The sequence below is a fragment of the Stegostoma tigrinum genome, unplaced genomic scaffold (assembly GCF_030684315.1).
Source record: "Stegostoma tigrinum isolate sSteTig4 unplaced genomic scaffold, sSteTig4.hap1 scaffold_64, whole genome shotgun sequence".
NCBI lineage: Eukaryota > Metazoa > Chordata > Chondrichthyes > Orectolobiformes > Stegostomatidae > Stegostoma > Stegostoma tigrinum.
The window spans coordinates 898,372-970,460 of record NW_026728579.1 but is presented as its reverse complement, the minus strand read 5'-3'; the positions used below and the strand labels follow the sequence as shown (position 1 = coordinate 970,460).

The following is a 72,089-nucleotide window of genomic DNA, read 5'->3' as shown; positions in this document are numbered from 1 at the left end:
ACTGAACTTGACTGTTTGCAGTAAATGTACAGCATTTCAGATGTCACTTGATCCTGCAGATTGACTCCCTAGAATCTGCTTGTCAAATGATTTATATGGCTAAAAGCTTCAAGTATGAGTTTGCGCTGTGGAACTCATCTCGCACCAAAACTGGCCAGTTGTTATATCAAGATTTGGAGAAAGTATTAGTTTTTTGAAGAATGTTCTGATACAGAGAGAGACTAATAGTTTCCTGAGAAATCGCGGGGCATTGGCCAGGAAGTTAAACAAACAGTGGGGGAAAAAAACAAACTTGACCTGAATCCTATGTTAAGTACATAATGGATTTGTTCGACAGTGAGGATATCAGAAGATATTCTCATTTTTAAGATGAGACACGCGGGATAATTTGGATAGGATGCACTTCTTGAAGGGACCAGAAAGGTACAGAATTATCCATTCGATGTGAAAAATTTGAAATGAAGACAAAACTTTTTGAGGCTGGGGTGGGGAAGAAATGAAGGTCCGATTTTGCTCATTCAACCTCTCCCATGACAAAATGCACTTGTAGTGTCTATAAGATTGGTGACGGCACTTAAATGAAGAAAAATCAACATGGACATTTCTTCTGCTGTACATAAACCATGAACATTGAATCTCTTGGCAAGGATAATGTGACAGGGCATTTGAAAAGCCAAGTTATTGTAATTTGAATTAAGAGATCAGGCTGTAGAACCTGAGATCAATCTCAGAATAAAATGTAACAACAGCGATAGATGAGGAACCTCTTCACTCACAGAGAGGTGAACTTTGTAATTCTGTACTCCAGAAAATGTGGCGCCTCAGCCAAGAAGTATGCTCAGAACGGGGATTGACATGCTGGGGTAGTCAGTGAAGCACTATTAATGTAACAGGATTAGTAATCTGGAGGCCTGGGACAATGCTGTAGAGTATAGGCGTAAATTCCACTGTAACAGCTGATGGAATTTGAATTCAGTTCAATATAATTTTGGGGGTAGGTAGGAATGTGGAGCCGACATTGCAGTCAAGTCAGCCACGACCTTATTGAATGGTGAAGCAGGCTTGAGGGGGCCAGTTATCCAACACATGCTCAAATTGATATAATCATAAACAAAGCTGGTCTCAGTGATGGTTACACCGTCACCGTTACACTATTCACCGTTATAAAAACTTGACTCATTCACTGATGTTCTTTAAGAAAGGAGCTCTGCCATTCTTATTTGATCTCACCTCCATATGACTCCAGATCCACAATAATGTGGTTGACACTTAACTGCACTCTGAAATATCAAACAATTTGGAGGAACTATGGATGGGCAGCAAATACTGTCCTTGCTATTCCTGCTCCTTGTTGCTATGACCCTATATGCTCTAACATATTAACCAATTTCCTCTTTGAATCCATTTGAGGAGCAGTGTATATTTTGTATCGCTTGGTGATTCTCCAAGTATCTGATGGATTTTGCATAGTTCCTTCTACCTTCTAAATGTGAGCTCCTTCCAGTGTTTAACCTTTAAGGTCGGCAATCGTTCTCGAACCTTTTTGATTGAATGCCTACATATTAATAGCAATCACTAACCTATCTATTATTAATTGCATATTCATAATACAAAGGGCTACATGTAAAGAAGTGTTCTAATCATCTTTTTAAAAAGCTACTTCCTGACGGTTATCATGGAGATTAGATTAGATTCCTGACAGTGTGGAAACAGGCACTTCAGCCCATCCCCCTATAACCCACACACACCCCTGAACACTATGGGCAATTTAGCATGGCCAATCCACTGAGTCAGCACATCTTTGGACTGTGGGAGGAAACCGGAGCACCCGGAGGAAACCCACGCAGACACGGGGAGAATGTGCAAACTCCACACAGACAGTTACCTGAGGCTGGAATCGAACCCGGGTACTTGGTGCTGTGAGGCTGCAGTGCTAACCCGCTGAGCCACTGTGCTGCCCCGATGTGTGTATTTGCTTCTAACTGTGATATCTGTCAGTCCCTGGACTGGTGTTTGATATGGGCACTCATAATGTATATCCACTTGATCCAATTGCTCTTCTATTGTTAGCCTGATAAATCAAGAAAAGGTCTGGATCCTTTTGTATATTTTTCACATCATTATATAGTTGCGAGTTTCAAATTGCAATAAGTAAAATTTCATGACAAATAAAAGCATTCCAGAATTGTTTCGACTTGATGATAAATAGTGAATATCTGTTCTTGACTGCAGCTTTCCCGCCTATCAGTGCAGAGAGGCATTGCTTAGCAAGGTTGGAAGAGGAATATTACTGTTCCAATTAGTTACATTTAATTTATCACCATTGAAGCTCGCGTCAGTTAGTATGCTTTTTTCCAATATATTTAATCTCAAGTTATGACAGATGATTTGGTTTGTAGATCTCCAATTACCTCTCTACTGTAGAACCCAGTTTGGAAACAATTGATATAAGGCACTTATTGTACTGTCACTGATGCTGTCATTATACTACCAGAGTATGGCTGTAATGCTGAATTACTTTAGCCTGCCTTCATGAAGCAGTGCAATCTTTCCTAGATAAGGATGAGGGGAAGGTCCACATAAAAGACTGATTTATAAAATTGAGATTCATGGAATATATAGGTCACTATCAAATTTGGTTAAAAAAGATGGCTGAAGGACAGAAGCAGCAAGTTATGATAAATAGATTAGAAGATCGCTATTAGCAGTTTCCCAAGTATTAGGACACTGATTTTTGGAGATAGATACATGATTTGAATTTGGGAATATGGCATACAAAAGGCCCTTCAGCCAATCAAGTCTATGCAAACCTAACTGCACTAATCCCACTTTGCAGCACTTGGAGAATAACCTTTAATTTCATGTGCTCATCCCAGCACTTTGTTAAAAGTTGTGAGCTCTCTTGTCTCAATGACCCTTCTGGGTAGTGCATTCCAGATTACCACCACCCTCTGGGTAAAAATATTTTCCTCAAATCCCCTCTACATCTCCTGCCCTTCACCTCATAATTGTGTCTCCTTGTTATTGACCCTTCAACTAAGGATACAGCTGCTTGCTAACCTTGCCCCTCCTAATCTTCTGCACCTCAGTCACGTCCCTCCTCAGCCTTCTCTGCTCTAAAGACGACAACCGGAGCTTATCCAGCCAGTCTTCATAGCTGAAGTGCTCCGCCCCAGGCAATATCCTAGTGAATAATCTCTGCACCCCCTCCAATTCAATCACATCCTTCCAACAGCATGGTGATGAGAACTGCATACAGTATTCCAACTTTGGCGAAACCAAAGTTCTATACAATTCCAACGTAACCTTCCAGCTGAAACCATCTGTGCCATGACTGATAAAGGCAAGTTCTCAGTCTGCATTCTTAATCATCGTGTTAACGTGTCCTGCCACCTTCAAGGTTCTGTGGACAAGCACCCCATGATCCGTCTGTGTCCCCTAAGCATCCTAGTGTCTTGCCATTCATTGAGTACCTCCTTGTCTTGTGACTTCTTCCGATGTGCATCACCTGATATGTTTCAGGATTAAATTCTGTCTGCCACTGATCTGCTCATCTGACCAACCCATCTATATCTCATTATGCTATATATATCACGAACAGTGAGGGACCCAATATGGAACATTGCAGTACGCCATTTGACACAAGCTTCCAGTCGCACAAACAGCCTTCTACCTCTGTGCTCTGTCTCTTACCACTGTGCCATTTTAGAACTACCTTGTCGCAACAGCCAGTGGTGCCAGATGTGTTTACCTTTATTATCAGTCTCACATGTGGGACCTTGTCAAAGGCGTTTTTGAAATCCATACAAACGACATCAGCTGCAATATAAGCATAGAGCACAGAAGCAGAAATAGGCCATTCAGCCCTTTGAATCTGCCCTGCAATTCAAAGAGACCATGGCAGAACAGTTAATTCTCAAGTCTACTTTCCTGCCTTTTCCCAATATCCGCTGTCTATCTCAACCTTAAATTTACTTAATGACCAGCCTCAATAGTCTTTTGTGGCAAAGAATTCCACAGATTTTCAACCCTCAGAGGGAAGAAATTCCTCCCAATCTCTGTCTTAAATGTGTGACCCCTTATTCCGTCTGGTCCTAGATTCTCCCACAAGGGAAAACAAACTCTCCGCATCTAACTTGTCAAGAATCTTCTAAGTTTCAACAAGGTGGCATCTCATTCTTCTGTATTACAACGAGAACAGACTCAATCTTCTTAACCTCCTGGAACTTATTTGAACTTCCTCCACATCCTTAGATATGTGTCCCAAAACTGTTCTCGGTGTTACAGCTGAGATCTGACAATTGCCTCGCACAATTTTAACAAAACCTCTATACTTTTATATTCCATTCCATTTGCCTTCCTCATTACCCAATGAACTTGGATACTTGCTTTTTGTGATTCGTAGACGAGAATATTTAAATCCCTCTGTTCTGTAGCTTTCTGCAGTCATTCTCCATTAAATAATAGCCAGCTTTTCTATTCTTCCTGCCAAAATACATTCGCTCAGATTTCCCTACATTATATTCCATCTGCTAAGTTTTTGCCCATTTGCTTAGCCTGTCAATATCTCTCTGCAGACTTTTTGATTAATCCTTACTAATTGCCTTCCCACATGGTTTTGTGTCATCAGCTACAGTATATTCTCTTTCCTCATTCAAGGCATTAATGTATTTCATAAATAATTGTGTCCCCAGCACTAATCTGTGCGGCGCTCCGCTAGCTGCAGGTTGCCAGTCTGCAAATGCCTCCCTGTCCCAATTCTGTCTTCTATGAGTGAGCCAGTCCTCTGTTCATGATAATATACGACAGCAACATCATGGACTATTATCTTATTAAGTAGCCTAATGTGTTATAGCTTATCAAAACCCTTGTGAAAATCTGGGCACCTACATACCTTGCAAAATTGTATCAAAATTGTGAAGTGTGACCTCACTTTGATGAAGCCATGCTGATCAGACCTTGCATTTCCAAGTGGAGATGAATTCTCTCCTCCAGAATTTCCCCAGTTGTTTCCCTCCCACTGATGTGAGATTCATTGGTCTGTAATTCCTGATATATCTCTCTCTCGCTCCTTGAAAAATGGTACCACATTAGTTGTCCTCTACCAATTCCCCTGTAGCCAGAGAAGAATTGAAAGTTTGGGTCAGAGCCCCTGTAATTTCCTCTCATCTCTCATTGCAGCATACGATACAACCCCTTCAGACCTAGAGAATTATTTACTTTTAGGCCTGGCAAAGCCTCACTCCCTACGTCAGTCTGCTCAAGTACCTCAGTCCCTGTCCCCGAGTTCTCTACGTCCATCTTCCTCCTCTTGAATGTAGACTAAAGTGAAACACTCTACCAGTGTCCTTCTGTACGGTATAAAGTTTGCCCCTGGACCCTAATGGGCCCCATTCTTTCTCTGGTTATCTTCTTCCCCTAAATGTACTTGTGAAATATCTTGGGATCTGTCAAATTTTATCTTCATGTTTTTTCATGCGCCTGTTTCCTCCTAACTGCTTTAAGTTCCCTCTGAGCTTTCTATACTCCACTGGGGCCTCCATCATTTGCTCCCTTTGCACCTACTGAAAGCCTTTTTTTTTGTTCTTAACCAATTCTGAATATTCCTACACATCCAGGGTTCTTTGTCTTGTTATGTCCAAATTTCATCCCAAAGAAAACATGTTGGGCCTGTGCTTTCCCCATTTTCTTCTCAATCACACCTTCACTTTCTACTGTAGAATTTGCCAGACGTAGCTGAACCTGTTCTACTTTGGTCAGATCCTGCTTTATTTTAATAGCATCTGCCTTCCTCCAATCCAAAATTATTTTTTTTGCAAACTACCATTTTCTTTTTCATAACAGTGGTTGTTATCAATAAATTCTGCCCACTACCACCTTAAACAACTTGGCAACTTTGTTCCCAAGAATTAGATCTGGGACTGGACTGTCCCTTGATGGACCTTAGAACATAGAACATAGAACATAGAACAGTACAGCACAGAACAGGCCCTTCAGCCCACAATGTTGTGCCGACCATTGATCCTCATGGATGCACCCTCAAATTTCTGTGACCATATGCATGTCCAGCAGTCTCTTAAATGACCCCAATGACCTTGCTTCCACAACTGCTGCTGGCAACGCATTCCATGCTCTCACAACTCTCTGCGTAAAGAACCTGCCTCTGACATCCCCTCTATACTTTCCACCAACCAGCTTAAAACTATGACCCCTCGTGCTAGCCATTTCTGCCCTGGGAAATAGTCTCTGGCTATCGACTCTATCTATGCCTCTCATTATCTTGTATACCTCAATTAGGTCCCCTCTCCTCCTCCTTTTCTCCAATGAAAAGAGACCGAGCTCAGTCAACCTCTCTTCATAAGATAAGCCCTCCAGTCCAGGCAGCATCCTGGTAAACCTCCTCTGAACCCTCTCCAAAGCATCCACATCTTTCCTATAATAGGGCGCCCAGAACTGGACGCAGTATTCCAAGTGCGGTCTAACCAAAGTTTTATAGAGCTGCAACAAGATCTCACGACTCTTAAACTCAATCCCCCTGTTAATGAAAGCCAAAACACCATATGCTTTCTTAACAACCCTGTCCACTTGGGTGGCCATTTTAAGGGATCTATGTATCTGCACACCAAGATCCCTCTGTTCCTCCACGCTGCCAAGAATCCTATCCTTAATCCTGTACTCATTCCACTACCTTTTCTCCAATGTACCTTCTATATGTTGACACAATAAACTCTGCTGAACGCGTATTTAGAAATCCAACTCCTCTTTACACTGTGCACTTTACACTCGATAACAAGGTGGACATTATTTTAAAATGAAAGGCAGTAGGTTTAAAGGGGATTAGGGGAAAACCTTTTTCACCCAGAGGGGTCTAAAATGCACTCTCTGGGATTATAGTTGAGACGGGAAATCTCAGAATCTTTAAAAAGCACTTGACGTGTCATTACGTTCAAGGCTATGACCTAGTGTGTTGACAGTGGGTCTACTGTATATAGTAGTATGTCCTTGATAGTGCAGACTCAGTGGGTTGAAGGGCCTCATATATTGTATGATTCACTGATTATGACTATCTCAAGCAATGTTGAGGAAGTTGAAATCCCCTGGTATAGTTACCATCTTATTATTGCACACCTCAACATGAGTAATAGAGCGTGAAGTTCCAAAATTTACCACGATTGCCAAGCTTGCAGGAGCTCAAACAATGAGGATGATTCTGATCAGCTGCAATAGGCCAACAGAATGGGAAATGACATGGCAGATAGAGTTCAATACAGCAAAACGTGAGGGGATCTGGGATACAGTGTGGTTTAGTCAGCAGTGGCCCTCCTCCTGAGTCAGAAATGTTGGTGTGATTCTCACTCCAAGACAGAAGGACCCAGTATTCAGTGCAGGAAAGCAAACTTGTGTGGTAATGAATCCTCAGCCTGGATCGACAGGTTAGGTTAGTGGCAGATATATCTACGAAATCAAAAGATGATAATTGCAAAGAGTCGTGATCTTTGCTCACTGTTCTGAGTTCGTGTCACTAGACCCGAAACGTTAACTCTATTTTTCCCTTCACGGATGCTGCCAGACCTACTGGGATTTTTCCAGCAACTTTGCTCTTGTTCTTGTTGTTGTTGATCAACTTGCATTGTGTTACCCCATATAAAATGTGAAATGTCAAAAGCAAAACAAAACGATGCATGAGGTGAAGCAGTTTAACTAAAGGGATAGTGGCAAACAATAAATACTCGAAAGATATTGTTCCAAAGAGTGTGTGAGGACTGAAAAACCCAGGAATGTAGGGGTCATAAAGCCATAAAATGAAGGAATGGAAGTAGGCTTTTTAGCCCATTGAATTTGCTTCACCATTCGATCAGATCATGGCTATCTCTGTTTTGAATATTCTTAGTAACCCAGCTTCAACAGGCCTCTGGAGTAGACAATTCCACAAAATCAAGCCCTCAGAGGAAATAAATTCATCTTCATCCCTGTCTTAAATATGTCACACCTTATTCTGAGATGATGCCCTTTGGTCGTAGATTCTCCTCCAAGAGGAACCAAACTTTCTGCATCGACACGAACAGGTCCCCTAAGAATCCTGTATGTTTTAATAAGGTAACCTTTTACTCTTCTAAATTCTAAAGAGTACAAGTCCAACCTATTTGACCTCCTTAGAAAGAAGATCCTTCTGTACCTAGAATCAACTTAGTTAACCTTCTCTGGACTGCCTCCAATGTTGACATTTCTTTCCTTTGATGAAGGGCCAAAACTATTTGCTGTGTTTGAGATGTGGTCTGTCTCGTACTTTGTATTGTTTTAGCAATACTTCCCTCTTCTTTTATTCCATTCCTTTTAAAGGCCAACAGGACACCTCCTTCTTAGTTGCTGAGCATGGTTGCTAACTTCTTATGATTCATGCACGAGGAGCTTCAAATTCCTCCTGCACTCCAGCTTTCTGCAATCTTTTTTCCATTTTAATAACATATAGCTCTTTTATTCTTCTTGCCAAAGTGCACAACCTGACATTTTCCACATTATATTCTATCTGCCAAGTTTGTGGCCATTCACTTTCCACGGAAACATAAGAAATAGAATGAGAAATGGGCCATTTGGCCCTTCAGGCTTGCTTTATCATTCATTATGAATATATCCAATCATCCAACACAGTAGCCTGTTCCTCCTTTAACCTTATATCCTGTGATCCACTTAGTTCCAAGTGCTAAACCCAAACTCCTTTTTGAAACTGTGCAATGTTTTAGCATTGATTGATTTCTGTGGTAGTGAATTCTGTGGGCTCATCAGTCTCTGGGTGAAGAAATATCTCCTCGTCTTAGTTTAAGGGTATGAAGAATGACTGTGACTCCTTTGTTCTGTACATCCCTGCCATCAAGAACATCTGCCCTCCATTTGACTTGTCTAGTCCTGTAAGAATTTTAAGCTTCGATGAGAAGCCCCTTCATTCTTCTGAATGCCAGTGGTATAATCTTATCTGACGCAACCTCTCCTAATATGCCAGTCTGCCTTCCAGGAATCAGTCTGCTAAACCTTTGCTGCACTGTCCCTAGAACAAGAGTGTGCTTCCTCAGATAAAGAGGCCGAAACTGCACGTAATATTCTTGGTATGTAATGGTAGCGAGACATCCCCACTCCTGAATGAAAATTCTCTCACTATGAAGGCCCTTCTGCTATTTGCCATCTTTACTGCTTGCTGCACCTGCATGCTTACCTTCAATGACTGAAGTACAGGTTTGCCCAGATCTTATTCTACATTCCCATGTCTTAATTTATATCCATTCAGGTAATGATCTGCCTTTCCGTTTTTGCTCCCAAAGTGAATAATCTCACATATATCCGTGTAATACTGTATCTGTCTCACATTTGCCCAGTCATTCAGCTTGTCCCAATGACACTGAAGCATCTCTGCATCCTCCTTGCAGCTCACCCTCTCATCCAGCTTTGTGTCATCTGCAGATGTGGAGATAGTGCATTTGATTCCTTCGTTTGAATAGGTGGGTAGCCGGAGTCTGAGCACAGATCCTTGCGACACACCACCTGTCTCTGCCTTTGGAAAAAGACCATTTATTCCTATCCTTTGATACTTGCTGACCAGTTTTATTTCCATCTCAGTATATTACGACAATCCCATGGGCTTTAATTTAAAGCACTAATCTCTTATGTGGGATTTTGTTAAAAGCCTTCTGAAAGCCCAAAGAAGCCACATCTAGTGGTTCCCCCCTCATCAACTGAATGAGTTACATCCACAAAGAATCCCAAAAGATTGTCAAGTATGATTTCCCTCTATCCCTTTCATAAATCCATGCTGTCCCTGTTTGATCTTGCCACAGTTCAGCTGTTAAATACTTTATAGTAAAGAGACCTGAAATTCTTCCACCCAGAGAATCCATTGTTCCTGGTATTATGGCAGGGTGTGGGAATGTCCTTCGTCGCCTGAGGAGCCTGGTACCGCTAGAGAAACCGGGTTTCAAAACTTATGAAGAAATAGTAGGAATAGTGGCAGCTGAGAGATGAGCACCAACACAGACTCACAACTGCCATTGGTGTGAAAGAGCACTTCACTCAACAGCAAATTGCTGGTATAAATTAGTCGTATGCAGAAACTGCGGCAATAAAGGGCCCATTGAATGGGTGTGTTTGAGAAAGAAATATGAACAGTGTACAGCAAAAGTACTGAAAGTGAAGAGTAGGAAAAAAATCTACATGTAACAATGACAGCATGGATAATCTGCTAGTTTCACTGGGAGGACCATGGCTGGAAAAAAAATCAAACTCATTTGGGTTGAACTAAGTTGCTTGTCAGATTCTGAAACTGATTCATTGGAAAATTCTAAAGAAGCGTGCAATTATTTTCATTGGGATCTGGGAGACATGGAGAAGACATCTGTCGAATTGAAAATCAAGTGTGAGAGTCCAGCAAAATGTTGCAAGGCAGGATCAGTGCCTCGTGCAATCAGACTAAAGCTTGAGGCAGAATTAAACCTACTTGACAGGGCTCAGAAAGGATTTCCAATGATGTTGCCAGGGTGGAGGATTTGAGCTATGGGGAGGCTGAATAGACTACTTTCCCTGCAGTTTTGGAGGCTGAGGGGTGAACTTGGAGGTTTATGAAATCATGAGGGGCATGGATAGGATGAATAGCCAAGGTCTTTTCCTTCGAGTAGGGGAGTCAAAAACTAGAGGGCATAGCTTTAAGGTGAGGGGGAAAGATTTAAAATGAACGTAAGGGGCAACGTTTTCCAAGCCGAGGATGGTGTGTGTAAGGAATGAGCTGCCGGAGGAACTGGCGGAAGCAGGTACAATGAGAATATTTAAAAAGCACTTGGATGGGTACATGAATAGGAAGGGTTTAGAGGATATGGGCCAAATACTGGTAAATGGGATTAGAAAAATAAGGATATTCTGTTCACGTAGATGAGTTGGACCAAAGTGTTCTGTTTCCATGCTGTACGTCTCTATGACACTATGACCATAATTGAGTGACACTGGTCAAGATGGGAATCCTTGAATCCAAAAATGATTGGCCCACACCTATCATTCCACTGATAGATGGAGTTATGCATCTGCACTGATTACAAGTTCGCTACTAATCCAGCATTATGCGCTGAGCAGTATGCTTTGCCTGTAATTGATGACATACTTGTTGGACCAGCTAGAGGTCTGCTTTTCAGTAAGATTGAACTTAGTCAAATCTATCTCCAGATGAATAGAGTTCCTGAGTCACGGAAATACTTGATTATTGTAACACGTAAAGTAGTATTCAATAACAAGAGATTTCCATTTGAAATCCATCTGTGCTTGGATTATTCTAACATGCCATGGATCAGATTTGAAGTGGATTGAAAGGAGTCTAGTGTTACCAAGACAATATTTTACTCACAGGGAGAACCTAAAAAAGAGCATCCTCACAAGTTAGATTTGAAGAAGTGAGGAAAAATGACTATGATTTTTAAAAATAATTTCCATACAATACTAAGGCCATATCATTGATGCCGTGGGATTATACAAGCCCCCTTCAAAAGTAAAAACTGAAGTTCACTGTGGGATGCTGTAAATCAGAAACTTAGAGATTGCTGAAGGATTTTAGATTACCTTTGCCAAATGAGTTGACAACGAACAGTCCCTATGTAGACATTTTCTACTTCGAGCAAGTAGGGAACACTCTGGCAACGGTAGGACAAATTAAGAGAGACAGTCAAAATGACCCACGACTACGTGAGTGGTGGGTGTGGTACTGCAAAGGGAGCAACCGGAACTGAAACCATTTGTCACGTGGAAGCTAGAACTATCTATACAAGGAGGAGGTCTCCTGTGGGGAATGAGGGTCATCACTCCATCACAGCTAAGGAAACGCATGTTAAAGGTCAGGATCGGGATTCCCGGAAGGTATGTTGCCTCCCTGGTGCCAGGGTCCGGGACGTCTCCGATCAGGTGTATAAGGTTCTAAAAGGGGAGGGCGAACAGCCAGAAATCGTGTTACGTATTGGCACTAATGATAAAGCCAGAAAAAGGATTGAGGATATACAAAGTGATTTCAGGGAGTTAGGATGGAAGCTGCAAAGCAGGACGAACAGAGTAGTGTTCTCTCGTTTACTACCGGTGCCACGAGATAGCGAGGCGAGGAACAGGGAGCGGGTGCAGCTTAACACGTGGCTGCGCAGCTAGTGTAGGAGGGAGGGCTTCAGTTATGTAGACAATTGGGATGCCTTCTGGGGAAGGTGGGACGTGTACAAGATGGACAGGTTGCATCTGAACTGGAAGGGGACCAATGTCCTGGGTGGAAGGTTTGCTCGAGTAGTTTGAGAGGGTTTAAACTAGTATGGCAGGTGGGTGGGAACCTGAGCTGTATACCGGAGGTGAGAGTTGATGCAGGTGAGGCAATAGCAAGAGGTAGACCAGCTAGTGGGAAGGATTTTCCTGGGAAGGAACCAAGGGATCAGTTAAAGTGTGTTTGCTTTAATGCAAGGAGTATCAGGAATAAAAGTGATGAACTTAGAGCATGAATCAGTACCTGGTGCTATGTTGTTGTGGCCATAACAGAGACATGGGTTTCTCAGGGGCAGGAATGGTTGCTGGATGTTCCAGGGTTTAGAGCATTTAAAAAGAATAGGGAGGGGGGAGAAAGAGGAGGGAGTGTAGCACTACTAATCAGAGATGGTATCACAGCTACAGAAGCTTCCATTGTCGAAGAAGATCTGCCTACTGAATCAGTGTGGGTGGAAATTGGGAACAGCAAGGGAGTAGTCACCTCGTTAGGGGTTTACTACAGGCCCCCCAATGGCAGCAGGGAGGTTGAAGAAAGCATAGGTCGGCAGATTTTGGAAAAGTGCGGACGTAATAGGGTTGTTGTAATGGCTGACTTTAACTTTCCCAATATTGATTGGAACTTCCTTCGAGCAGAAGATTTGAATGGAGCTGTTTTTGTAAGGTGTGTTCAGGAGGGTTTCCTAACTCAGTACGTTGACAGGCCGACGAGGGGAGAGGCCATTCTAGACTTGGTGCTCGGAAACAAGCCGGGGCAGGTATCAGATCTTGTGGTGGAGAGCATTTTGGTGATAGTGACCATAACTGCCTCACATTCTACAGAGCTATGGAGAAGGAGAGGATTAGGCAAAATGGGAGGATATTTAATTGGGGAAGAGGAAACTATGATGCGATTAGACATGAGTTAGGAAGCATGGACTGGGAGCAGTTGTTGCATGGTAAAGGCCCTATAGACATGTGGAGACTGTTTAAGGAACAGTTGTTGCGAGTGAAGAAGAAATATTTCCCTCTGAGACAGGCAAGAAGGGGTAAGATAAAGGAACCTTGGATGACGAGAGCGGTGGAGCTTGTCGTCAAAAGGAAGAAGGTAGCTTACATAAGGTGGAGGAAGCTAGGGGCAAGCTCAGCTCTAGAGGATTACAGGCAGGCGAGGAAAGAGCTCAAAAATGGTCTGAGGAGAGCCAGGAGGGGGCACGAGAAAGGCTTGGCAGAACGGATTAGGGCGAACACAAAGGCATTTTACACTTAGGTGAGGAATAAGAGAATGGTCAAAGAAAGAGTCGGGCCGATCAGGGATAGCATAGAGAACTTGTGTGTGTGGAGTCTGAGGAGGTAGGGGAAGCCCTAAATGAGTTTTTTGCTTCTGTCTTTACGAAAGAAACGAACTTTGTAGTGAATGAAACCTTTGAAGAGCAGGTGTGCTTGCTGGAATGGAGAGAGATAGAGGAAGCTGATGTGCTGAAAATTTTGTCAAACATGAAGATTGACAAGCCGCCAGGCCTGGACCAGATTTGTCCCCGGTTGCTTTGGGAAACGAGAAATGCAATTCCTTCGCCACTCGCGAAGATCTTTGCATCCTCGCTCTCCACTGGAGTCGTTCTTGAGGACTGGAGAGAGGCAAATGTAATTCCTCTCTTCAAGAAAGGAAATAGGGAAATCCCCGGCAATTACAGACCAGTAAGTCTCACGTCTGTCGTCTGCAAGGTGTTAGAAAGGATTCTGAGGGATAGGATTTAAGAGCATCTGGAAGAGCATGTCTTGATTAAATGCAGTCAACACGGCTTTGTGAGGGGCAGGTCATGCCTCACAAACTTTATCGAGTTCTTTGAGGATGTGACTAGAAAAGTTGATGAGGGTTGAGCTGTGGATCTGGTGTATATGGACTTCAGCAAGGCATTTGATAAGGTTCCCCATGGTAGGCTCATTCAGAAGGTCAGGAGGAATGGGATACAGGGGAACGTACCTGTCTGGATACAGGACTTGGATGAGGGGATTGAAGGATGGGTCAGCAAGTTTGCAGACGACACGAAGGTCGGAGGTGTCGTTGACAGTATAGAGGGCTGTTGTAGGCTGCAGCGGGACATTGACAGGATGCAGAGATTGGCTGAGAGGTGGCAGATGGAGTTCAACCTGGATAAATGCGAGGTGATGCATTTTGGAGGTCGAATTTGAAAGCTGAGTACAGGATTAAGGATAGGATTCTTGGCAGTGTGGAGGAACAGAGGGATCTTGGTGTGCAGATACATAGATCCCTGAAAATGGCCACCCAAGTGGACAGGGTTGTTAAGAAAGCATATGGTGTTTTGGCTTTGATTAGCAGGGGGATTGAGTTTAAGAGTTGTGAGATCTTGTTGCAGCTCTATAAAACTTTGGTTAGACCGCACTTGGAATACTGCATCCAGTTCTGGTCACCCTATTGTAGGAAAGATGTGGATGCTTTGGAGTGGGTTCAGGGGAGGCTTACCAGGATGCTGCTTGGACTGGAGGGCTTATCTGATGAAGAGAGTTTGACTGAGCTCGGACTTTGTTCATTGGAGAAAAGGAGGAGGAGAGGGGACCTAATTGAGGTATACAAGATAATGAGAGGCATAGATAGAGTTGATAGCCAGAGACTATTTCCCAGGGCAGAAATGGCTAACACGAGGGGTCATAGTTTTAAGTTGGTTGGAGGAAAGTAAAGAGGGGATGTCAGAGGAGGGTTCTTTACACAGAGAGTTGTGAGAGCATGGAATGCGTTGCCAGCAGCAGTTGTGGAAGCAAGGTCATTGGGGACATGTAAGAGACTGCTGGACATGCATATGGTCACAGAAATTTGAGGGTGCATACATGAGGATCAATGGCCGGCACAACATCGTGGGCTGAAGGGCCTGTTCTGTGCTGTACTGTTGTCTGTTCTATGTTCTAACTTTGGATTGTTGGACTCAAAGCATTGGCTTTGTTTTCTCTTCACTGATGCTGCCAGACCTGTTGAGTTTTTTTGTTTCATAATCAAGCTTCTGCTTTTGAACATTTCAGCCTCCTGGTCGTTCTTGGAACTGAATAGCCTTCCCACTTATTTTTATGTCATCTGCAAACCTGGCAATAGTATGTTTGCTTCAAGTATATAAGTCAGTAATATTTTATTGGCAATAAGTATGGATCCAGCACTGATCCCTGTGGTACTCCACTAGTTACACCTCCCTTCAGCCCAACTAACACTTCCGCCATCTACGATCCGACCCCAGCACCCAAGACATTTTTCCATCCCCACCCTTGTCTGCCTTCCGGAGTGACTCCCTTGTCCACTCCACACTCCCCTCCAATCCCACCACACCCAGCACGTTCCCGTGCAAACGCAGGAAGTGCTACACTTGCTCCCACACCTCCTCCCTCACCCCCATCCAAGGCCCCAAGATGACTTTCCATATTCAGCAGATGCTCACCTGCACATCTGCCAATGTAGTATACTGTATCCACTGTACCCGGTGTAGCTTCCTCTACATTGGGGAAACCAAGCGGAGGCTTGGGAAGCGCTTTGCAGAACACCTCCACTCGGTTCGCAATTTCGTTAGAGAGAAAAAGTTTGAGAGGTGACTTCATTGAAACATATAAAATAATCAGAGAGTTAGAGCCTTTATCCTAGGATGGTGACGGCGAGCACGAGGGGGCATAGCTTTAAATTGAGGGGTGAAAGATACCGGACAGATGTCAGTGGTGGTTTCTTTACTCAGAGAGTAGTCAGGGAATGGAACGCTTTGCCTGCAACAGAAGTAGATTCACCAACTTTAGGTACATTTAAGTCGTCATTGGATAAGCATATGGACATACATGGAATAGTGTAGGTTAGATGGGCTTCAGATCAGTATGACAGGTCGGCACAGCATCAAGAGCCGAACGGCCTGTACTGTGCTGTAATGTTCTCTGTTCTATAAACACGTGCACCCCCCAGTTGCGAACCATTTTAACTCCCCCTCCCATTCCTTAGACGACATGTCCATCATGGGCATCCTGCAGTGCCATAATGATGCCACCCGAAGGTTGCAGGAACAGCCACTCATATTCCGCTTGGGAACCCTCCAGCCCAATGGTATGAATGTGGGCTGCGTGAGTTTTAAAATCTCCCCCTCCCCCACTGCACCCCAAAACCAGCCCAGCTCATCCCCTCCCCCCACTGCATCCCAAAACCAGCCCAGCTCATCCCCGCCTACCTAACCTGTTCTTCCTCTCACCTAACCCCTCCTCCCACCTCAAGCCACACCTCCATTTACCACTTAGTAACCTCATCCAGCCTCCTTGATCTGTCTGTCCTCCCTGGACTGACCTATCCCCTCTCCACCTCCCCACCTACACTCTCCTCTCCACCTATCTTCTCCTCTATCCATCTTCGGTCCGCCTCCCCCTCTCTCCCTATTTATTTCAGAACCTTCTCCCCATCCCTGATGAACAGTGTCGGCCCAAAACTTCAGCTTTTGTGCTCCTAAGATGCTACTTGGCCTAGACAATAAAATGTGAGGCTGGATGAACACAGCAGGCCCAGCAGTGTCTCAGGAGCACAAAAGCTGACGTTTCGGGCCTAGACCCTTCATCAGAGTTTATTATCTTGGATTCTCCAGCATCTGCAGTTCCCATTGTCACTGCTACTTGGCCTGTTGTGTTCATCCAGCTTCACACTTTGTTATCTTGGATTCTCCAGCATCTGCAGTTCCCATTATCTCTCCCTTCAGCCCAACTGCCTATTTTCTATTCTTTGACCAATTCTGAAAACATGCTAATATACTATCCCAAAATTATGTGTTTTTTTTCTTATATTAGGTAAACTTAGGGCGATATTTTTTCAAGTGCCATTTTAAAATCCAAACACAATACTTCTACTGGTTCTGTTTTATCCATCCTGTCTGTTACTTACTCAAAGAATTTTTTAAAAATTGTCAGGCACAATTTCCCCACCATGAAGCCATGCTGACTTTGCTTGATTATATTATCTACTTCCACAGTTATGGACTAGACCAAGTCCCCAACAAATATGTATCAAGGAGATAACCTAGACTCCAACTTTTATTTAAAGACAAGTCTAGGGTGCTGTGTTCTAGATGTAAATCGATTCGGCACACCACTCAGATTTAAGCAAAACCACTTTCCCCCTAGTTAAAATGCAGACAAAAGAAAGAAGAATTGAGATTAGTTTAACTCTACTGGAAAACTTAATTGAATAATATATTACTTAACTACCAAACAACAACTGTTCCAATATAATAATATCCCATAAACACACCTTGGCAAAGGCAAAGACAGTAAAACAGATTGTCTCACATGATTCTGGTCACAGAAAGAGAACCCCTGCTTTTAGCTGTAACACAGAGAGAGATGGGGAGATATGGAGAGAGATAACAGCTTCCACGGCCAACTTCAAACCTCAACAACTGTCGAAATCTAAACTAAAACCTTGGTTCTGTGGGAGCCTGACATGACCCATTCATACTGAGATAGTAAGAACTGCCGATGCTGGAGAATCTGAGATAACAAGGTGTCGAGCTGCATGAACACAACAGGCCAAGCAGCATCAGAGGAGCAGGAAAGCTGATGTTTTGGGTCGAGCCCCTTCTTCGGAAGTTACCCATTCATGCTGCTTTTGTTGTTACAACTTCAAAAAATAAAACCCCAAGGCCTCTCGGGCCTTTAGAGAAGAACACAAACCAGGACAAAATACACCTCTTAAAGCCATAGTATTGCCAGACCACATGACCTGCTGTTGCATCTTTTATAACAGACTGCAATATTTTCCTAATGAGAGGTTGCCTATTTTTTGTCATCCTTCCTTTTCATATGAAGTTGTTACATTGGCAGTATTCCAATCTACTGCTTGAAATGTTCCAGATTCCCGGGATATTTGGAAGATTACTGCTAGTGCATCCAGTATCTCTGTAGCTACATCTTTTAATATCCTAGTGCAGGGTACATCAGGTCCAGGATACCTATTGACCTTTAGCCCCATTAGTTTCCCGAGCACCTTTTCTCTGGTGATATTTCCTGTCTGCTTTTTGTACCTTGTTAAGTAAGTAATTTTGAGATTGTATTTGTTTCTTTTGCTATGGAGTCTCATATGAAGTATTTATTTGTCTCATTTGCCATTTCCTGATTCCCCATTATTATTTCTGCAGCCTCCATCCTTGAAGGGATCTGCGTTCACTTTGACTTCTTTCTTTCTTTTCATTTCTTTAAATACGCTTTTGTTGTCTGTTTCTTTTCTATTTCTCGGCTTTGAACTCTTTCCTTATTTCTGGTTTTCCACTAACCTTGGGCACTGACTGTTGAATTGGCAGAACATTGGAGAGAATGCTTAGGATATGGAATTTTTGGTCCGATAAATAGTACTCAACATGGTGCTGTTGCCCCAGCTCCTGCTCAGGTCTCTCCCAGTTGAAATGCCAAATGGGACCCTGCCCATGCTCTTCACAGCTGCCCTGCAACATTAAATGGCTGGAGGCAGGACATCAGGCGCCCTCTTGGATAGAAGTTCTACCTTGTAGAACTCCTGGCCACTTAGAGCCCAGAAGAGTCTGAAGTTGCTGTTGGCTGGATGGCGGGTCCCCGACGAGGGGTACGGAGTGGTTGAGGGTTGTTAGGGGTTGTTAAAAGGGTGGATGAGCATTTAAGAGCGTGAAGTGCCTAGGATCAGGCCAAGGGACCTGTGAATGATGTTCCCCTACCAACTCACTTTTTCTAGGCTGGATTGTGCATCTCAACCTGACTGCCTTTCTGATTGACATCTATCTCCTTACGCAATAGAGGGGATCCCTTAAATTGCCATCAATTAGTCTCAGGAGGTCAAAGGATAGGCAGGCTGCTTGACAGTTCCCCAGAACTTCCACACATGTACACACAGTGCCCTCCAGATTTTATGTGTTTCTTCCCACCTTCGTATCTGTGGGATGGGGCTTTATAATGTAGCTCATGCAGTGCTAAAACAAAGAAGTTATCCTGAACCTTGAAATAGGACTGGAATGATACACCCAAATCTGGTGACTAAACTTAAAGAGTAATAATTTTGGTCGTGTTGAGTAATAATGATGAAATTTACCCAACTTGTTTTAAGAATGTGACATTTTATCAACAAATTTAACTAATGCTATTTTCATTGGAGTACAAGGGATTAATAAGTAGTCAATGGAGACATAAAGGATTATGATTGGTTGGGGTAAGATAAACGTGGAAAGTCTGTGTTCCTATGGCTGATGGATGATGTTACAAGGAGAATGGAATGCATTGATGTTTTGGGGAAAAGATGTAGGGGGATGTTAGGAGGAATTTTTTTAAAGCAGTGAAGGTTCATGGGCCAGGATCTTGCTGCCTGTGGAAGGGTTAGAAGCCGAGAAAATAAATGATTTCAGTCACATGAATGCATATCTCTGGGAGCTTCATTCCTCATATTGCCATTAGATTTTATTTATGGAGGTTCTGTTATATTTAGAGTGGTTTGACTGGCATTCGATGTTTTGACAAAGTTTGCCAGATTTTGTTGGCATCATGTGAAGTAACGTTGAATTGATACTTGCTTAACGACTAATTATTTTTGGTAGACGCTGTAGAACATACCATATGTATGACAAAATAGCAAAATTACAAGAGAAATCTCGTTCAAAACCGAGGTAACAGAGCATCTTTTTAAAATTAACAAGAACATATAATTAACACACTTAATAGCTGTGGCATAGTGTGATTTAAAAGAATGCTGATGACCAGAAGTGAAATAAGGGTTGTAAGATCCACTATTTGAAACGGAGAAAGAGCCAATTAGATTGTACTTTGGATTTGGATGTAGTGAGAATGAACATCGCTTGAAAAAGATGGATGTTTCAGGTTAAATTGTTTTGAGTCCTGCTTCATAAATATAAAGGAGGGCTTCATGACTTACAAAGCTACTGTTCCTCCACCATTGTTCTGCAGGAATTACTGAACCAAACAACAGAATATGACCAGCATCACTGACGGTTCCCTCGTTGGATTTGACATGTTGCATTTGAGAAGGAAATGGCCTGTTTCCATCATTCCAGAGTACTTTTGTGAATCCTTGTATTTATTTCTGGGCCAAATACAGGAATTAATTTTATTTAATAGCTCCAATAAGTTAAAACTGTAATCGAAGTTAGTTTTCTTCCTCCTTTGTCGTGTATCTGTTGGAGTTGCACACAGCACAACGCGTCTTGGATCAACACAAATTGACACAAAATGAGCAACTTCTAAATGTGACTGAAGTAATCAACTGTTTAATGACCATTTATGATGGTTTGGAACAAAATCACAAGGACTTGGTCAACGTGCCACTCTGTGTCGAAATGTGTCTGAACTAGCTGCTGAACGTCTTTGATCCCTATGTATGATTTACACTTTAATGTAATAAGTTTAGATTGTCCTAAGGTGCACTAAACTGCATGCGACATATTGGATTTTGATATGTACAGGATCAGTTAAGTAAATGTGAAGATTGTGGACTGATTAAAATCAATCCGAGTATTGTTGACATAAGGTTTCAGTATGTTCTAGTTTCATTTCAGTTCAACAGATAAAGTAGTTGACAGTTTTAGCGACTTTTGTTTTAAATCATAAAATTTAAACTGATATACTTTTGATTCCATTTGGTCAGATCTGCCCAGGATCATGTAGACATCTTGACATTCTGATTGTAATGCTCTTCACGGTGACAAATGTTAGTGCTGGAGAATGACGTGTATAAAATACACAAAATGAACATCATCCAGTTAATGTCAAGGAATAAACGGCCAGATGTAGAATAAATTTTCATATGACCCTCAATCTCATAGAGTCATACAGCATAGAAACACCATATCTATGCCTACCAACAAGCACCAAGCTGCACTAATCTCATTTGTCAACACTTGGTCCAGAGCCTACTTTGACCTAGCATTTTAAATGCTCATCCCAGATGCTTTTTAAATGTTGAGAATACCTGCATCAAAAACCCTCTCAAGCAGTGTGCTCCATATGTCTACCACTTTTTAGATGAAAAAGCTTTTCCTCAGACTTCCTCCAAAGCATTTAATCCTCACCTTAAACTTGTGCCATCTGGTCTTAGACACATGTGCCATGGGGAATGGATTCTCACCATGTATTCTGCCAGTGCCTGTCATAATTTTCTATGCCTCAATCAGATCCCCACCCACACCTCCGCCTCCTCTGCTCCAAGGAAAACAAACCCAGCATACCAGTCTATCTCATAACTGAGATAATGGGAACTGCAGATGCTGGAGATTCCAAGATAATAAAATGTGAGGCTGGATGAACACAGCAGGCCAAGCAGCATCTCAGGAGCACAAAAGCTGACGTTTCGGGCCTAGACCCTTCATCAGAGAGGGGGATGGGGGGAGGGAACTGGAATAAATAGGGAGAGAGGGGGAGGCGGACCGAAGATGGAGAGTAAAGAAGATAGGTGGAGAGGGTGTAGGTGGGGAGGTAGGGAGGGGATAGGTCAGCCCAGGGAAGACGGACAGGTCAAGGAGGTGGGATGAGGTTAGTAGGTAGCTGGGGGTGCGGCTTGGGGTGGGAGGAAGGGATGGGTGAGAGGAAGAACCGGTTAGGGAGGCAGAGACAGGTTGGACTGGTTTTGGGATGCAGTGGGTCGGGGGGAAGAGCTGGGCTGGTTGTGTGGTGCAGTGGGGGGAGGGGATGAACTGGGCTGGTTTAGGGATGCAGTGGGGGAAGGGGAGATTTTGAAACTGGTGAAGTCCACATTGATACCATATGGCTGCAGGGTTCCCAGGCAGAATATGAGTTGCTGTTCCTGCAACCTTCGGGTGGCATCATTGTGGCAGTGCAGGAGGCCCATGATGGACATGTCATCAAGAGAATGGGAGGGGGAGTGGAAATGGTTTGCGACTGGGAGGTGCAGTTGTTTGTTGCGAACTGAGCGGAGGTGTTCTGCAAAGCGGTCCCCAAGCCTCCGCTTGGTTTCCCCAATGTAGAGGAAGCCGCACCGGGTACAGTGGATGCAGTATACCACATTGGCAGATGTGCAGGTGAACCTCTGCTTAATGTGGAATGTCATCTTGGGGCCTGGGATGGGGGTGAGGGAGGAGGTGTGGGGACAAGTGTAGCATTTCCTGCGGTTGCAGGGGAAGGTGCCGGGTGTGGTGGGGTTGGAGGGCAGTGTGGAGCGAACAAGGGAGTCACGGAGAGAGTGGTCTCTCCGGAAAGCAGACAGGGGAGGGGATGGAAAAATGTCTTGGGTGGTGGGGTCGGATTGTAAATGGCGGAAGTGTCGGAGGATAATGCGTTGTATCCGGAGGTTGGTAGGGTGGTGTGTGAGAACGAGGGGGATCCTCTTGGGGCGGTTGTGGCGGGGGCGGGGTGTGAGGGATGTGTCGCGGGAAATGCGGGAGACGCGGTCAAGGGCGTTCTCAATCACCGTGGGGGGAAAGTTGCGGTCCTTAAAGAACTTGGACATCTGGGATGTGCGGGAGTGGAATGTCTTATCGTGGGAGCAGATGCGGCGGAGGCGGAGGAATTGGGAATAGGGGATGGAATTTTTGCAGGAGGGTGGGTGGGAGGAGGTGTATTCTAGGTAGCTGTGGGAGTCGGTGGGCTTGAAATGGACATCAGTTACAAGCTGGTTGCCTGAGATGGAGACTGAGAGGTCCAGGAAGGTGAGGGATGTGCTGGAGATGGCCCAGGTGAACTGAAGGTTGGGGTGGAAGGTGTTGGTGAAGTGGATGAACTGTTCGAGCTCCTCTGGGGAGCAAGAGGCGGCGCCGATACAGTCATCAATGTACCGGAGGAAGAGGTGGGGTTTGGGGCCTGTGTAGGTGCGGAAGATGGACTCTTCCACGTAACCTACAAAGAGGCAGGCATAGCTGGGGCCCATGCGGGTGCCCATGGCCACCCCCTTAGTCTGTAGGAAGTGGGAGGAGTCAAAAGAGAAGTTGTTGAGTGTGAGGACGAGTTCCGCTAGGCGGATGAGAGTGTCGGTGGAGGGGGCCTGGTCGGGCCTGCGGGACAGGAAGAAGCGGAGGGCCTTGAGGCCATCTCCATGCGGAATGCAGGTGTACAGAGAATGGACGTCCATGGTGAATATGAGGTGTTGGGGGCCAGGGAATTGGAAGTCCTGGAGGAGGTGGAGGGCGTGGGTGGTGTCACGGACATAGGTGGGGAGTTCCTGGACCAAAGGGGAGAAAATGGAGTCCAGATAGGTGGAGATGAGTGGAGATGATTATCTCATAACTGAGACTTTTTAACCTAGCCAGTATCTTGAAGAGCATTAACTGTGCCATTGTGGTATTTTCCAGGCTAATTGTCCTTCAGCTTATCTCAGTCAGATTGTTTAGTAAACTCCATTCCGGAATAATGTTATGCACTTCACTTGGAAATGTATTAAGACTGTGACAGTATATTGGGGAATCCTTGCAAGCGGAGAGAATTTTATTTTCCTTCAGTCCAAGCTGGCACTTAAAATGGCCTTTAAACATGGCACTAGTGCCAGTAATACCAGGATGGTCCAGTTACGATGAGTAGGAGAACTAACTAGCATCGGCTGAGAGAGGCACAATAGGAGCATTGTTGCCAGTTATTGAATAGGTTTGCCACAACAGCGTGAGAAAATCTGTTTGGTCTTTTGGAGAGATACTGTCCTTGCAGTGCAATAAAAATGACACTGAACTGATTCATTCCAGTGTTTTAGACCTGAAGATTTAAGAACAGAATTAGACCATTCAGCCCATTGAGTGGGATCTATCATTCTCAATCCCATTCTCCTATGTCCATACTAAGTAGGAACGTATCTATCTATGCCTGAAATCAACTCTGACTTGGCCTCCACAGGTTTCTGCATCAACGAGTTCCACAGATTCACAACTTTCTGACTGAACAAATTCCTCCTCATCTCCATCCTGAAGGGTAGTCCCTTTGACTCTGAGGCTGTGCCCCCAGGTCCTGGTCTCTCCTACTCGTGGAAACATCATCTCCATGTCCACTCTATCCAGGCCTGAATTACCTTCAGTGTGCCCCCTTCATCCTTCTAAACTCCATCGAGTACAGACCCAGAGTTCTCAGCCATTCCTCACATGACAGTCCCTTCATCGCCAGGATTATGTTTGAGAACCTCCTCTAGACCCTGACAAAGGCCAGCACATCCTTCCTTAGACAGATGGCCAAAAACTGCTCTTAATATTCCAAATGCAATATGACCAGAGCCTTACACAGCCTCAGCAATACATCTCTGCTCTTGTATTTTTGCCGTCTTGAAATGAATGCTGACATTGCATTTGCCTTCCCAACTGCCAACTGAACCTGCATGTTAAAAGAATCCTGAATTGGGGCATCTTTGTGCTTCAGATTTCTGAAGCCTTTCCCCATTTAGAAAATAGCCTATGCCTGCACTGCCACTTCTCTACAGACTCTCTGTGACCTCCCCACTTCCTCAACACTACTTGCCTCTCCACCTATCGAAATGTCATCTGCAAACTCAGCAACAACCCCCTGTGGACTACAATACCATTAGTTCCTTTGTCCAGATTGCTGATGTATCACGTGAATGGCTGTTGTCTGAACTCTGATGACTGTGGAACTCCTGTAGTTGCTGGCTGCCATCCTGCAAAAGACCCTTTTATTGCCACTCTCTGCATTCTGCCAGTTAGCCGATCCTCTATCCATGCCAGTACCTACTGCCTAACACCATAAGCTCATTTTTTTTATTTTGAAGCGTCCTGTGTGGCACCTTGTCAAAGGCTTTCTGAAAATCCAAACAGATAAAGTTCAATGGCTCTCTTTTGTTTTTACTCACTGGTTACATTCTCAAAGAATCTAACAGAGACCTTCCCTTGACAAAGTTGTGTTTTCTCAGCCCAATTTAACATGTAGTTCCAAGTATTACCATGTCCTTCCAAGTACTCTCCGATCTCATCCTTAATAATGGATTCTAAAATCTGACCTAATGACCAGCGTCAGGCTAACAGGTTTTTCTCGTCTTTTAATTTCTTGTCTTTTGCCTCCCTCCATTTTAAACAGGGGTGTTATATTTGCCATTTTGTACTCCTTTGGGACCCACCCTGACTCCAGTAATTCCTGAAAGATCATCAATACCTGCATGGTGTTCTTACTTATCTCCTTCAGAACTCTGGGGGGCAGTCCATCTGGTCCATGTAATTTACCATCTTCACGGAATTATAGAATTCCTACAGAGCGGAAAGAGGCCATTGGGTCTGCACCATCTCCGTCAAGAACATCCCACCAAGACCCAGCCCTGTACTGTGTCCCGGCAAGCTCACATTTGCCATGGCTGATCCACCTTGCCTGCACATCTTTGGACTGTGGATGGAAATCAGAGCACCTGGCGGAGACCCTTGCGGACATGGGGAGAATGTACAAATTCCACACAGACCCTTCAGCTTCCCCTGTACCTTCTCCTTAGTGATGGCCACCGCACTCACTTCTGCTTCAGACTCCCTTAAAGTTCTACTACTGGTGCCTTCCAACCTGAAGACTGATGCAAAATACTTGTTCAGTTCCTCTGCCATTTCTTGGTTCCCCAACACTACTTATTTGGCCCCTCTTGAAATTTTCTTTGGATTTACAGGGGTGTTTTACAATAACAATATCTACTTTATTGTGTTGACAAATGGATTGTTGAGATGATCACAGAAACAATAAGCAAAATTCATCAGTACTCTCAATTAACAATCATATAGCGCAGCTGAACACGTGGCTACGCAGCTGGTGTAGGAGGGAGGGCTTCAGATATGTAGATAATTGGGATGCCTTCTGAGGAAGGTGGGACCTGTACAAGAAGGACGGGTTGCATCTGAACTGGAAGGGGACCAATGTCCTGGGTGGAAGGTTTGCTCGAATAGTTCGAGAGGGTTTAAACTAGTATGGCAGGGGGGTGGGAACCTGAGCTGTATACCAGAGGTGAGCGTTGATGCAGGTGAGGCAGTAGCAAGAGGTAGACCAGCTAGTGGGAAGGATTTTCCTGGGAAGGAACCAAGGGATCGGTTAAAGTGTGTTTGCTTTAATGCAAGGAGTATCAGGAATAAAAGTGATGAACTGAGAGCATGGATCAGTACCTGGTGCTATGATGTTGTGGACATAACAGAGACATGGGTTTCTCATGGGCAGGAATGGTTGCTGGATCTTCCAGGGTTTAGAACATTTAAAAAGAATAGGGAGGGGGGAGAAAGAGGAGGGGGTGTAGCACTACTAATCAGAGAGGGTATCACAGCTACAGAAGCTTCCATTGTCGAGGAAGATCTGCCTACTGAGACAGTATGGGTGGAAATTAGGAATAGCAAGGGAATAGTCACCTCGTTAGGGGTTTACTACAGGCCCCCCAATAGCAGCAGGGAGATTGAAGAAAGCATAGGTCGACAGATTTTGGGAAAGTGTGGACGCAGTAGGGTTGTTGTAATGGCTGACTTTAACTTTCCTAATATTGTTTGGAACCTCCTTCGAGCAGAAGATTTGAATGGAGCTGTTTTTGTAAGGTGTGTTCAGGAGGGTTTCCTAACGCAGTACGTTGAGAGGCCGACGAGGGGAGAGGCCATTCTGGACTTGGTGCTCAGAAACGAGCCGGGGCAGGTATCAGATCTTGTGGTGGGAGAGCATTTTGGTGATAGTGACCATAACTGCCTCACATTCTACATAGCTATGGAGAAGGAGAGGATTATGCAAAATGGGAGGATATTTAATTGGGGAAGAGGAAACTATGATGCGATTAGACATGAGTTAGGAAGCATGGACTGGGAGCAGTTGTTCCATGGTAAGGGAACTATCGACATGTGGAGACTGTTTAAGGAACAGTTGTTGGGAGTGATGAGTAAATATGTCCCTCTGAGACAGGCAAGAAGGGGTAAGATAAAGGAACCTTAGATGATGAGAGCGGTGGAGCTTCTTGTGAAAAGGAAGAAGGTAGCTTACATGAGGTGGAGGAAGCTAGGGTCAAGTTCAGCTCGAGAGGATGACATGCAGGCAAGGAAGGAGCTCAAAAATGGTCTGAGGAGAGCCAGGAGGGGGCACGAGAAAGGCTTGGCAGAAGGAATCCGGGAAAACACAAAGGCATTTTACACTTACGTGAGGAATAAGAGAATGATGCAAGAAAGAGTAGGGCCGATCAGGGATAGCATAGGGAACTTGTGTGTGTGGAGTCTGAGGAGGTAGGGGAAGCCCTAAATGAGTTTTTTTGCTTCTGTCTTTACGAAAGAAACGAACTTTGTAGTGAATGAAACCTTTGAAGAGCAGGTGTGCATGCTGGAATGGATAGAGATAGAGGAAGCTGATGTGCTGAAAATTTTGTCAAACATTAAGATTGACAAGTCGCCAGGCCCGGATCAGATTTGTCCTCGGCTGCTTTTGGAAGCGAGAAATGCAATTGCTTCGCCACTTGCGAAGATCTTTGCATCCTCGCTCTCCACTGGAGTCGTACCTGAGGACTGGAGAGAGGCAAATGTAATTCCTCTCTTCAAGAAAGGAAATAGGGAAATCCCCGGCAATTATAGACCGGTAAGTCTCTCGTCTGTCGTCTGCAAGGTGTTAGAAAGGATTCTGAGGGATAAGATTTATGACCATCTGGAAGAGCATGGCTTGATCAAATACAGTCAACACGGCTTTGTGAGGGGTAGGTCATGCCTTACAAACCTTATCGAGTTTTTTGAGGATGTGACTAGAAACGTTGATGAGGGTCGAGCTGTGGATGTGGTGTATATGGACTTCAGTAAGGCATTTGATCAGGTTCCCCATGGTAGGCTCATTCAGAAGGTCAGGAAGAATGGGATACAGGGCAACTTAGCTGCTTGGATACAGAATTGGCTGGCCAACAGAAGACAGCGAGTGGTAGTAGAAGGAAAATATTCTGCCTGGAAGTCAGTGGTGAGTGGGGTTCCACAGGGCTCTGTCCTTGGGCCTCTACTGTTTGTAATTTTTATTAATGACTTGGATGAGGGGATTGAATGATGGGTCAGCAGGTTTGCAGACAACACAAAGGTCGGAGGTGTCGTTGACAGTGTAGAGGGCTGTTGTAGGCTGCAGCGGGACATTGACAGGATGCAGAGATGGGCTGAGAGGTGGCAGATGGAGTTCAACCTGGATAAATGCGAGGTGATGCATTTTGGAAGGTCGAATTTGAAAGCTGAGTGCAGGATTAAGGATAGGATTCTTGGCAGTGTGGAGGAACAGAGGGATCTTGGTGTGCAGATGCAGAGATCCCTTAAAATGGCCACCCAAGTGGACAGGGTTGTTAAGAAAGCATATGGTGTTTTGGCTTTCATTAACAGGGGGATTGAGTTTAAGAGTCGTGAGATCTTGTTGCAGCTCTATAAAACTTTGGTTAGACCGCACTTGGAATACTGCGTCCAGTTCTGGTCGCCCTATTATAGGACAGATGTGGATGCTTTGGAGAGGGTTCAGAGGAGGTTTACCAGGATGCTGCCTGGACTGGAGGGCTTATCTTATGAAGAGAGGTTGACTGAGCTCGGTCTCTTTTCATTGGAGAAAAGGAGGAGGAGAGGGGACCGAATTGAGGTATACAAGATAATGAGAGGCATAGATAGAGTTGATAGCCAGAGACTATTTCCCAGGGCAGAAATGGCTAGCACGAGGGGTCATAGTTTTAAGCTGGTTGGTGGAAAGTATAGAGGGGATGTCAGAGGCAGGTTCTTTACGCAGAGAGTTGTGAGAGCATGGAATGCGTTGCCAGCAGCAGTTGTGGAAGCAAGGTCATTGGGGTCATTTAAGAGACTGCTGGACATGTATATGGTCACAGAAATTTGAGGGTGCATACATGAGGATCAATGGTCGGCACAACATTGTGGGCTGAAGGGCCTGTTCTGTGCTGTACTGTTCTATGTTCTATGTTCTATGTTCTATATATATTAATATCACAATCAATGCATTTCCATCAGGTAAGCACGTAACTGGATCTTTCTAACCCGGCAGTTTTCACTTTTAATTTCTCAGATTTCACTCTCAGACAGAACTGTTGATGTTGTCACACTGTTCATTAAAAATAGCATCCACTGTATTTTTCCCCATGTTGTAGCTCGTGGATTTGTGTAACCTTCATGTATCGAATCCGTGTTCGTTTTCAAGGAATTTATTACTTTCGTGATTTCAGGCGTTACATTCAGAAGGGTACCATGCTGCAATTCGAGCCTGCTGTTTGCAGAGTAATCCCAATGTGTCAGATTTTGAAAAGTATGTAACTTTCCCTAATTTACCTGCCTTTTAGATCCAAACTGATGAAGACCACGGCCCAGGTTTCTGTTCTTAACAAGAATGCCTGTTTATTACAAATGCATAGATTCTCACTACAGACAGATAATTACAAAGATTGGACACATATCTGTACAAATTAAAACTGTAAGGCCCCTGTAAACTCATCTTCCTGCAGACAAACTTCGAGGGGAGAAGGTTAAAACATGGATATTATAGGTGGAAAGAAATTCTAAGTCAGCTGTTCAGTGGTCCCTGTTCACAGGATTTGCGAAGATGATCTTGAGGATATAAAACAAATGAATAAATATCCCAGAGTGACTTATTATCTATTAAAACCTGTGTTGATGATATGGCATTGCTATGAGCATAAAGTAGAACATTGTCCAAGTTCCTGTGAGCATTACTGTAGTTTTCATTTGTATTCTCCATGTCGGGAACATAGTTAATTTGTACTTTACTGACTAAGTGACCTTTGCTCATCTACAGTTCAGTTGCAAACAGGCAATATTTTATTATTCTAATTTCGTAACTTTGGTTTGGAATTTTGTCATGGGAAACGTATTTCACTTATTCTCCTCTGCGTAATTGTAGCCAATCCTCCATTGGCAAAGAAGCACACAACTACAGCAGTTAATAAAAGAAAGAACTGCATTTATGTAGCATATTTTATGGTCTCAGGCATAAAAAGTACTTTATAGGCAGCTAAACTACTTTTGAAATGTCGTCACTGATGTAGCATAAGAAAACATGTCATATTTAAAATAGTCAGAAGTAAAGAAAATGAAATAATAAAGAAATAGTAAATAGTAAAATGAATATGAAATTATGAATGTAAAGAAATATAAAGTCTTCAGCCCCTTGCGAGTGGAGACATAGAATCAGGAGATGCAGAGTCAGTATGGAACCTCCCAGGGAGGAGGCAATTCTGGATCTGGTGTTGTGCAACGAACCGGATTTGATCAGGGACCTAGAAGTAAAGAAGCCATTAGAGGTAGTGACGATAATATGATAAGTTTTAATCAGCAATTTGAGACGGAGAAGGGAGAATCGGAAGTGTCAGTATTGTAGTTGAACAAAGGGAACTATGGAGCGATGAGGGAGGAGCTGTCCAAAGTTCAATGGGTCAATACCGTAGCAGGGATGGCAGTGGAACAACAATGGCAGGTATTTCTGGATATAATGCACAAGGTGTAGGATCAGTTCATTCCAAAGAGCAAGAAAGATCCTAAGGGGAGGCAGGGACGGCCGTGGCTGATAAGGGAAGTTAAGGACTCTATAAAGTTAAAAGAGAAGAAGTATAACATAGCAAAGATGAGTGGGAAGCCGGAGGACTGGGAAGGTTTTCAAGAGCAACAGAAGATGACTAAAAAGGCAATACGCAGAGAAAAAAATGAGGTACAAAGGAAAACTGACCAAAAATATTAAGGAGGATAGTAAGGATAACAAAGTGTGGAGCTGGATGAACACAGCAGGCCAAGCAGCACCTCAGGAGCACAAAAGCTGATGTTTCAGGCCCGGATGAAGGGTCGAGGCCCGAAACATCAGCTTTTGTGCTCCTGAGATGCTGCTTGGCCTGCTGTGTTCATCCAGCTCCACACTTTGTTATCTTGGATTCTCCAGCATCTGCAGTTCGCATTATCAAGGAGGATAGTAAAAGGTATGTGAAAAAAAAATGGTTAAGACTAGAATTGGGCCCTTGAAGACAGAAAAGAGTGAATTTATTATGGGGATCAAGGAAATAGCAGAAGAGTTGAATAGGTACTTTGGATCTGTCTTCACTAGGGAAGACACAAGCAATCTCCCAGATGTAATGGTGGCTGAAGGACGTAGGGTATTGGATGAACTGAAGGGTATTTATATTCATCAGGAAATGGTGTTGGGTCTGAAGGCTGCTAAGTCCCCGTTACCTGATGGTCTGCATCCCAGGGGAGTTAAGGATGTGGCTCTAGAAATCGTGAACGGATTGGTAATCATTTTCCCATGTTCTACAGATTCAGGATCAGTTCCTGCAGGTTGGAGGGTGGCTAATGTTGTCCCACTTTTCAAGAAAGGAGGGAGAGACAAAACAGGAAATTATCGACCGGTTAGCCTGACGTCAGTGGTGGGAACGATGCTGGAGTGAATTATAAAAGATGAAATTACAACTCATTTGGATAGCCGTAACAGGATAGGTCAGAGCCAGCATGGATTTACGAAGGGGAAATTGTGCTTGACTAATCTTCTGGAATTTTTTGAGGATGTAACTATGAAGATGGACAAGCGAGAACCAGTGGATGGAGTGAGCCAGGACTTTCAGAAAGCCTTTGATAAATTTCCACAGAGGAGATTAGTGAGCAAAATTAGGGTACATGTTATTGGGGGCAAAATACTGAGTTGGATTGAAAATTGGCTGTCTGACAGGAAGCAGAGAGTAGTGATAAACGGGTTCCTTTTGGAATGGCAGGCGGTGACCAGTGGGGTACCACAAGGTTCGGTGCTGGGACTGCAGCTGTTTACAATATACATTAATGATATAGATGAAGGCACTAAAAGTAATATTAGCAAATTTGTCAATGACACAAAGCTGGGCGGCAGTGTGAAATGTGAGGAGGATGTTATGAGAATACAGGGTGACTTGGACAGGCTAGGTGAGTGGACGGATGCATGGCAGATGCAGTTTAATGTGGACAAATGTGTGGTTATCCACCTTGGTGGAAAGAACAGGAAGGCAGATAACTATCAAAATGGAGTCAAGTTAGGTAAAGGGGAAGTACAACGAGATCTAGGTGTTCTTGTACAGAAGTCAATGAAAACAAGCACACAGGTACAGCAGGCAGTGAAGAAAGCTCATGACATGCTGGCATTCATAACAAGAGGAATTGAGTATAGGAGCAAAGAGGTCCTTCTGCAGCTGTACAGGGCCCTGGCTTAGAAGGATGAGAGGGGGTCTGATTGAGACGTATAAGATTATTAAAGGATTGGACACTCTGGAGGCAGGAACCATGTTTCCGCTGACGGGTGAGTCCAGAACCAGAGGACACAGTTTAAAAAAAGGGGTAGGCCATTTAGAACAGAGTTGAGAAAAAAACTTCTTCACCCAGAGAGCGGTGGATGTATGGAATGCTCAGCCCCAGAAGGCAATAGAGGCACAAGTCTCTGGATCGTTTCAAGAAAGAGATGGATAGAGCTCTTAAAGATAATGGAATCAAGGGTTATGGGGATAAGGCAAGAACAGGATACTGATTGTGGATGATCAGCCATGATTATAATGAATGGTGGTGCTGGCTCGAAGGGCTAAATGGCCTACTTCTGCACCTGTTGTCTACTGTAAAAGTTAATTGTATAAGATTGATTCAGACGGTCCCATATTTCTGGTGTTGGCAGCTTGTTCAGATCGGGAAAAGAACATGGTTGATCTTGATTCTGCTCCTGTTTGTTACACAGTAGCCTCTTCGAGCAACAATTTTTGAATGTTGATGGGACATTGAAACGCAGGTAGATTATCGTGATCACTTGTTGAAAATGGATAGCAGCCAGTAGTTCTCTTTCCTCTCAACCACTGACCAGTCGGCAATGGTCAAACGGTACCTAACCCAGAGGTCACAAGCTCCCCTGAGACTTGATGTCAGTTGAGTCTCGTGAATAACTACCCGCTCATGGACTGTCTGCCGATAAAGCATGGTATTAAATCTCACATACACTGCTCTCAACCATTTTAATCGAAGTATTTATCACTCGTTGTATAGAAACAGATCACACAAACTGAAATGGCATATGCGCAAATACCAACATAGAAGTTCTATATAGCAGCATTTTGTTTAAAGTTGTATTTATAAAATGAAAGGGTGAAGTATTCATTTTCACAAATCATATTAAGGTGCTATAGAAATCTATGGAAGTGAGAAATTTGTTTTTTGATTCAATACATGTCTGACAAATGACAATTCAAAGAGATCTTTGTTTTAGCTCGAGTGGGTCGCGGAATCGTCCTCATTAGGGGCATTTAAGTGACTATTAGACAGGCATATGGATGGTAATATAAGATAGGGGTGGAGGTTTGATAGACCTGAGGTTTCGGGTAAAAGTTCGGCACAACATCGTGGGCTGAAGGGCCTGTACTGTTCGATGTTCTATGTATCTTATGCTGTATTCAAATCAGTAAAGTGAGTCAGTGACATTCTGCAATTTCCTTTTCCAGGGGTTGGAGTCGAAGAATCAGAGTGCTTTCTTTGAAAATTGGCTTCATGTGTCCATCCAAGCGTCAACTGGAGGAAAAATACAAGTGTCAGTACTAAATCTATCATTGCTGATACACATGTAAACTGTAGGTTTAACTGGAGGTAAACTTTGTTTAACAAACTAGCGCACTCAATAAACTGACAAAAATTATATACCAGATGTTTACTGTGTTCTCATAATCTCTGTGATGTCTGGTGAGGGTGCAAGTGAGAAGGCTCTCTGCCAGTAAGTTTTAGTTCACGCAAAGTTGCATCATTACTGAAGTTATTTATGCTGTAAATGAAGGAGAACAGTGATGTGTATATCCTGTGCATTATGTTCCTATTATTGAGTGTGTGTTTTTTTTGTGTGTGGACCTATTGATCAACTGGAATTTTTGATTATTCAGCACATTCCTGGGACCACAGGTGCTGTTTAACAAAAGGTTTGCTGTATTAGTATATTTCTGTATTTAGTCACTGCCACGATGAGTGTTAAATCATAACTTGGTCTGTGCAGAATGTGCACAGTGCATTCCTGCAAGATAAATGATGCGCTACATATGTATGATGCTATTGTTTCTCAAAGACACTAACCTCAGCAGCTGTTTTTGTTCCCAATCATGTTTTCATCATTAGAATACTGGGAAAAGTATTCAGAAGTGTGGTATGACTCAAGTGCTCAGTTGCAGCAGTGATAACACTTAATGTGAGGTAATGTTTTTGCCCATTTGTTGTTCTGTTGGTCAGCAATGTATCTCACAAACTAATGGGCATATTTCATTGAAAACTGATACATATGAGTATGGTCCAAGGAAGAACTGATTAGTTTTTGCCAGATCTAGACTTATTTCTCTATTTTCTAAAGCATCAGTTAAAATTGGTAGGAACGACAAATGATCATCTTTCTGGAATATTGTTGATTGATTTAGAATGTTGTGGATTGTGTCAGCCCTGATAGTAGAATTTGTCATAACTATCAAAATATGAGCAGATTTTTGAGAGCAGATTATCAAATTGGCCTGAAACTTTCTCAGTGAGGTGGAAGCTTCTAATAAAAGGATTTATTTTGTCAACCTTGCATTTCCAAAGAATCAGTCAAGTGGAGAAATGCCTCAAAGAAAAGCTGTGTAATTATAGACTCATGGATGTTTGGTGCACAGGAGGAGGCCGTGCGGTCCGTAGTTCCTGCACTGCTCAACAAAGTTCTGTCCACATTGAACTCACATGGCATTGATTTCCGTTTTGATTGTTTGGCCCATAGCCCTGGGGCCTACGGCAACAGAAGTGAATATCTAAATACTGCTTAAATATTCAGACACTTTCTGAATCAGTCACAGTTTCAGTCAGTGAGCTCAGGACTCCCACCACACTGGGAAAATAGGTTCTCCTCAACTCCCCTCTTAGCTTTCTACCTGTGAACTTCAATCTGTGCCCCCTGTTTATTGACATGTCTACGAATGGAAAAAGCAACTTCCAGTTAACCTTTCCATGTCCTTCAAAATCTTAAACACCTTCACCATGTCCCCTAGTCTGCTCCAATATTGGCATCGGTCAGATGGGCAGGTCAGTGGCTAATTGATGTAGCCTGAAGAAGGAATAAGATGAGAGTACTTAACGTGGCAAAGCCTGTCGTGCCCGATGGACGTCAGCAATGGCAGTCAGCAGTGAAGTCCACTGGCAAGGATGGGCGGGCCTGAGCCCAACGCAGGGGAATACAAACCGTCACGGGGGAAGCCTCGTTCAGAGTGTCTGCAAATTCGTGGCTTAAGAAAGGACTGTAATGTTTGACTTTTTAAACTTTTGTTTTTATTTTTCTACTGTTATACTAAGAAGACTGTAGTGCTGAACTTTTTAACTTATTCATTTATTTTTCTAACATAGAACGTGGAACGGTACAGCGCAGTACAGGCCCTTCGGCCCACGATGTTGTATCGAACTTTTACCCTCATCCTAAGGTCTGTCTAACCTCCACTCCTACCTGAAATTGTCATCCATTTGCTTGTCTAATAGCCAATTAAATGCCCCTAATGAGGCTGACTTCACTACCCTCTCCGGCATTGCATTCCACTCCCCTACGACTCTGAGTAAAGAAGGATGGATACCTTTTCTACTTCTGCAACTAAAATTTCGTACCGAGGTACTTTGTCCCTGAGATGACACCGTCTGAGGTGACATTGTACTCTTGTACCGTGTATTGAATACATGTGATAATAAAACCTTAATCTAAATCTAATGCATAGCAGGACACTGGGAAGCTTAGAGGAGAAAAGGGATCCTGGGGTGCTTGTTCATAAATTCCTGAAGGGGTCAGGACAGGCTAGTAAGGGTTGTTACAAAGACATATGGGACATCTCCCTTTATCAGTCGTGGCGTAGATTCTAAGAATGGAGAGGTCACTTTGGAGCTGTTTAAAAGTTTGTTTCGGCCACAGCTGGAGTCATGTGTGGCGTTTTGGTCACCACCCATTAGGCCTTGTTAGCCCTCCAGAGTTCGTTAGCTCACATTTGTCCTGGTTGAGTTCCAATTGCTGTGCCCAGCTGACCAGTCAGTTGATCTCCTCCTGAAGTTTATTCATCCTGCCTGTCAACCAATTTTAGATCCAGTGTACCACTTTGCCTTTGATCCCATGGCTGTTATTTACATGACCATTCTGTCGATATCCTCATCATTAAATTAGTCATTTGCTTGCGACACGGTCATGCATCCTGTGTTTAAGTCCAAATAATGAATATACTTGACAAATTTCAAGGGCCCTTGTGGCAAGCCCTGCACAACCCCACTCAAAGCAAACATCCTGTCAGATCCATACTGACTATCCCTGATTAATTCATGCAAGTACATTCTACCCCTAAGAATGCCTCTTTATAGCTTCTCCAGTGCTGAGATTATTCTGACTGGCCATAAATTTCTTGGTCTGTTCCTCTCTCCGTTTGTTAATAGTAGGACAACGTTAATAGTCCGTAGAGTCAGTAATTAAGAAAGCGCATGTAATGTCGTTTATCTCAAGAGGGTTGGAATATAAAAGCAGCAATGTGCCTCTGAGGCTTTATAAGGCTCTCGTTAGGCCCCATTTAGAATACTGTGTCCAATTTTGGGCCCCATGCTTCAGGAAGGACATTCTAGCCCTGGAGCGTGTCCAGCGTAGATTCACACGGATGATCCCTGGAATGGTAGGTTTAGCGTATGATGAACGGCTGAGGATCCTGGGATCGTACTCATTAGAGTTTAGAAGGTCGAGGGGAGATCTAATAGAAACTTACAAGATAATGAATGGTTTAGAAGGGGTGGACGCTCGGAAGTTGTTTCCGTTAGGGAGACGAGGACCCGTGGGCACAGCCTTAAAATTAGAGGGGGTAAATTTAAAACTGAAATGAGACAACATTTCTTCAGCCAGAGAGTGGTGGGCTTGTGGAATTCATTGCCGCAGAGTGCATGGAGGCCGGGTTGTTGGATGCCTTCAAGGCAGAGATCGACAAATTCTTGATCTCAAAAGGAATCAAGGGCTGCGGGGAAAGTGCAGGGAAGTGGTGTTGAAATGCCCATCATCCATGATTTAAATGGCGGAGTGGGCTTGATGGGCCGAATGGCCCAACTTCGACTTGTATCTTGTGGTCTTAAGGGGCTGGACATGAAGCCATTAGAGGTGAGTGTAGGTGGGGAGGGAGGGAGGGGATAGGTCACTCTGGGAAGGACGAACAGGTCAAGGGGGCGGGAGGAGCTTCGTAGGTAGGGAATGGGGGCTTGGCTTGAGCTGGGAGGAGCGGATGGGTAGGAGGAAGAACAGATTAGGGAGGTGGGGACGAGATGGGCTGGTTTTGGGATGCAGTGGTGGGAGTGGAGATTTTGAAGCTTGTGAAATCCACATTGATAGCATTGGGCTGCAGAGTTCCCAAGGCTCAGTTCAGGAAGGACAACAAACATTGATCAGTCAGTCATACATCCAACAAGAAAACTTTATTTTTTTTAAAAAATAGGATGCATCTGTTAATCAAGTGGCAAAGCATTATCGAGTTTTGAGAAGATTTGTAGCTCAGGGTTCAGGTTCCGGATGTAAGATTGCTCAATGAGCTGGAAGGTTAGTTTTCAGATAATTCGTCACCATTCCAGGTAAAATCATCAGTGAGCCTCCGGTGAAGCGCTGGAGTTCGGTCCCGCTTTCTATTCAAGTGTTTCGGTTTCCTTGGGTTGGTGATGTCATTTCCTGTTCTTTCTCTCAGAGGATGGGAGATGGATTTGGAGCCAATGTGTCCTCCCCAGTGTAGTTTGTGTATGGAATGAACTGCCAGAGGCTATTATACTCACAGTGTTTAAAAGTCACGTGCATGGACACATGAATAGGAAGGGTCTGGAGGGATATGGGCAACATGCTGGCAAATGGAACTAGTCAGTTACGATATCTGGTCGGCCTGAAGGGTCTGTTTCCCTGCTGGACAATTCTGCGACTCTGTCTCTTTGTCTCCCCCTCCCCCTCTCTCATTTGCTCCAGACCCACCCCCAGCCCCCCGCCCCACACACCCCCCGCCCCCCGCCACCCGCCCCCCGCCCCCCGCCACACACACCCCCCGCCCCCCGCCACACACACCCCCCGCCCCCCGCCACACACACAATCTCTGTCTCTCCATCTCTCTGTGTGTGTGCGCCTCACTCTCTGTCTGTCTGTCTCTCTCTCTCTCTATCGTCTTGTCTCTGCTATCTCGCTGTGCACTTCTCTGTCTCTCTCCTCTTTCAGTGTCTCTTTGGTCTTTGTGTGTGTGTGTGCCCCTCTCTGTCTCTGCCTCCCTCTGTGTGTGCTTCTGCCTTTCTCTCTCTCCGTCGCTCCCTGTGACCGTCGACCCCCCACCCCCTCTGCACCGCCCCTCCCCCCGCCTTTTCCTCCATCTCTCTTACTCTCTATCCGAGCCTCTCCACCCGCTCAGCAGGGAGCGTTGTGAGTTTCTTTCGAACAAAGTTTAAAGATCTCTGTTTGAACCCAAGCCATCCGCAATCAGACTGCATTTCTAATCCCCCCCCCCCGCCCTCTCTCTCTCACACACACACACACAGTCTGTCTCTTTCTCCCTTTCAGTCAATCCCCTTCCTCTCTTGGTCCTACTCAAGCCTTTTCCCACCCCCGACTCTGCCTCGGCGATGAGTCCGCTGTCTGGATCCCTTTTCCCAGGCGTGGGCTGAGGACCCAGCGGTTCGGCAGCGGGGATCATCGCACCACGCTCCCGGACCCCTACAACCTCCTGTTCTCCAGCGGCCTCCAGCATGACCACCGGGCTGGGAGCAGGCATCCGGGCTGCCGGAGCGCTCGCTGCTCAGTGGCTCAGCCCTGCGCCGCCTTTGCCGGGAGCGGGGATCCGAGGTGGGAGAAGGCCTCTTCGCCCGGCTCCTGGGCACAGCTACCTGCCTGAACAGCTGCCTGGCACCGAGCCTGCGCTCCCCGAGCACCCGGCCGCGGGTCCGCGACGCCTTCCGGGGCTGAGTAGCCGAAAACTATCTCCTACTGCAAGGTGAGAGCGGGGTTTGGGGTGAAGGGAGGACTGGGGACATGAGCACGGTCCCTGTTTCACATCCTGCGCCGCTCCTATCACAAAGCGAGGGTTTGGGAATGTATGTTTTGGGGGTGAGAATAGCCGTCCCCGGGTGAGGGAAGGCTGGGGGGGACATTGGGAGGGTGTCTATTATACAGCCCTGCGCGGGTTTCCGTAGCCGAACAGCCTACTGCTCTCGTACTACAAGGTAAAGGGAAGGCGGGGGATGGAATGGGGTGGGGTTTCGAGGATAGCCGTCTTGGAAGTGAGAGGACATGGGGAGAGTCACTATCGTACAGCCCAGTGACTGAATGGCTTACAGCTACTGCAAAAGGGTCGTGGTCGGGGGTTGGTTTAGGAGAGGGTTGTTGTAGGGAGGTTTGGGGTCACGGGCAGAGCTGCTTTCTGCAGCCGAACAGCCACTGCCACAAGATGAGATGGGAGGTGGTGTTTTCGGAGCGAGGGGATGCCCCCTCGCCCCGCCGCTGTGGGAAGTAGGATCTTTATCGCACAACCCTCCGTAGCCGAATAGCACTCCGACGACAAGGTGGGAAGGCAGGAGGGGCTCCCGGGGATGAGGGAAGGACAGAACCAGGGTCAGTATAAGGTTAGGGGCTGAACAGACCCCTTCCAGGGGCTGAGGGGAGCTCTTATGCCCTCCGCCAAGCGACCAGCCGAGATCGACCCGCAGCTCTCCGACGACAAGGGGACCCTGTCTCAGAGGCTGGAGCATTTCTGGCCGGAGCTCTGAGGGAAAGGGTCATCGCACCCAAAACGTTACCTCGGGACTTTTTCTTGACAGATGCTGAGCATTTTCGGCAACTTGTGTTTGCATTTCTACCCGGAGGTGGGTTTGTGGAGAGACACCATGGTAAGGGAATGGGTGTGGGGTTTGATGGGGCAGTCACAGAGACTGTCGAGAGAGAGAGAGAGGCAACCCCCGTGTCAGGGTTTGGAAAATCTCCGGCAGTGCTTCATTTCTCTCTCAGCCGAAGGCGCTGCGTGCTTTGGTTTCCTTTGCTCTTGTACTCTCTCCCCCTGTGAATAAAGCCAGAGTGAGAGAGAGAGAGAGTTTGTGGCGGGAGAGAGAAAAGGGACAGAAAGATGGAAATAAAGGAGCATGACAAGGGAGTGAAATTAGGGCCAGCAGAGGTGAGAGAGTGGGAGAGAATCAGAGTGAGGGAGGAAGAGTGATAAAACACAAACAAAAGAGAATGGGAGGTAACGAGGTGTTCATGAGCATGAAACAGCAGGACATGCAGCATCAGAGGCCAGGGAAGCTGATGTCAGCCTGTCTGCTGTGTTCATCTCCCTTCCTCCGTTCCCCCCCTCCTCCTGCCCCTTTGCCCCCCCTCCTCCTGCCCCTTTGCCCCCCCTCCTCCTGCCCCTTTGCCCCCCTCCTCCTGCCCCTTTGCCCCCCCTCCTCCTGCCCCTTTGCCCCCCTCCTCCTGCCCCTTTGCCCCCCTCCTCCTGCCCCTTTGCCCCCCTCCTCCTGCCCCTTTGCCCCCCCTCCTCCTGCCCCTTTGCCCCCCTCCTCCTGCTGCCCCTTTGCCTCCCCACCCCCCTCCTCCTCCTGCCCCTTTGCCCCCCTCCTCCTGCCCCTTTGCGCCCCCGCCCCCCTCCTCCTCCTGTCCCTTTGCCCCCCCGCCCCCCTCCTCCTCCTGCCCCTTTGCCCCCCTCCTCCTGCCCCTTTGCCCCCCCCTCCTCCTGCCCCTTTGCCCCCCCCTCCTCCTGCCCCTTTGCCCCCCCCTCCTCCTGCCCCTTTGCCCCCCTCCTCCTCCTGCCCCTTTGCCCCCCCTCCTCCTCCTGCCCCTTTGCCCCCTCCTCCTCCTCCTGCCCCTTTGCCCCCCCTCCTCCTGCCCCTTTGCCCCCCTCCTCCTCCTGCCCCTTTGCCCCCCCTCCTCCTCCTGCCCCTTTGCCCCCCCTTCCTCTTGCTCCCTCCAGTCATCCATTCCTTCTTCCAGTCAGTCCTCGCTCCCTCCCTCCCTCGCTCCCTCCCACCCTCGCTCCCTCCCACCAGCCATCCATTCCTCCCTCCCTCGCTCCCTCTAGTCAGTCAAAACAACTAAGAAAATTACAGCACAGGAACAGGTCCTTCAGCCCTCCAAGCCTGTGCCGATCAAGATCCTCTGTCTCACCTGTCACCTATTTTCTCACGGTCTGTGTCCATTTGCTCCCTGCCCATCCACGTACCTGTCCAAATATATCTTAAAAGACGCTAACGTGTCTGCGTCTCCCACCTCCGCTGGCAACACGTTCCAGGTGCCCACCAACCTCTGTGTAAAGAACTTTCCATGCGTATGTCCCTTAAACTTTGCTCCTCTCACTTTGAACTCATGACCCCTCGTAATTGAGTCCTCCACTCTGGGGGTAAAAAGCTTTTTGCTGTTCACCCTGTCTATACCCTCATGATTTTGTTGACCTCAATCAGGTCCCCCCCAATCTCCATCTTTCTCATGAAAATAATCCTAATCTACTCAACCTCTCTTCATGGCTAGCACCCTCCATACAAGGCAGCATCCTGGTGAACTTCCTCTGCACCCGCTCCAAAGCATCCACATCCTTTTGGTAATGTGGCGACTGGAACTGTGCACAGTAGTCCAAATGTGGCCAAACCAAAGTCCGATACAACTGCGACATGACCTTGGCAAGTCTTGTACTCGATACCCCATCCAATGAAGGAAAGCATGCCATATGCCTTCGAGACCACCCTATTGACCTGCGTTGTCACCTTCAGGGAACAATGGACCTGAACACCAGATCTCTCTGTTCATCAATTTTCCCCAAGACTTTTCCATTTACTGGAAAGTTCGTCCTTGAATTTGATCTTCCAAAATGCATCACCTCGCATTTTCCCGGATTGAACTCCATCTGCCATTTATCTGCCCAACTCTCCAGTCTATCTATGTTCTCCTGTAACCTCTGATAGTCCCCTTCACTATCGGCTTCTCCATTCCTCCCTTGTAGTGCGATTAGGCAAGACTAAGGAGGCATAGAATGGGTGTGCAAAATGCAGTACAATGGGGACAATTGAATTGTGGAGCTGGTTTAAGGAACAGATATTGCGTGTCCTTGATAGGTACGTCCCTGTCAGGCAGGGAGGAAGCGATCAGCTAAGGGAACCGTGGTTTACTAAAAAACTTGTATCTCTTGTTAAGCAGAAGAGGGAGGCTGATGTGACGATGAGACCAGATGGTTCACATGAGGTGATGGAGAGCTACAGATTAGCTAGGAAGGATTTAAAGAGAGAGTTAAGAAGAGCAAGGAGGGTACACGAGCAGACACTGGCAGGTAAATAAAGGAGAACCCGAAAGCTTTCGATAGGTATGTGAGGAATAAGAGGATGACTTGGGTAGGCATAGGGCCAGTCAAAGACAGAAGTGGGAAGTTGTGTGTGGACGCTGTGGAGATTGGAGAGGTGCTAAATGAATGTTTCTCATCTGTTTTCACTGAGGGACAGGAGAATATTGTAGAGGAGGTGATTGAGTTAGAGGCTACTAGAATTGAAAGGGTTAAGGTTAGTAAGGAGGAAGTGTCATCAATTCGACAACGTGTGAAGGTAGGTAAAGCCCCTGGGCCTGATAGGATTTTTCCGAGGATTGTCTAGGATGCTAGGGAGGAGGTGGTGGAGCCTTTGGCCTTGATCTTGGAGTCCTCATTGTCTACAGGTTTAGTACCAGAGGAGTGGAGGATTGCAAATGTTGTGCCCTTGTTCAAGAGGGGCAGTAGGAATGACCCAGGCAATTATAGACCTGTGAGCCTTAGGTGTGTTGCAGGAAAAATTTTGGAAAGGATTATAAGAGATAGGATTTATAATCATCCAACAATCAACAACTTGATTGGAGATAGTCAGCATGGATTCGTCAAGGACAGGTCGTGTCTCACAAACGTCATTGAGTTTTTTGAGAAGGTGACCAAGCATGTCGATGAGGGTCGGGCAGTTGGCGTGGTGTACATGGACTTGAGTAAAGCCTTTGATAAGTTTCCCCATGGTAGGCTCTCGGAGAAAATACAGAGGCACGGGATTGAGGGAGATTTAGCCAGTTGGATTAGAAACTGGCTTTCGGTAAGAAGGCAACAAGTGGTGGTTGATGGAGAATATTCAGCCTGGAGTCCAGTTACGCGTGGTGTACCTCAAGGATCTGTTTTGTGACCACTGCTGTTTGTCATTTGTATAAATGACTTGGACGCAGGAATTGGTTGATGGGTTCGTGAGTTTGCAGATGACACTAAAGTCGGTGGAGTGGTGGACAGTGTGGAAGAATGTTGCAGGTTGCAGGGAGACTTGGATAAACTGCAGAATTGTCCCGAAATTTGGCAAATGGAGATTAATATGGATAAATATGAGGTGATTCACTTTGGGAGGAATAATAGGAAGGCAGAACACCGGGTCAACGGAAAGATTCTTGGCAGTGTAGATGAGCAGAGGGATCGTGGTGTCCGTGTACATAGATTCCTGAAAATTGCCACCCAGGTTGATAGTGCTGTTCAGAAGTCTGATGGTGTTTTAGGTTTCATTGGTAGAGGGATTGAGTTGCGGAGACGTGATGTCATGCTGCAACTCTACAAAACGCTAGTGCGGCCTCAGTTTGAATATTGCGTGGTCGCTCCATTACAGGAAGGATGTGGAATCATTGGAACAGGTGCAGAGGAGATTTACCAGAATGTTGCCTGGTCTGGAGCGAAGGTCTTATGAAGAAAGGCTGAGGAACTTGGGTCTGTTCTCATTGGAGAGAAGGAGGCTCAGAGGGGATTTAATAGAGACATGCAAGATGGTCAGTGGATTAGATAGGGTGCACAGTGAGAGTTTTTTTCCGAGGATGATGACTTCAGCTTGTACAAGGGGGTGCAGCTACACTTTGAGGGGTGATGGATTTAAGACAGATGTCAGAGGCAGGTTCTTTACTCAGAGAGTGGTAAGGGCGTGGAATGCCCTGCCTGCTAATGAAGTTAACTCAGCCACATGAGGGGCATTTAAACAGCCCTTGGATCAGCATATGGTTGACAATAGGATTGTGCAGGGGAATGGGCTTCGATTAGTTCACAGGTCGGCGCAACATGGAGGGCCGAAGGGCCTGTTCTGCGTTGTGTTCTTCTATGTTCAGTTACAGTTCACAGATTACTCTACCACTCATTTTAGTGTTGTGTGAAGAGGATAATGAACATCTGCAGAAGGACGCAGAAAGTGTAAGTGAATGGACAATGGCAGATGGAGTGCAACGATGGTAAAAGTGAGACTATCCATTTTGGTAGCAATTAGGGCAAAATGGAGTATTAGTTCAATGGTGAAAAATTGTAGCATGCTGCTATTCCCCGGCTGCATGTTTTAAAGGCCAAGACGGACAGATCTTTGAACAGCAAAGGAATTGAGTTTAAAAATCGGGAGGGGATGCTCCAGTTGTATAGGGTGCTGGTGAGGCTTGATGTCGAATAGTTTGTACAGTTTTAGTCTCCTCACTTGAGAAAGGATGTGCTGGCAGTGGAGGGGGTGCAAAGGAGCTTCACAAGATTGATTCCACAATTGAAAATGTTGCTGTATGGGGAGAGATTGAGGAGACTTGGATTGCACTCTCTGAGACTTCGAAGAATGAGGGGTGTTCTAATAGCACCTTTTAAAATGATGAAAGAAATAGATAGGAAAGAAACACGGAAGTTGTTTCCACTGATGGGTGAAATTACAACTAGGCGGCACAGCCTCAAAATAAGGGTGAACAGATTTCAGACTGAGTTGAGGATGAGCTTCTTCATCCAAAGGGTTGTGAATCTGTGGAATTCTCTGCTCAGTGAAACAGTCAAGGTTCCCTGGTTGAATGTTTTAAAGGCCAAGACAGATAGATCTTTGAACAGCAAAGGAATTGAGTGTTATGGTGAATGGGAGGGTAAGTGGAACTGAGTCCGCAAAAAGATCAGCGATGACCTTATTGAATGGCGGAGCGAGCTGGAAGAGACAGATGACCTACTCCTTTATTTCTTCTGTCCATATGTCCTTAGATTGCCATCCTTGTCATTCCTCCTTCCCTGGAATAGGCCAGTTCTGAACGCTGATCAGTAGGTCTTTAAATATCTCCCGCGTATCAAATGCCGACTTGTTCAATCAAAGCTCCTCCCAATTAATACTGCTGAGCTCCTACCTAATACTGATGTAATTTTCCTTCCCCCAATTTCATAGCTTCCCCCAAGGTCCTGATTATTCATAGCTATCTTAAAATGTAAGGAGAGGCGATCACCCCGTTGAAGAAGCTCCTGGTTCAGTGTTTTCCCCCATGTGGGAGTCAACTACAGGTTTTCTTGTTCCAAGGTTGGGGAGGAAATAGCCGAGTGGTATTATTGCTGGACTGTTAATTCAGAGACTTAGATAACATTCTGGGGACCTGTGTTCAAATCCCAGCACAGCAGGTGGTGGAATTTGAATTGAATACAAAAGAAAATCATGAATGAAGAATCTAATGATGACCATGAATCCATTGTCAAATGTCAGAAAAACCCACCTGCTTCACTGATGTCCTTTCGGAAAGGAAACTGCCATCCTTACATGGTCTGGCCTACATGTGACTGCAGACCCACAGCTAGATGATTGACTCTGAACTGTCCCCTGGGCAATTCGGGATGGACAATAAACACTGCCGAGCTAGTGATGTCCTCCTCCCATTAGCAAATAAATAAAATTGGATTCTATGTCTTCCGATTGAAGATCGTTTCTTGTTCTCACAGTAATTTCATCGCTTACAGTCAGTTTCCCTCTTGCCTGTCTTTTTGGAATGTCACGTAGCCCTGCACATTTACCTCCAGTGTTGATCGCCTTATAACCATGTCTTTGTAATAGCTCTCAAATCATGCCCGTCAACCTGTATGTGTGCTATGAATTTGTTGATTTTGTTCTGAATACAATGAGCACGCAAGCAAAGAGTCATTAATTTTGATTTATAACTTTATTTCACCTCTTGACACTATTTACAGCTGTTTTCTGTTTCTACATGCTGTCTTTTCCAGTCCCATGCTGAGTATTGTTATCCCAATAGTTCTTTAATGTCAGTGTGTGTGTATTCCCGGGCGACTATGCTCGTGTGGTCTACGGAGTTGTGGAGGTCACAGTTCTAGGACAGCCATTTCATAGGCCTCTGCTGCAGCTAAGAAGAAAAGACAATCTCTTGCTCTGAGCTCTGCAAACCAGGGCAATGTCAAAAAGGAAACAAGGTCAAAAGAATTTCAACAAGGATCTCAAAATTAACTACTGAATTCACATAAGCATTCCGGGGATCGGCCAATGTAGTGGCCACAACATCCCACTTTCTATTCCTCACAAACAATCCAAAGGCTGAACTATCCGTATCCCTCTTAACTTTTACGTTTTTTGAGCTAATTTCTTGTTTCTAACTTGTGTGTATTTGTGGTGCCTTATGACTTCTTGCATTTAGCAATTGATAAACTCACTTTCTCACTAATTCAGTAAAACCTAGTTTTATAGAATCCCCAGTGTGGAAACAGGCCATTCAGTTCGAGAAGTCCACAGCAACCCTACAAAGAGCATCCCACCCAGACCCATCCCCATTCCCTACTCTATCCCTGTCAGCCTGCATTTCCCATGGCTAATATACCTAACCTACACGTGTGTGGGCACTGTGGGTAATTCAGCATTCCCAATCCACCGAACCTGCACATCTCTGGACTGGTCAAAACAATGATTCGATTTGAATTAGTTATAATGCAGCTGTTAACAGTAATCCTCCGTCCCTGTGTTGGAGCGAGATTTAACATTCAAGATCAAAAATGAAACACTTGAACAAGGTAGCTCAAATTGAGGTTGTTGACTTGCTCGCCGAGCTGGCTTGTTTTCATTGAGACGTTTCGTCACCATGATTGGTGACATCACCAGCAGAGCCTCCAACGAAACAATGTTACTTTACTCTGTCTGGAATTTATACTGTCCGGTCAGTTACCATGAGTACTGTCATTTCGGGTTTTGATCTGTATGGGTTTGTATGTGCGGTCCAATTGTATCTGTTTGTTGGTTGCATTATGGGTGGAGGATCACGCCACTCATACGGAACTGGGACAAGGTAACCATAGTAGCCCAAGCCAAGTGTAGACACGCAGAGGAATTCCTAGAGGCATGGTTCACCACCCATTCTGCAGGCTCACATTCTTGGTCTCTTCAGTTTGAATATGATCACTTAACCATATCCTTTATGACAAACAACAGAGTCTTACTTCCTAAAATCTTCAAACAGGACTGTCCAGACAGATTCACTTGTTCTCATGATATCGTTTTCTGCTGGAGGGATTCCGAAATGTCTGCATTCTTCCTCAACTGAGCATTCCTTGCGTTCGTGGTTGACAGAGCTCTCGGCCATGTCCAACCCATCTCGTACACTTTGGCCTCACCCCTGATGAGGTACCCTGGTCCTCAATGACCAACCCATCAATATCCACATCTAGAAGAACATCAGCTACGATTTCCAACAAGATCCCACCACCAGGCATATATTCCCCTCCCCTCCCTTGTCAGCCTTCTGCAGGGACCATTCCATCAGGACACCTCGGTCCACTCCTTATCCATTCGCAACACCTCCCCATAACCCGACAGCACTTTCCATGCCACCACAGAAGGCATAACATCTGTCCATTTACTTCCTCCGGCTTCACTATCCAAGGCTTCCAGGGGAAGCAGCGATTTACCCACACTTGACTCACTCTTGTCTACTGTATTCACTGCTCACAATATTGTCTCGCTCTGCATCGGGGAGACGAAACACAGACTGACCAACCACTTGGCTGAACACCTATATTCTGTACATAAAAATGGCCCCAGGTTTCCAATTGCCGATCACTTGAGCACCCCATCATGATCCCTGGTCAAAATCTCTGTCTCAGGCTTGCTGCAGTGCTCCAGTGAGTGCAAGGTAGAAGACAAAAATCTCATGTTTGCTTTGCAGAACACCTCCGCTCGGTTCACAATCAACAACAGCACCTTCCAGTCACCAACCATTTTAACTCCTTTAACTCCCCCTCCCATTCCTTAGACGGCATGTCCATCATGGGCCTCCTGCAGTGCCACAATGATGCCACCCGAAGGGGGCAGGAACAGCAACTCATATTCCGCTTGGGAACCCTGCAGCCCAATGGTATCAATGTGAACTTCACCAGTTTCAAAATCTCCCCTTCCCCTACTGCATCCCTAAACCAGCCCAGTTCGTCCCCTCCCCCCACTGCACCACACAACCAGCCCAGCTCTCCACCCCCCCACCCCACCCACTGCATCCCAAAACCAGTCCAACCTGTCTCTGCCTCCCCAACCGGTTCTTCCTCTCACCCATCCCTTCCTCCCACCCCAAGCCGCACCCCCATCTACCTACTCACCTCATCCCACCTCCTTGACCTGTCCGTCTTCCCTGGACTGACCTATCCCCTCCCTACCTCCCCACCTATACTCTCTCCACCTATCTTCTTTACTCTCCATCTTCGGTCCGCCTCCCCCTCTCTCCCTATTTATTCCAGTTCCCTCTCCCCATCCCCCTCTCTGATGAAGGGTCTAGGCCCGAAACGTCAGCTTTTGTGCTCCTGAGATGCTGCTTGGCCTGCTGTGTTCATCCAGCCTCACATTTTATTATCTTGGAATTCTCCAGCATCTGCAGTTCCCATTATCTCTGATACTATTTATAACACACCACACTGACTGTAACTACAAGCTGTGTGTTTCTTCAACAAAATATCTGCAAATAAACAAACATCCTGGATGAAGACTTATTATCTGACACTCCACTCACACCAGTTGTATGATCTTTTGATCTGTCTGCTTATAAATTGTGTGCCTGTGTGTTTTCCTCTCTGACCACACATGATGAAGGGACTGCACTTCAAAAGCTTGTATGATTTCAAATAAACCTGTCAGATTATAACCTGATGCTATGTGGCTTCTGACTTTGTCCATCCTCGTCCAACACCAGCACCTCCACATTATAAGTGTTTGAAACCAAGTCAGTGCAACAGGTATATGTCGAACATTTGACTTCAGAAGGATGCCTCGTGCTGAAAAGTTTATTAATAACAAAGGATTTCTCCATTATGCCATCTATCATAACATGCTGCGCCTCACAGTCATAATGAAAGGATGCCCACTTGAATTTAGCAGCGCCAAGAACAGTTATGGACATTTTTAGCATGGGAGAAGGCCATTCAACCTATTTTATCTGTCCCAGCTCTCTCCCAGAGCAACAAAATTAATCCTTTTCTCGAATTCATTCCACATATTTCACAGGATTGAAATATATAGGTACATAGTTAAGAGATTTTAACATCGAGTGAGCAGTTCTCGCACTTCACCTTGTCACTAACAATTGAAAACGTGACTTAGAAAGAGTGGGTCTTTATTTTGTTCTGTTGTGATGATGAAGAAGATGCAAGTCCAAGTGCTGGAACTGGCCTCTTGAACTTAGAAACATTTAAATGTGTATAAAATGAATTCTGTGCGCATCTATTAAAAGCAGTTTTATGGAAGGAAAAGGTACCAAAGAAGATTTGGTGTATTGTACTTGATGCTATTATACTCCAACCTGTGAAAACAGAACTCTACGACTGTGAGTGTTGAGATCTGAGAGGGTGCTATCTTGTTTGAATTTACATTGCTAAGTCTAGGCCTATTTTCCCAACAGCAAAATTGGTAATGCAGAAAGAAATGGATGTTTCTCGCATTTGTTGGCTGTAAGTGTCTGTTTAAAGTTTGAGTACAGTTTCCTCATATACAGGTGCTTAACCTGCTTTTACAGTTTGAACATTTGTTGTGCCAATGAAAATTGTTTGAATGGTTTCACCTCCAGTTTTCTTCTTTATACATATTTGGTATTTTTTCAGGGTAAGGACTGCCTGCAAAATCTGAGATTGGGCTTTGAAAGACATCAACCTTTGCTTGCGAGAGATAATGGTAACTGCAGATGCTAGAGAATGCGAGATAACAATGTGTGGAGCTGGATGAACACAGCAGGCCAAGCAGCATCTCAGGAGCACAAAAGCTGACATTTCGGGCCTCGACCCTTCATGCGAGAGAACGTAACGTAAGAAAGAAGAACAGGACTAAGTAGTATTATCCTTCAAAGCCTTGTTGAGTTGATTTGTCCTGTTTTGTTCCTTACTTTTACATTTATTAAATCCACTTTTTTAAAAGCATTCTTTCACAGGATGAGGGCACTGCTGGCAAGGCTAACATTCATTTCCCATCCAGGAATGGCTTGGTAGGCCATTTTGGAAGTCAGTAGAGAGTCAGCCATATTCCTGTGAATTTGAAGTCAGATACCAGAATTGTGAAGGGATGCAGATTCCCTTCCCTAAAGAATAGATTAGTGAATTCAGTTTTCTGTTACAATAATTTATGATAGTTTCATCGTCACTGTTACTTTTAACTCGAGATCTTTATGAATTAAATGTCATTTCCAGCAGATGCTTTTGTATATTATATTTAATATTAGGATTTTAGTTTTAACTTAATTTCTTATTAACATTTAATCATTAATTTCAGGATGTTTCTCAGATTTTATACGCTTCCTCTCCATTAGGTTTTTAAAGAAGAAATTGCCCCAGTCAAACAAGAAGTCAAAATATTAAATGATCTGGCCAGTCAATTATCTCCGCTTGATGTCTCTTTCTCTCCAAAGATTTCTCACCAGCTTGACGACCTAAATATGAGGTTGAAATTTATACAGGTAACAGTGAAAACATTTTCTAAACTAGCCAATCTGTTGAAGAAAGCATGTCCAGATAATTTGGCTTCAAATATATGAGTAAGATAAAGAACCGTTTCAATTGAAGCAAGCAATTAATATTTTATTATCATAGTTTATGAAGTTATCCAATTTTATAATATTACGTTTTCAAAAATACAATGTTCTTGTCTGTAGTCTGCACTTTAGAATGTAATCGCAAAACAAAATCCAAATAGTGAGACATAGAACATAGAACATAGAACATAGAACAGTACAGCACAGAACAGGCCCTTCAGCCCACAATGTTGTGCCGACCATTGATCCTCATGGATGCACCCTCAAATTTCTGTGACCATATGCATGTCCAGCAGTCTCTTAAATGACCCCAATGACCTTGCTTCCACAACTGCTGCTGGCAACGCATTCCATGCTCTCACAACTCTCTGCGTAAGGAACCTGCCTCTGACATCCCCTCTATACTTTCCACCAACCAGCTTAAAACTATGACCCCTCGTGCTAGCCATTTCTGCCCTGGGAAATAGTCTCTGGCTATCGACTCTATCTATGCCTCTCATTATCTTGTATACCTCAATTAGGTCCCCTCTCCTCCTCCTTTTCTCCAATGAAAAGAGACCGAGCTCAGTCAACCTCTCTTCATAAGATAAGCCCTCCAGTCCAGGCAGCATCCTGGTAAACCTCCTCTGAACCCTCTCCAAAGCATCCACATCTTTCCTATAATAGGGCGCCCAGAACTGGACGCAGTATTCCAAGTGCGGTCTAACCAAAGTTTTATAGAGCTGCAACAAGATCTCACGACTCTTAAACTCAATCCCCCTGTTAATGAAAGCCAAAACACCATATGCTTTCTTAACAACCCTGTCCACTTGGGTGGCCATTTTAAGGGATCTATGTATCTGCACACCAAGATCCCTCTGTTCCTCCACGCTGCCAAGAATCCTATCCTTAATCCTGTACTCAGCTTTCAAATTCGACCTTCCAAAATGCATCACCTCGCATTTATCCAGGTTGAACTCCATCTGCCACCTCTCAGCCCATCTCTGCATCCTGTCAATGTCCCGCTGCAGCCTACAACAGCCCTCTACACTGTCAACGACACCTCCGACCTTTGTGTCGTCTGCAAACTTGCTGACCCATCCTTCAATTCCCTCGTCCAAGTCATTAATAAAAATTACAAACAGTAGAGGCCCATGGACAGAGCCCTGTGGAACCCCACTCACCACTGACTTCCAGGCAGAATATTTTCCTTCTACTACCACTCGCTGTCTTCTGTTGGCCAGCCAATTCTGTATCCAAGCAGCTAAGTTCCCCTGTATCCCATTCCTCCTGACCTTCTGAATGAGCCTTCCATGGGGAACCTTATCAAATGCCTTACTGAAGTCCATATACACCACATCCACAGCTCGACCCTCATCAACCTTCCTAGTCACATCCTCAAAAAACTCGATAAGGTTTGTAAGGCATGACCTACCCCTCACAAAGCCGTGTTGACTGTATTTGATCAAGCCATGCTCTTCCAGATGGTCATAAATCTTATCCCTCAGAATCCTTTCTAACACCTTGCAGACAACAGACGTGAGACTTACCGGTCTATAATTGCCGGGGATTTCCCTATTTCCTTTCTTGAAGAGAGGAATTACATTTGCCTCTCTCCAGTCCTCAGGTACGACTCCAGTGGAGAGCGAGGATGCAAAGATCTTCGCAAGTGGCGAAGCAATTGCATTTCTCGCTTCCCAAAGCAGCCGAGGACAAATCTGATCCGGGCCTGGCGACTTGTCAATCTTAATGTTTGACAAAATTTTCAGTACATCAGCTTCCTCTATCTCTATCCATTCCAGCATGCACACCTGCTCTTCAAAGGTTTCATTCACTACACAGGTCGTTTCTTTCGTAAAGACAGAAGCAAAAAACTCATTTAGGGCTTCCCCTACCTCCTCAGGCTCCACACACAAGTTCCCTATGCTATCCCTGATCGGCCCTACTCTTTCTTTGACCATTCTCTTATTCCTCACGTAAGTGTAAAATGCCTTTGTGTTTTCCCGGATTCCTTCTGCCAAGCCTTTCTCGTGCCCCCTCCGAACTACAGTCTGAAATGGTTCAGGACTGGAACAATTTGAATATATTCAGGATGAAGCTGCAGGTGGCAGATATTTTTCCCGATCCATCCAAAAGAATTTGGAATTGGACCATTGTGCTCACTGCTGTACACTTCAGTATTATGTATTGTTTCATATTTTAAGTCCCTGAGAAAGACATACTTTAATGAATTGCAACAAAGATATACTTGATGCATTGAAGGGAAGAATGACATAAAGTTGTATGAACTGCATGTATTTCTTTCAATTGAGCAGATTTTGATTGATGTCAGCAAAGTAGTAGATGAAAGTTTTCTTTATCCCATAAAGCCGCATGAAATGTTTTATTGAGCAAATTATTTCAGTCTTGTTCTGTGTCAGCAGCTCGCTTGGCCATGTAGCGCAATAAAACTCCTTATCGGTTCTAGCAAGCAGACAAAAACATAAATAGCACCAGGATCTGGATGTTCTACCTCTTGACCCTACCTCACCATCCGATAAGACATGGCTGACCTGCCCGGGACTCAACTCCTCTTCCATACCGGCTTCTCAGAGCGCTCAACTTCTCTATTTCAAAAATCTTATCTACCACCTTCTTTAAATACTTCCAGTGATCTACCTTTCACAATTCTCTTGTATTCTAAACAATCGCTACCTGCTGAAAGAAGAAATTCCTTTGCATCTCAGGTTTCAATAAATGTTCCCTTCTTCTGTAACTATGTTGCTGAGTTTGAGATTTCCACAATAATGGAAACATTGTCTTCACATCTAGCCTGTCAAAAAATTTTGTGTTTCAGTAAGGTCACCCCTCATTCTTCTAAACTTGAATGAATAAAGACCTTCTGTGCAACCATTCTTGATAAATCATGATCCGATGAATCGGCCCAGTGAGTCTCTTTTGAACTGCTTCCTATGGCTGTGTATCCTTTCTTGTATTTCTCCAAGTGTGACCTCCTCAATAGCCTGATCAGTTGCAAAAAAACTTGCCCATTTTTAAACTGAAACCTCCTTACAATAAAGGCCAAAATTCCATTTGCCTTCTAAATTACTTGCATCACCATCGTCATGGCTCACATCAACTCCAACCTACCAAAGTGCTTTGATCCTTTGCAATTCACCTACCACTGCAACAGGTCTCCAGCTGATACCGTCTCCCTGGCCTGACAGTCATCCCTGGAATGTCTGGATAACAAGGATACCTACATCAGGCTGTTACTTATTGATCAGACCACCACCTTCCACACTGTAATTCCAAACAAACTCCTCTCTGAACTCTGAGACCTCGGCCTCAGCATCCCTCTCTGTAACAGGATTCTCGACTTCCTGACCCAGAGACCACAATCAGTAAGGATAGGTGACAACACTTGCTCCACCGTAAACCTCAACACCGGTGCCCAGCAAAGCTGCCCCTACTCTATACTCCTTATGCAATCATGACTGTGTGGCCCCAACTCCATTTACAAGTTTGCTGATGACGCTTCCATTGTAGGTCGGACCTCAAACAACAATAAGTCAGATTACAGGAAAAGCAATTGAGTGCTTGCTGGCATGATGGAAAGATAACAATCTGTCCATCAGCATAAGCAAAATGGAGGAGCTGGTCATTGATTTCAGGAAGCTTCTGTCTGCAGCAATGGTGCTGAGGTGGAGATGGTTGATAGTATGAAGTTCCTGGGAATGTTGCTCACCAACAATCTGTCCTGGTCAACCCATGTCGACATGATGGTCAAGGAGGCTAAGAAAATTCAGCATGTCCATGAGGACCCTACCTGTTTTTGGAGATGCATCCTATCTGGATGCATCACTGTGTGGTATGGCAGCTGCTGTTCCCAAGACTGCAAGAAGCGAAAGAGAATCATGAGCACAGCCCAATCCGTCACGCAAACTAGCCTTCCATCCATTGACTCCATCTACACTTCCCACTGCCTTGAGAAAGCAACCAACATAATCAAAATACCCCCTCACTCTGATTATACTCTCTTCTGTCGGGCAGAGGATATCAGATTGAAAAAGCGTACAAATAGATTTAAGAACAGCCTCTTTCCTGTTGTGACTTTTGGACGGACCTCTCAAGTGTTAATTCTGATCTCTCTCTCTCAGCCTCTTCTCTGTGGCTGTAACACTATTCTGCACTTTGTACGGTGTGATTTGCCTACACAGCATGCAAATCAACACTTTTCACAGTATCTCAGTACATGTGACAGCAACAAAACAATCATTCACCTGCACGCTAGTATGTGTTTCATGGACGAGAGCATCCAAGTCCCCTACCCTGCATTTTTTTTTAGAGTCTCCCTCTATTTAAGTAAGAGTCTATCTTTTGATTCTTCCTACCAAAGTGTACTTTCCTACATTAAACTCTCTCTACCAACTTTTTTCCGACTTGCTCGACCTGTCTATCCCCTTGCAGATTCTTTCTGTCCTCATGACAACATTCCCTTACTCTATTTTTGTAGCATCAGCAAATTTGGATGAATTTATGCCTTGTCCCCTCCTCTAAGTTATGAATATAGAGAGTAAATAATTCTCATCCTTGGACTGATCCCTGTGGCACTCCACTAGTTATGGCTTTCCGGCCTGATAAAGATGGTGGTTAGAAAATAACTGGCTGAACCACTGAAATGAAAAATGTGAAAAAATATGCGTTTTCATTGTTTGTGAAATAGTTAAATCAGATTGTAGATAATAAAATATAAATATTACAGTAGTTCTTCATAGTTTATCATTGAGCTTTATGAGAATTCTGAATATAGTTCCTGATTTATGATAACATCAGTTTTCATGCATCTTTGTCTGAGAATTCAGATTTGTTTTGTCAAAAATTGTGCTGTGCCACACATGATATTTGCTAAATCTGTCCTGTCCCAGCAGTTCAACTCGTTCAGTTTTGAGATAACTTTTGTAAGGACCCCACAGTTGAGCTACCTTGCGTTGATAGCTCACTACACACTTCTTGCATTGAAACAAATGCACCTCAGACCACCTGTCCGTCAGCATTCATCATCTGCTCTGTGTCTACTCTTCCTCTTGGTCACACTGACTTCATTATCTAGTTCCTTACAGGCTGTAGTTATTATCTTGTTACTGCCCACTAACCTGTGCATTTGGCTCCCATCCCCCTGCCACATTACGAGGTCTTACGAGGAAAGGCTGAGGGACTTGAGGCTGTTTTCATTAGAGAGAAGAAGGCTGAGAGGTGACTTAATTGAAACATATAAAATAATCAGAGGGTTAGATAGGGTGGATAGGGAGAGCCTTTTTTCTGGATGGTGACGGCGAGCGCGACGGGGCATAGCTTTAAATTGAGGGGTGAAAGATACAGGACAGATGTCAGAGGTAGTTTCTCGACTCGGAGAGTAGTAAGGGAATGGAACGCTTTGCCTGCAATGGTAGTAGATTTGCCAACTTTAGGTACATTCAAGTCGTCGTTGGATAAGCATATGGACGTACATGGAATAGTGTTGGTTAGATGGGCTTGAGATCGGTACGACAGGTCGACACAACATCGAGGGCCCAAGGGCCTGTACTGTGCTGTAATGTTCTGTGTTCTGTGTTTTATTTATTGTTGAATAGCAGCAGGAGGTGAGGAGGCAGAGACTGCAACCCTGAGGTCACGGAGGGAAGGTAAAGAGGCTCTTACTTGGAGATTGAGAAGCAGGAGAGGGCACAACCCAGAGGTTTGGGAGTGGAGAGAGGCTGCAAGTTGGAGGTCAAGGTGAGGAGAGGCACCAGTTGATGTTGTAGATTAAATGTAATACAGAAAATTGTGAAGTTTGGTTCGAAAAACAGTACATAAAACAGAAGGAACCATTCTAAATGGGTGCAGAAGCAGACCGGTTTTGCTGTTCTGTGCATAAACCATTCAGTTAAACCACAGCTAGTCTGAGCTTCAACTCTGTTTACCTGCTGAAAAGTCAGGTCGACTGAAAACATTAGCTTGCTTTCTCTCCATGGCTGCTGCCTGACCTACTGTGGTCTCCGGCATTTTTTGTCGTCAGTCTGTTTACCTCCCTTTCTTCTATATCCTTTCATAGCCTTAGCTATCAAAAATAATTTCAGTCACACTCGTTCTTATTGATCCAGCACCCGCATTCTTTTATGAGAGAGTATTTGAGATCTTGACTGTTGTTTGTATTAAGATAAAAGTGCTTCCTGATTTCAGTTCTGAATGGCTTGCCATTGAATCTCATATATTAATAGATAATACTTCTGATAAGAAATGTTTTCAGAGTGTTATAGTGGAAGCTTCTATGTTCTGTGCATCCTCTATCTAGCCACCAGACTCAGAGTACCTGTTGGGACCATCCAAAAATGACTGAACATTTTCACTCATTAGGTAAGTAGATTGATAACAGGACTCTGGTTCTGTGCCACTGTCAGATCATTGCGACTCCAAAAGGTACCAAAGTAAATTCTGGATTCTAGGCAAATATACCTATGTGTTTAGATCTATTTAGATGCATTCATGTAGGCTAAAAATACTTGAAATAATGTATAATTAGGAGTGACAGACAACATCTGTGACATTAAATGAAAAACAAGAACAAAGAACTTTGGTTCATATTTCAGCTTCGACAGGCACTAAACAACTAAAAGCACTGTATAACCAATGAAGTAAGTTTTTGAAGTATGTTTGTAATGTCGGAAACACAGCAACAAATATATGCGCAGAAGGCTTTCACAAACAGAACTGTAAAAATGACCACTTACTTTGTGATATTGATTGAATGCTAAGTGTTGGCCAGAATGTAGATCCACTGAACTGAATACAGGTGGTTTGTGGGTAAGAAAGTCTTAACCCTTTGGACAAACCTAATTTTATTTGTAATTTATTAGCAATAACTGAATTGTGCAGTTTAAGTTCAGAAGTTCCCAATTTTAAGTGGAGTTTTAACAAATTCACCTTTGAAGAGTGTTTGGGCTTGATGAACCCAAGTCTCAACTGAGTTAACTCAGCCTTTTGTGTTAGGGATGTATAAATTATCCATCTTAGGGGAGGCGATGGCCTCACGGTATTGTCACTGGACTGTTCATCCAGAGAGACAAATCATGTTCTGGGGACCTGGATTCAAATCCCGCTGTGGCAGATGGTGGAATTTGAATTCAATAAATATCCGGAATTCACAATCTGATGATGACCATGAATCTGTTGTTGCTTGTTGGAAAAGCTCATCAGGTTCCCGAATGCCTTTTAGGGAAGGAAACTGTCATCCTTACCTGGCCTGGTCTGCATGTGACTCCAGACCCACAGCAATGTGGTTGACTTTTAACTGCCCTCTGGGTAATCAGGGCTGGGCAATAAATGCTGCCTCGCCAGTGACGCCCTCGACGAGATTGAATCAAGAAAAAAAATTACGATTGCCTTTTCTAACTTCTCAGCCTTCAGTCATTGATTCTCCCAGTGCTAGAGAAGAAGTGATGACTGTGGCTTATTCTATTCCCAAGGTTTAACATGATGCAACTGATGGTAAAGTTAATAAGCTTTATGAAAACATAAGTAAATATATATAATTAAATAAAAATAGCAAAGTCATTAATTAGAACTCGGCTACAACATGTAAGAGCTCCTGTGTTCCAGTATGGTCTGGTGCAAGCATGTTTGCTGTAAGCACTTAATGTTTGAGTAGCTTGTGTTTATGAGCTGGAGGCTGATCTAGGGATGCTGGGACACATCAGGAGGGGAGCAAGTTACCTGGATTCTTTGCACCAAGAGGCAGTCACAGCCCTTAAGTTTGTGTTTGTCTGATTTGGTCAGTCTTCAGGCGCAGGAGAGGTCGATGGTGGAGGTTCATTACGCTAATACTGGGGAAAGTAGGACTGTCCTGTGGTGAGTTATGGATTCAACTGGGCCTGTGTTCATGAGAGTTTAAAAAGATGAGGGGGGGATCTGATTGAAATATAGAAAGTTGGAACTGAGCCAGATGAACTCAATGCAGGGAAGCTATTTTCCCTGTTTGTGGTGCTGGGACCAGGGGTCACAGTCTCAGAATTTGGGGTAGATCAGTTAGGACTAGGATGAGGACAACATCTCGTCATTCAAGCAGAGTGAATCTGTGAAATTTTCAACCACGGAAGACCATGGGAGCCATCACTGAATGTATTCAAGAACAAGACAAGGTGGCTCGGTGGCTCACCACTGCTGCCTCACAGTGCCAGTGACCTGTTTTGATTCCACCCTTGGGTAACTATCCATGTGGAGTTTGTACATTCTCCCTGTGTCAGTGTGGGCTTCCACCAGGTGCTCCGGTTTCTTCCCACAGTCCAAAAATATGCAGGCCAAGTGGGTAAGGCATGGTAAATGCACAGTTATGGAGCAAGGATGGAGGGGCCAGTCTTGGACACGATGCACTTCGAAGGGTCAGTGTCGACTTAATCAGCTGAAAACATTTTGCATTGTAGGGATTCTTTGATTTTGTGATAGATTTTTAGATGTTAAAAGATTCAATAAGTATACAGGAAAGTGGGAATATGATATCGAGATGTAAGATCGGCCATGATCTTATTGAATGGTGGACTTGGCTTGAAGGGCTGATTGGCTTATTCCTGCTTCTAGTTTCCATGTTCTTCTGTGACTGAATGAGGCTGATAGCGGAACTAGAATGCATGAGCTTTAGGGTGGATGTGCAAATTGACTATCGCACTGTGGTAAAAAACACACTTTCAAAGGGGCTTGATAAACGCAACGTAGTATAATCAGTGGGATTGACGCTATTCTGTGCAGCAAAGAGTGAGAGTCTGTAACTGTGGAAGCCATTGCCACAGAAGACTGCGAAGGCTAAGTCATTGAGTGTATTTAAGACAGAGATAAATAGGTTTGTGGACTAGTAAGTGCATCAAGGGTTACGGGGAGAAGGCAGGAGAATGGGGTTCAGAAGTATGTCAGCCGTGCTTGAATGACAGAGCAGACTCAGTGTGCAGACTGGCCTAATTCTGCTCATATATCTTAGGGTCTTATTTGCTCAGACGGGAAAAGACCTTGCGGTGGGAGGTGGAGAATCCAGACATTGTAGGCAGGACAAAAAAGGAGTTTGTGAATAGTTGTAATGAGGAATTTGGCACCATGAAGCAGAGCCTTCAATGTCATAATCTCTGGATGCATAATGTGTTGGGCAGAAAGGCTTATTTCCATGCAGTGTGCCACCAAGATTCTAAATCCAGACAAACATATCCATCTTCTTTGCGCTCAATCTGACTCCTACGAGCAGGGAGCCTTCCCCCCATTCCCGTTAAAACCAGTTTTGCTCAGTTCCCTGGATGCCACATTTGGTCAAATGTGGCCTTGATGTCAAGAACAATCACTGTCGCCCTCACTCCCTCACCTCTTTTTTGTCCATTTTTGAACCAGGGCATCAATGAGGCCAGGAGCTGGGTGGCCCTGGTAGAAACCCAACTGAGTGTTAGTGAGTAGGTGATGCCTTTATTTTCACCTACTGTAGTCCCAATCATGCAACTCTGTCAATTGCTGCCCCTGCCAAGCGCTGGAAGCCTCCCCAGCGTTATCCAGACAGCAGAAAATTTGTTTCAGGAAGACGAGGACCTGCCCTGTCAAATTTCATGTGGATGTGCTGTTGCACATGCACAGAGCGTGATAAAAGGGAGTCAGCATGGCTTTGTGATGGGCGGGTCATGCCTTACAAATCTGATTGAGTTCTTTGAGGAGGCCATGAGACAGGTTGACGAGGGGCGAGCAGTGGATGTGGTGTACATGGACATCAGCAAAGCATTTGATAAGGTTCCCCACGGCAGGCATTTTCATAAAGTCAGGAGGTATGGAAATCAGGGTGACTTGGCTGTCTGGATTCAGAATTGGTTGGCTGACAGGAGGCAGAGAGTGGTTGTAGATGGTAAATATTCTGCCTGGAGGTCAGTGCTCAGTGGTGACCCGCTGGGCTCTGTTCTTGGGCCTCTGCTCTTTGTAGTTTTTATGAATGACTTGGACGAGGAGGTTGAGGGGTGGGTTAGTATGTTTGCTGCTGACACAAAGGTTGGAGGTGCCGTTGATAGTATTGAGGGCTCTTGCAGGCTTCAGCGAGACATTGATAGTATGCAGAGGTGGGCTGAGAAATGGCAGATGGAGTTCAACCTGGATAAATGCGAGGTGATGCATTTTGGAAGGTCGAATTTAGATGCTGAATCTAGGATTAAAGGCAGATGCTCGGCAGTGTATAGGAACAGCGGAATCTTGGTGTTCAAGTGCATAGCTCCCTCAAAGTTGCCACACAAGTGGATAAGGGTGTTAAGAAATCAGATGGTGTTTTGGCTTTCATTAACAGGGGGATCGAGTTTAAGTGCCGCGAGGTTATGCTGCAGCTCTACAAAACCCTGGTGAGACCACACTGGAATATTGTGTCCAGTTCCGGTTGCCCTATTATAGGAAAGATGTGGAGGCTTTGGAGAGGGTGCAAAGGAGGTTTACCAGGTTGAGAAGGTTGACTGAGCTTGGACTTTGCTCTCTGGAGAGAAGGAGGAAGAGAGGTGACCTGCTCAAGGTATACAAGGTAATGAGAGGAATGGATAGAGTCGATAGCCAGAGACTTTTCCCCAGGGCAGGATTGACTGCCGCGAGGCATAGTTTTAAGGTGTTAGGAGGAAGGTATTCGAGGAGATGTCAGAGGGAGGTTCTTCACCCAGAGAGTTGTGAGTGCATGGAATACTTTGCCAGTGGTAATGGTGGAAGCAGAGCCATTAGTGACATTTAAGCAACTGCTGGACATGCACATGAACAGCAGTGAATTGAGGTGAATGTAAATTAGGTTAGGTTATTTTTGGATTGGGATTATTCCACGGCACAACATGGTGGGCCGAAGGGCCTGTACTGTGCTATACTTTTCTATGTTCTATGTTGTGTGTAAGAGTCAGAAGCCCAGTTGTTAGTGGCTTGGCTCTTTAGCTCAGTAGCTACCCCTTAATTTTTTGATGGCCAAAAGTGGCTGGCAAAGCAGACTTGCAACTTGAAAGCATTATGACATTGGCCAGGATGTGAAGCATTGGCCTACATGGTTTTTTGCAGATGTCTATTACTGCATCCATGTCTGTGAATGATTTGCGTAGCAGCCTTGAAGTTTTCACAGAGTCCTTCAGAACTTAGATGTGGACCTTGGCAACTTTAAAGAAGTCTAAAAAATATCAACACACATACATTTTGGCAATGACTGGTATGAACATCGATAGAGAGTGGATAGCCAGAGACTTTTTCCGAGGGTGAAGGTAGCTCTTATGAGGAGGCATAGTTTAAAAGTAAGTGGAGGTAGATATCGGGTAAACGTGAGAAGTAGGTTCTTTACTCAGAGAGTGGCAGAAGCGTGGAATGCATTGCCAGAGAGGGGAGTGGAGTCAGCTTCATTAGGAGCATTTAAGCAGCTATTAGACAGGCATATGGATGATAGTATAAGGTAAGGGTGGAGGTTAGCTCAACGTTAAGTTGAGGGTAAAAGCTCAGCACAACACTGTGTGCTGAAGGGCCAGTCCTGTGCTGTACTGTTGTATGTTTGTATGCTCTATGAATCCATCAGTAATTAATCTGCAAGTAGCTGACAGTGTCTTTAAATAACTCTGGCAGAGGGGTTATTCATGTTCCTGGTGATCATACGTTCAGCAATGTGTCATTGAGGGACTTGAAGCATTGAGCTCTGATATCACAGTATTGGCAATATCTTGCCTCCTCGACATCCTTTCATCAGGTATTTGCTGCATGCAACATAGAATTGTCAGAATAGCATCCATGGCAACTTGCATTTGATGTGTGCTCATGAGTCATATATACCATTTCAGATCTCAAAACCCTTTGTGGCCCTGAAAAACCAGGCGGCGAGATTGCAGACTTTACACCAAGCATGATTATCTGAATCTTTTCTCTCCTACTATAAAGCTGACAGTGAGACTTCCGTGAGTTCCACTGTATTCACCAGATGCTGTTTGCCAGTTATGACATGAATTTCATGTAGCTTTTGACCACCTACATGAGGAATGGGTAACAAATGCTGGTCCTGTCAGTGATGTTCCCATCCTTGAAAATATGTGGAAATAAATTGAACCTAGTAGTTATCATTTCCTTTTACTGTGCCTTGTATTCTTCAGCAGATATTTATCCCCCTGTATGCATTGCAGAGTAGTTGAGAATGTGTTCCAATTGAAATGGTTTGTACTAACAGTTAGGAAAAATGTATCTAAAGATTTTTTTGAATGCAGGTGATTTAAACACCGTGCGTTTTTCTGCCTATCGGCTAGCAATGAAGATCCGCCGACTCCAGAAAGCGCTCTGTTGTGAGTACATTCACACATTGCAGAATTTGTAATCTCGTGCTGTGTTTTGTTGTGAGCTTCCTTGCTTGCCTGTTGTCAGATGTCATTGATTACAATTAGCTTGGTTTTGCAGTTGTTGAGACATCAGTTCGGCATGACCTTACAACCTTCCACTCAAAGGACGTTTGTCTATAAAGTTGCTGAAAATGCAATCTGATAAGGGCAGCCAGGCATCTTAGACTAGAGTGAATGAGGAAAGCAACAGGATGTCTTCTTAACGATTGGGAAACAACCACATGAAGGACTGAGGAGGACAGTGAATTAAAAGAGGAATGGTTTGTTTCAAATCAGGTACAGCAAAAGAAATTAAGAGAACGTGAGGAAGGTTGAAATTGAAAAGGCAAGTAATGGTTTATGTTCATTGGAAACCATCAACAACAAAAGTACAATGAAGAAAGTATTTGAGAAAATACAGAAGATTTCTTCAAATGAAAGGGAGACACTGTCTTCATGATGCTAATAGCACGGAGTGCAACTTTGGCGTTTAACCACATCATCCCTTGGCCTGAAGTCACTGTACTATTTACCCATTTTATAACAGAAAAATACTTCAATGTTGAGTGTCATGGAGAATTTCAGCCCAGAATATAACCATATTCTGAGCAATTGCCACAACAGCTTCTATGACATGACTTTATAAAACATCCCAAAGCATGTCATAGGAGCTTTATAGAGTAAAAATTGATACTGAGTACTGAAAGAGATCCGAAGGTAGATGAGTAAAACCACATCAGAGGTAGATTTTAAGGACTGTTTTGAAGGAGGAAAGAACGATGCAGAGGTTCAGCAAGGTAATTCTAAAAAGCTTAGGCTCCAAGAAGTTGAATGTAAAGCTGTCGATGATGGAACAGCACAAATTGTGTTGAGAGGCTGGAATTAAAGGCATAAATGTGCCTAGAGGGGCTATGAGTTGGACATTGTCAGGGGATGTGCATGCGTGTTGCCAGGTCAGGGAGGGATTTGAAAGCAAGGACAGCAATGTGAAAACCAAGGCACTGCTTAACTGTGAGCCATTGTAGATCAGAGTGCGCAGAGAAAGATGGGTGAATGGAACTTGGTACGTGTTAAGACAGAGTCAATGGACTTTTAAATGATGCCATGTTAAAGAAAAGGAGAACTTGGGAGGCCAACTTGATATTCATGGTCATGTTCAGAGTTAATCAATGCGGTCGGGTTTCAAAACTAACGGACTTAACCTGGGGCCAAATGTTGTGGATGTGAAAATAAGTAGACTTTGTGACATCAGGCCTATGTGGCCGGAATTTAAACTCTGGGTCAAAATAACAAAGGGTATAACGAAAACCAGTAGCTAGCAAGCAGACGTCCTTTCAAGGACCAAAGATAATGGCTTCGTTCTGTCCCAGATTTAATAGATGGAAACTGTCCGGTTATGTAGAGACAGTGGAAGAAATGAATGAGGGGGTGGTGAGATAGACCTGGGCATTGCCACCATGTCTGTGGAAAGTGCGGTGCATTCACATGATATTGCTCTGGGGCAGTGTTCAGATGAGAAAAGGAGAGGGATTTTACTGATTTTGGCCAGACCTCGGTGATTCACACCCACGGCCATGCTGTCAAAGATTTGTGGAAGCCAGAAAAACTGAACTTGACTGTTTGCAGTAAATGTACAGCATTTCAGATGTCACTTGATCCTGCAGATTGACTCCCTAGAATCTGCTTGTCAAATGATTTATATGGCTAAAAGGTTCAAGTATGAGTTTGCGCTGTGGAACTCATCTCGCACCGAAACTGGCCAGTTGTTATATCAAGATTTGGAGAAAGTATTAATTTTTTGAAGAATGTTCTGATACAGAGAGAGACTAATAGTTTCCTGAGAAATCGTGGGGCATTGGCCAGGAAGTTAAACAGCAGTGGGGGGGAAAACAAACTTGACCTGAATCCTATGTTAAGTACATAATGGATTTGTTCGACAGTGAGGATATCAGAAGATATTCTCATTTTTAAGATGAGACACGCGGGATAATTTGGCTAGGATGCACTTCTTGAAGGGACCAGAAAGGTACAGAATTATCCATTGGATGTGAAAAATTTGAAATGAAGACAAAACTTTATGAGGCTGGGGTGGGGAAGAAATGAAGGTCCGATTTTGCTCATTCAACCTCTCCCATGACAAAATGCACTTGTATAAGATTGGCGACTATAAGATTGTTGACGGCACTTTAATGAAGAAAAATCAACATGGACATTTGTTCTGCTGTATATATAACATTAACATTCAATCTCTTGGCAAGGATAATGTGACAGGGCATTTGAAAAGCCAAGTTATTGTAATTTGAATTAAGAGATCAGGCTGTAGAACCTGAGATCAATCTCAGAATAAAATGTAACAACAGCGATAGATGAGGAACCTCTTCACTCACAGAGAGGTGAACTTTGTAATTCTGTACTCCAGAAAATGTGGTGCCTCAGCCAAGAAGTATGCTCAGAACGGGGATTGACATGCTGGGGTAGTCAGTGAAGCACTATTAATGTCACAGGATTAGTAATCCGGAGGCCTGGGACAATGCTGTAGAGTATAGGCTTAAATTCCACTGTAACAGCTGATGGAATTTGAATTCAGTTCAATATAATTTTGGGGGTAGGTGGGAATGTGGAGCTGACATTGCAGTCAAGTCAGCCACGACCTTCTTGAATGGTGAAGCAGGCTTGAGGGGGCCAGTTATCCAACACATGCTGAAATTGATATAATCATAAACAAAGCTGGTCTCCGTGATGGTTACACTGTCACTGTTAAACTATTCACCGTTATAAAACCTTGACTCATTCACTGATGTTCTTTAAGAAAGCAGCTCTGCCATTCTTGTTTGATCTCACCTCCATATGACTCCAGATCCACAATAATGTGGTTGACACTTAACTGCACTCTGAAATATCAAACAATTTGGAGGAACTATGGATGGGCAGCAAATACTGTCCTTGCTATTCCTGCTCCTTGTTGCTATGACCGTACATGCTCTGACATATTAACCAATTTCCTCTTTGAATCCGTTTGAGGAGCAGTGTATATTTTGTATTGCTTGGTGATTCTCCAAGTATCTGATGGGTTTTGCAGAGTTCCTTCTACCTTCTAAATGTGAGCTCCTTCCAGTGTTTAACCTTTTAAGGTAGGCAATCGTTCTCAAACCTTTTTGATTGAATGCCTACCTATTAATAGCAATCACTAACCTATCTATTATTAATTGCATATTCATAATACAAAGGGCTACGTGTAAAGAAGTGTTCCAATCATCTTTTTAAAAAGCTCCTTCCTGACGCTTATCATGGAGATGAGATTAGATTCCCTACAGTGTGGAAACAGGCGCTTCAGCCTAAGAAGTCCACACCGGCCCTTGCAGCATCCCACCCAGACCCATCCCCCTATCACCGACACACCACCCTGAACACCATGGGAAATTTAGCATGCCCAATCCACCGAGTCAGCGCATCTTTGGACCGTGGAAGGAAACCGGAGCACCCGGAGGAAACTCACGCAGACACGGGGAGAATGTGCAAACTCCACACAGACAGTTACTTGAGGCTGGAATCGAACCCGGGTACTTGGTGCTGTGAGGCTGCAGTGCTAACCCGCTGAGCCACTGTGCTGCCCCGATGTGTGTATTTGCTTCTAACTGTGATATCTGTCAGTCGCTGGACTGGTGTTTGATACGGGCACTCATAATGTATATCCACTTGATCCAAATGCTCTTCTATTGTTAGCCTGATAAATCAAGATAAGGGCTGGATCCTTTTGTATATTTTTCACATCACATATTCATGATTTACATATAGTTGAGAGTTTCAAACTGCAGTAATTAAACATTCATGACAGATAAAAGCATTCCAGAATTGTTTCGACTTGATGATAAATAGTGAATATCTGTTCTTGACTGCAGCTTTCCAGCCTATCAGTGCAGAAAGGCATTGCTTAGCAAGGTTGGATGAGGAATATTACTGTTCCAATTAGTTACATTTAATTTATCACCATTGAAGCTCGCGTTAGTTAGTATGCTTTTTTCCAATATATTTAATCTAAAGTTATGACAGATGATTTGGTTTGTAGATCTCCAATTACCTGTCTACTGTAGAACCCAGTTTTGAAACAATTGATATAAGGCACTTATTGTACTGTCACTGATGCTGTCATTATACTACCAGAGTATGGCTGTAATGCTGAATTACTTTAGCCTGCCTTCATGAAGCAGTGCAATCTTTCCTAGATAAGGATGAGGGGAAGGTCCACATAAAAGACTGATTGATTTATAAAATTGAGATTCATGGAATATATAGGTCACTATCAAATTTGGTTAAAAAAGATGGCTGAAGGACAGAAGCAGCAAGTTATGATAAATAGATTAGAAGATCGCTATTAGCAGTTTCCCAAGTATTAGGACACTGATTTTTGGAGATAGATACATGATTTGAATTTGGGAATATGGCATACAGAAGGCCCTTCAGCCAATCAAGTCTATGCAAACTTAACTGCACTAATCCCACTTTGCAGCACTTGGAGAATAACCTTTAATTTCATGTGCTCATCCCAGTACTTTTTTACAAGTTGTGAGCTCTCTTGTCTCAACGACCCTTCTGGGTAGTGCATTCCAGATTACCACCACCCTCTGGGTAAAAATATTTTTCCTCAAATCCCCTCTACATCTCCTGCCCTTCACCTCATAATTGTGTCTCCTTGTTATTGACCCTTCAACTAAGGATACAGCTGCTTGCTAACCTTGCCCCTCCTAATCTTCTGCACCTCAGTCACGTCCCTCCTCAGCCTTCTCTGCTCTAAAGACAACAAACTGAGCTTATCCGGCCAGTCTTCATAGCTGAAGTGCTCCGCCCCAGGCAATATCGGAGTGAATAATCTCTGCACCCTCTCCAATTCAATCACATCCTTCCAACAGTGTGGTGATGAGAACTGCATACAGTATTCCAACTTTGGCTTAACCAAAGTTCTATACAATTCCAACGTAACCTTCCAGCTGAAACCATCTGTGCCATGACTGATAAAGGCAAGTTCTGAGTCTGCATTCTTAATCATCGTGTTAACCTGTCCTGCCATCTTCAAGGATAATGGGAACTGCAGATGCTGGAGAATCCAAGATAATAAAATGTGAGGCTGGATGAGCACAGCAGGCCAAGCAGCATCTCAGGAGCACAAAAGCTGACGTTTCGGGCCTTGACCCTTCATCAGAGAGGGGGATGGGGTGAGGGTTCTGGAATAAATAGGGAGAGAGGGGGAGGCGGACCGAAGATGGAGAGAAAAGAAGATAGGTGGAGAGGTAGTGAGGGGATAGGTCAGTCCAGGGAAGACGGACAGGCAAAGGAGGTGGGATGAGGTTAGTAGGTAGATGGGGGTGCGGCTTGGGGTGGGAGGAAGGGATGGGTGAGAGGAAGAACAGGTTAGGGAGGCAGAGATAGGTTGGACTGGTTTTGGGATGCAGTGGGTGGAGGGGAAGAGCTGGGCTGGTTGTGTGGTGCTGTGGGGGGAGGGGACGAACTGGGCTGGTTTAGGGATGCGGTGGGGGAAGGGGAGATTTTGAAACTGGTGAAGTCCACATTGATACCTTTAGGCTGCAGGGTTCCCAGGTTCCCTCCTGCAGTGCCACAATGCACCTCCCAGTCGCAAACCATTTCCACTCCCCCTCCCATTCTTTAGATGACATGTCCATCATGGGCCTCCTGCAGTGCCACAATGATGCCACCCGTAGGTTGCAGGAACAGCAACTCATATTCCGCCTGGACTCTTTAATTTTACATCCTCAAAGACATTTAGCAGGGATAGCGTGGATTATAGAGTGAGTTGAGTAGATTGTTTCATTATTAATTCTTTACTAAATTTGATTTATATTACATTTTTAGACCACATCAGGTGACGATGTGTGTGATTTCACCAAGGTGCTGAAAAATAACTTCAGATCAAAGAAGTACTTTGCCAAACATCCTCGCTTGGGTTATTTACCACTACAAACAGTCCTAGAAGGTGAGAACCTTGAGATGTAAGTTTATTGATGTGAGATTTACGAATGTATCAATGCCCATTTGGGGGTTGACAAATATTGCAGCATTATTCATTCTGCAGCTTAGCAGGAGAGTGAGGTTGTCCATTTGCGCATACATCAGAAGTACACAATACAAAAACAAGGGGGGCTTAACTGATATCATTGATCCTCTCGCCTTGAAAGCAGTGTAGTTACTCAGAGTGCATCTGCTGTGGACTTGTTGATACTGTCACTAACGTGCAACCTTCCTTGATATCTTTCTCTGTCCTCCAGTTCTGTCTTTAAAAACTACAATCAATTGCCCTCTCCTCAAAAGAAAAGAACCTTTGGCTGAACGTAGAACAAAGAACAGTACAGGCCCTTCAGCCCGCAATGTTGTGCCGACCTATTATCCCACTCAGATCAAACTACCCTGCATACCCTTCATTTTACTATCCTTCATGTGCCTATCCAAGAGTCGCTTAAGAGTCTCTAAATGTATCTGACTCCACTCCCACTGCCAGCAGTGCATTCCACACACCCACCACTCTCTGTGTAAAGAACTTAGGTCTGACATCTCCCTTATTCCTTCCTCCAGTCACCTTAAAATTTCTCCCCCTCGTAATAGTCATTTCTGCTCTTGGAAAAAATCTCTGACTATCCACTCCAGCTATGCCTCTCATCATCTTGCATACCTCTACCAAGTCACCTATCATTCTTCTTTGCTCCAATGGAAAAAGTCCTCGCCCCCTCAATGTTTCATCATAAGACGTGCCGTCCATTCCATGCAGCATCCTGCTAAATCTCCGCTACACCCCCTCTAAAGCTTCCACATCCTCCCTATAATGAAGCGACCAAAACTGAAGGCAATATTCCAAGCGCTGCTCCATCCCCACGAACTAATGCTCTATTCCATATCCCTTTCCTCTTGATGCTTTAAATTCCTTGCAGTCTTTCGTATAATTTCATATTTGAATTCACCTGAACAAATTTCACCTGCAGCCCTGACCCACTAACAGCGACTTGCCCTGCAGCCATGACCCGCTCACAGCGATTTGCCCCCTCTGTCCTGACCCGCTTGCAGCGACTTGCCCCCTCTGTCCTGACCCGCTCCCAGCGACATGCCCCTGCAGTCCTGACCCGCTCCCAGCGACATGCCCCTGCAGTCCTGACCCGCTCCCAGCGACATGCCCTTGCAGTCCTGACCCGCTCCCAGCGACATGCCCCTGCAGTCCTGACCCGCTCACAGCGACCTGCCCCTCCAGCCCTGACCCGCTCACAGCAGCATGACTCTGCAGTCCTGACCTGCTCCCAAGTCAGCGACTTCGATGTTGTGGCCATTTCAGAGACATGGATGGAGCAGGGTCAGGAATGGATGTTGCAGGTTCCAGGGTTTAGATCTTTCATTAAGGTAAGGGAAGGTGGTAAAAGAGGGGGAGGTGTGGCTTTGTTGGTGAAAAACAGATCAGAGTAAACCGGTTGATGTCGTGTATATGGATTTCAGCAAGGCGTTTGATAAGGTTCCCCACAGTAGGCTATTTTACAAAATGCAGAGGAATGGGATTTTGGGAGATATAGCAGTTTGGACCGGAAATTGGCTCGCTGAAAGAAGACAGAGGGCTGCAGTTGGTGGGAAATGTTCATCCTGGAGACCAGTTACTCGTGGTGTACCGCAAGGGGCGGTGTTGGGTCCACCGCTGTTTGTCATTTTTTTAAATGACCTGGATGAGGGCACAGAAGGATGGGTTAGTAAATTTGCAGACGACACTAAGGTCGGTGGAGTTGTGGATAGTGACGAAGGATGCTGTAGGTTGCAGAGAGACATAGATAAGCTGCAGAGCTGGGCTGAGAGGTGGCAAATGGTGTTTGATGCAGACAAGTGTGAGGTGATGCACTTTGGTAGGAGTAACCGAAAGGCAAAGTTCTGGGCTAATGGTAAGATTCTTTGTATTGTAGATGAGCAGAGAGATCTTGGTGTCCATGTACACAGATCCTTGAAAGTTGCCACCCAGGTTGACAGGGCTGTTAAGAAGGAATACAGTGTTTTACCTTTTATTGACAGAGGGATCGAGTTCCGGAACCAAGAGCTTATGGTGAAGCTGTACAAAACTCTGGTGCAGCCGCACTTGGAGTATTGTGTACAGTTCTGGTCGCTGCATTATAAGAAGGATGTGGAAGCTTTGGAAAGGGTGCAGATGAGATTTACTAGGATGTTGCCTGGTATGGAGGAAAGGCTGAGGGACCTGAGGATGTTTTCGTTAGAGAGAAGAAGGTTGAGAGGTGACAATTGAAACATATAAAATAATCAGAGGGTTAGATAGGGTGGATATGAGAGTGTTTTTCCTAGGATGGTGACGGCGAGCACGAGGGGGCACAGCTTTAAATTGAGGGGTGAAAGATATAGGACAGATGTCAGAGGTAGTTTCTTTACTCAGAGAGTAGAACATAGAACATAGAACAGTACAGCACAGAACAGGCCCTTCAGCCCACAATGTTGTGCCGACCATTGATCCTCATGTATGCACCCTCAAATTTCTGTGACCATATACATGTCCAGCAGTCTCTTAAATGACCCCAATGACCTTGCTTCCACAACTGCTGCTGGCAACGCATTCCATGCTCTCACAACTCTCTGCGTAAAGAACCTGCCTCTGACATCCCCTCTATACTTTCCACCAACCAGCTTAAAACTATGACCCCTCGTGCTAGCCATTTCTGCTCTGGGAAATAGTCTCTGGCTATCAACTCTATCTATGCCTCTCATTATCTTGTATACCTCAATTAGGTCCCCTCTCCTCCTCCTTTTCTCCAATGAAAAGAGACCGAGCTCAGTCAACCTCTCTTCATAAGATAAGCC

General features: G+C 44.6%; 1 long non-coding RNA gene across 1 annotated transcript; it reads left to right on the top strand.

Annotated features, from left to right (window-relative positions):
- Nucleotides 1-38,266: 38,266 nt before the first annotated feature.
- On the top strand, nt 38,267-56,839 carry LOC132209063 (uncharacterized). Its single transcript, XR_009445163.1, has 4 exons — nt 38,267-39,145; nt 50,015-50,214; nt 50,713-50,859; nt 56,526-56,839. It is a non-coding gene; the product is annotated as an uncharacterized LOC132209063 (long non-coding RNA).
- Nucleotides 56,840-72,089: the final 15,250 nt, after the last annotated feature.